This window comes from Archocentrus centrarchus, chromosome 14 (genome assembly GCF_007364275.1).
Source record: "Archocentrus centrarchus isolate MPI-CPG fArcCen1 chromosome 14, fArcCen1, whole genome shotgun sequence".
Classification (NCBI taxonomy): domain Eukaryota; kingdom Metazoa; phylum Chordata; class Actinopteri; order Cichliformes; family Cichlidae; genus Archocentrus; species Archocentrus centrarchus.
This window is the reverse complement of record NC_044359.1, coordinates 24,703,304-24,764,251: the sequence shown is the minus strand read 5'-3', so window position 1 is coordinate 24,764,251 and position 60,948 is coordinate 24,703,304. Positions and strand designations below refer to the sequence as shown.

Here is a 60,948-nt window from a genome sequence, read left to right as displayed (position 1 = left end):
CATATGTTGTCCAATCCTCTGTGCAGTTATCAAATATGTCCATTTGTCCAACACCGCCCGACATTTTCTGTGTCTTTATCAGTGTCCTTCACTTAAGAAGAGATGTTACTCACGCTGTCTATGCAGTTCGCTAGCAGGGGTATTAGCATCCACACGAAGGGTTAGCTTTTTCTCTTTTTTTTTTTCTTGTCTTGTCCGTCATTTCCACAAGGATTTCCCCCTCTCTGTCGTCTCATGCACATCGGGGATCCGTTTTAATCTCGTCGCCAATTTGTTATGTCCTACACTTATGGCATAACTATTTAGACACCATGGAACCTTCAGTGGAGCGTGACTTCCTTTTTATTAGCCATTTGCAGAAGAACACAGCAGATCAATGCGCACATACGCCGCACTTGGTGCTGTTCTACTTAAACACAAAATAGTGCCACTGAACCATGTATTTCTAATGCTAAATACATAACAAAGATCAATCAAATGAGTAATAAATGATTCTCTGGGGACATCCCCAACTCTTTTGTGGGAAACAGTAAAAGCAGAATTATGATGAAGAATAATCTCTATTTCAGTAAAAAAGACAGAAAAAAAAGAACAAAAATATCTTACAACTTGAAACCATGTAAATAACCCAGCAGTCGAAAATGAGAACGAATTAAGAAAACTTAAATATAAATGAAATTAAATTAAAATTGATTATTTCAATGAGTAAGGTTCTCAGTGAGTAACTGAAAAGTCAGCTGAGGCATAAGAGAAATGGCCACGAGTCTACCCAGTGAAACTGTTATACAAAGGAATAAAGGGGATTTCCACTTTTATCAACCAAAGGAAAAAACAAACTGCAAATTGAGGCCTGTGCCTAGTTATCTCTACTCTCTAGCCAAATAGAAATACAGAAGAAAATAGAAGCCCTTAACCTATTGTGTCATCAAGAAATAAAGCGGAGGGATGTATGCAATTGTTTCTTCAGTGTTTTAATGACAGGGTGATAAAGGCTGGGTGGGAATGGTATACCTCACAGCAAGAGGGCCCTGAGTTCAAATCTACTGGCTGGCTGAGTGGAGTTTGCATGTTATTCCCATCCCTGTTTGGGTTCTCTCTGGGCACTCCTCCCACTGTCCAAAGGCATGCATGTTAACTGGTCATTCTTTAAGTGTGAATATGAGAATGAAGTTTTAAAACTGTTGCAAATACTTACACAGTATGGCACAATATACATATAATAAAATAAAAAATATAAAGCAAATACTGGTCTAGTTCAAATTTCTGCAACAACATATCCAGATAAAAATTCTCAGGCCTTACCTTTCAGTTAAAAATCATTAGCTGAATTTCTACTGTAGATACAACACATTCTCACTTGGACATGCATCCCTCAATTGTCTTGCAGCTGTGTTTTAGCAGATGAACTACATTGTTTCTTACACATAATAACGGCGTTCCCAAGGTCAAGTCAACTTTCAGTAGTGTTCATTCAACTATTGCTGAGGTGCTGATGCTTAGATATGTTAATATGTGGTTCTCAAATGGCAACTTCTGGATTTGAAAAACAAGGCCAACACAAAGTGCCAAAAACTGCAGTTCCACTAGTACCCTTCCCCCCCTTTAATTTTGTTTTTATAATTCATATATTTGAGTTAGAACGTAGAGACTTTGTTTGAAAGGTGTCCCAACACAAGGAGCTGTAGCCAACTGATGTCTGCTAGGCCTCACCTTTGCTAATTGGAGTCGCTCAAGTGAACCTTTCCACCATGTTTTTGCTGTTGGTGCATTTTGGAGCATTTTCTAATGCAATCATTTGAAAATTAATGTGGGTTGCTGTGTGGTACAGCCTGTCCTATAAGTTTGTGTTTGGTTTCAGTGAGTGAAATTGTAGTATTTTTTTTTTTTACTGTCTTACTTAGCAGTATGTCTGTATATTGCACCCATAATCTTTATACTAAACAAGCTTTCTACTAGCCTCCAACCTCTCATCCAGATTTGGGAAGTTCTGGTAAAAAACAAAAAACAAAACCTGGTTTTGGGCAAAATGCTAATGTTGAAAGAGTTCAAAAAGTCCAAATCCAATAGGTAACACAACCAACACTACCAACAGGTAATAGGTAGTGTTGGTTGTGTTTATACAGTCTGTGGTGGTCTTCCAGATTATTTTGATAAAAGGGGTGCTTCGGCTATTCCAGACAACATGAGAAACATGTTAACCAATGGTCTGGGAACAGCCCACATGCATACATAAAACTGGCACTGTGTATATCTCTGTATTGTCACTGCTATCAGCAGCTGTGATAGACAGCACCTACCCTTCCTTCCTTCCTCTGTGTCCTCATAATACTCCCTCAATCTGTTTTCAACTTTAGTGCTTTTCCTGCCCAACTCCCTTGTGGTTTATTGGAAAAGTGTTCTTGTGAGCAATAGTTGTAATGGGTGAGCTCACAGTGCATGTTCTGCATTAGAAGCTATTCAAGGATGAGATGTGAGTTCAAAGAAAGCAGTTTTCTTTAAATGCTACACTTTTTTTTTTTTTTCTTTTAAGCCTGTCATGTCTGGTAGATCTTGCAAGCAGAACTGTGATCTGAATGCGTTGTTGTGCCAAACATATTTGCTATTTCAAGATGAGCTCTATAGGTTCTCAATAGGCTCTTCTTGTTGATGTTTTAACCCTTTATTTTATTTATCTGAGTTATTTTTCCACATACTATGTAACAGCCAGAGCTGACAGGCTGAAGAAGAGGAAAATAAAGAGAAGAAAAGGGGAGAGAGAAAGGGAGCAAAAAAAAAAAACAAAAAAAAAAAAAAAAAAAAAAAAGGGGAAAGAGCACAAGTCTATTAATCAGATAGTTCATCACTTTAACATATAAAAAAATACTATCAATACTTGCAAAAATAAATTTGTGTGTGAAAAACAAAACTGACAAAGCATGTTACGCACACCAACAATTTTGTTGAGTTGTGATTGAGTGGGCGTTTGTGTCTGTGTCATGTTTGTGTCTGTGTCATGGAACGTACTTACCAATGAGGGCAAAACGCTGCAGCTCCACCCATCAGAAGCCAGAGGCAGGTACGGAAAGCCCCCGGAAACCCAGGCCACCAGCAGCCCACCAAGAGCCAGGAAGACCCCCGGCCACTCAATCCAAAGACAACCGCACACCTACCCCAGCAGACGGGAGAGGGTGGTCTCAGACGGAGCCCCCCCAGTCGAGGAGCGAGGGCTCCAGGGAACCCAAGGCGATGAGAAGCCAGCCCCCCCCCCAGCGGCCAGCCCCCTGCACTGGCCGGCGGCAGGGCCCCCGGGCCCACGGCACCCAAGGACCGCCCGACCCTCCACAGAGCCCCCCCCCACGCCGAAGAAGCCAACGCAGCCCCGCACCGCACCCCCAAGGGGGGCAGGCCAGCACCCACGCCAGAACACCCAGCCCCACCCAGGAACCCCAAGGCACCCCCATCCCAGGGGGGTAGGGGGGAGGAGGCAACCAGCAAGGAGCGGCCAGGAGGCAAGGCACAAGGCCCAGACCCAGGTCCAGCCATACATACAAACACACCCAGACACCCGTGTACACATTTATACACAGATACTCATACATGCCCATACATACTTACCCACACACAGATATGCCATACATACACATTCACTCACCCACCCATACTCACGGAGACGGTGACAAATACACAAAGACACACATTCATCCATAGCTACCCACCCTCTGAAGGCGGGGCAAGTGGAAACCACCCCAGGGCCAACAGCGACCCCAGGACGCCACCAGCCCGCTCCCCAAGGAACCACCCGACCCCTACCCCGGGCGAGACGCAAGAAATCGGGGTGTAAGATGACCCATCCACCCCTCCTCCTCCCCAACTTGTAGGTCTATGTGTTAATGTTTGTGAGTGAATGAGGTGTATAGGGTGCAGTTAAAATTGAGGGGACAGTTATGCCACAAGCGCCAACTGTTGGTCGTCAGCGCTTGCCCACACTGCCCCCCCAAAACCCTCCATGTCTAAAGTGCAAATAAAATTTGGAGACAGACAGTGACGAGGATCCGAGTGGGGCCACCTCAGCGGCCCATCTCATCAACCTCTGAGTAACATGCCTGCCCCAAAGGTCCTATGTGTATCAGGTTGTAAGTGTGTATGTGTTGTGAGTTATAATGACTAAAGTGCAATTAAAACGGAGAGGCAAGTGGTGGTGCAGCTCTCCACGTGGCCTCTCCATCCTACATCTGTGAGTGATGTGTATTCTGTGTGTGTGTGTGTGTGTGTGTTTGTGTATGGGGAGGGGGAGGGGGGGGGGGGGCATATGACCAGGAAGAATCCTGGAAGAAGAGAGCCAGCTGTCCGCTGGCTCAATAGGCACCCCGACCTCCCACACCCCAGCACAGGGCAGGGGGAGGTGAGCCCGGGGCCGCGGTGACAGCATCCCGGAGCACTGCAGCACCCGAGGTTGGCGCCCTCGCCCCCACTGCAGAGGGCGGCCCGCTCCCCCTAGATGCCCATTCACTCAACAATAGACACAAACAGGCGACAGGACATACTGGCCTGGGCATGGAAATGCAGTGCCCAGTCCCCCCCAACCACCTCACCGCGGCCCCATCCCCCACCCCACCCCCCTGCAATGCAGGCACCCCAGGGCCCCAAAAGCGTAGACCGGACATCCCGACGTCAGGCCAACCCACCCCACCCGGCGGCGCGGCCGGGACAGCAGAGGCCCCCCCCGCGCCAGGGGGGGCCCACCGGGAGCCGGCGCGGCCCCAGTGCCGGGGCCCCAGACCCCCGGCCCCCAAGCCACACAGGGAAGACCAGCCAACCGACCGAGGGCCGGCACCACCCCCCCAAGCACCCCGCCCACACCCCAGGACCAAAGGCAGCACCATCCAAGCCCCCACCACCATCAACCAGGACAGGCACACAGACATCACCAGAAGGTCGCCCCAGGACTCCAGTCTCAGGAGGCTACCAGCTACCTAGGCCTCCGGAGTCCCCACCCACCCCCCCACAAAGCACATCAGGAGCAGAGCCCGCAGCCCACCACCCCCACTAAGTAATGGAGCTGAGCAGTGGGAACCAAAGAGAGTCAAATTCCTCCAATTTGTTTTTAGAAGAAGCAGACATTCTCTCTAAACTAACATGATCTACTAATAAATTTCTGTACTGAGTAATACATAGTTTATTTTTTGTCTTCCAGTTCATGAGGATCATCTTCTTAGCGATGCACAATTCAGTAAGAACTATGTGTGATATATTTAACTCCATAATTAATTCACTGACATCACCTAAGATGCATAGTCTGGGGGAAGTTGGGATACGACAGCTAAACCATGTGGATAGATCTTCACAAATCCTCTGCCAAAATCTCTGAACTGGTACACAAGACCACAGAGCGTGTAGATGATTATCCTCTGAATTGCTTGTACAGTGGGTGCATATGTTTGAGTGTGTAAGGCCCATTTGGAACATCCTTTGTCCAGTGTAGTATGTTCTATGGAGAATCTTATATTGTACAAGTTGTATTTGGGGTCTTTTAGTCATTTTGAAGATATTTAAACATATTTCTGTCCATAAATTTTGATCCAGGTTGACAGAAAGATCACGCTCCCATTTTGTAATTGGGAGGGAAACTGAATCATCAGTTTTTATTAATAATTTATATAATTTTGATAACAATTTTGGGGTACAGAGGTTAAGAAATTCTGTTACCCAAGTAGGCATTTCTAGATTCAATTGATTAAGGTTAAATCTTCCCTGTAGGACGGACTTAACTTGTTGATATTCCAGAAATCTACCGTTGCCAATTCTATATTTTGATATAAGTTCTTGGAACGTGATAAAATTTCCATCTTGGATAATATGTTCTAAGTTATTTATACCCTTATCACGCCATAACGGAAAATTCAGCATTTTCTTTTTCTGACAAATATCTGGATTGTTCCAAATGGGTGTTAGTTTACAGGGGATGAGTGAAGACTTAGTTATTTTTAAAAATTCCCACCAGGCTGTCAGAGAGGTATTTATACTAAGGACTTTATAGCAGTTATGATGTTTAATACTGGAACTAATGAAAGGTAAATCTGAGATTTTTATTTTTCCACAAAACGCCTGTTCTAGATCCAGCCATGGGTTGTCTAATGAATTGGATTTGATCCACTTTGAAATATACTGCAATCTACTGCTTAAGAAATAGTAATAAAAGTTTGGTAATTCTAGACCTCCACTGTGTTTTGGCTTTTGTAAAGTTTTTAAGCTTATTCTTGACGGTTTGTTTTTCCATAAAAATTTTGAGATGTTTGAATCTAGTGACTTAAACCAAGGAAGAGTAGGTTTATTAGGGATCAATGAAAATAGATAATTAATTTTTGGTAAAACCATCATTTTAATGGCAGCAACTCTCCCCATGAGTGATATAGGTAAACTGTTCCAACGTGTGAGATCATCCTCTATTGTTTTTAATAAGGGGATATGATTTAATCGTACCAAGTCTGAGAGCCTGGCGGAAAAATTTATGCCTAAATATCTAATATTTCCTGACTTTAGTGGGGTCCTAGAGGTTCTCTGGAAACTACAATTCAGAGGCAAAACTGTTGATTTACTCCAATTGATAGAGTAATCAGATATAGATGAGAACTTATCTATCAGTGTGATAGTCTTCAAAAGAGAGCCTTGTGAATTCCCAAGGAAAAGTAATACATCATCAGCATAAAGGCTAAGTTTATGGTCCATATTTTCAGTTTGAATCCCTTTAATATTTACATTTTGACGGATTGCTGCTGCTAGCGGCTCAATGAAAATTACAAAAAGAGAGGGAGAGAGTGGGCAGCCCTGCCTAGTGCCCCTCTGCAGACTGAAACTTTGTGAAATGAGATCATTTGTCCTAACACGCGCATTCGGAGAGCTGTGTAGTGTTCTGATCCAGTTTATAAAGGATGAACCGAATCCAAATTTTTGCAGAACTGCTAGTAAGAATTTCCAATTTACCCGATCAAATGCCTTCTCTGCATCTAAAGACACGATTGTCGTCTCTAATTTGTTAATAGAACAATAGTCTATTATATTTATCAGTCGACGTGTATTATTGGCTGAGTGCCGACCCTTGATAAAGCCTGTTTGATCTGGATGTACAATAAATGGAGTAATACTTTCTAATCTTTTGGCAAGGGCTTTGCAAATTATTTTAAGATCTACATTAATGAGAGAGATTGGCCTGTAGCTGGATGGGAATGTGGGGTCTTTGCCTGGTTTAAGAAGCAGGCTAATGTTAGCAGAGTTTAAGGTTGGAGATAAGATGTGGTCATTCTGAATCTGAGTTACCATTCTGAAAAAAATGGGAGCTAGCTCAGACCAAAATTCTTTATAAAACTCGGCTGGAAAACCATCTGGGCCTGCTACACTTTTACCGAAGGCACAATAAAGGTAAAATCAAATGAGAAAATTAAAATTAAAATTAAAAAATAAAAATTAAAAATGGCAAAAATGAAATTATATAAATCAGACTTTGTAAAAATAGAAACAAAGTATTACACCAAGCAAGACATCTTTTATTTCATTAATTAGCATCTCAGCTTTTTCTGTGTTTAAAAAGAAAAAAAAAAGCCTAATTTTTAACTTGGAATCTAAAGAGTAGTGAAATAGCTGATGGTAATCAAAATACTACATTATAATTTTGAAATACTGTAAAATCCAGTATTTTTGTCTCATGTCTCTGTGTGCACACTTTTTTTTTTTCAACATACATGCAAGTTTCATGCTTCCCTTTCTTGTCACTCAGCACACACATACCCATACGCTCACAAACTCAGCCTCTTTGGCTTGTGCTTTCAAAGGGTATCTCCAAGGCTTGACATCATTCTTTCCAAAGGCAACTGGCCACATTAATTTCACTGTCTACAGAGGGACTACCGGCCAGGAGCACAAATCATTCCAGTGATTCTGCACAGCAAATTCTGCTTCACTTAAGTTGGGAGCTTGCACATGTTGCTGTCTGTTGAGTCTTGGAAATCATACTCATCCTTCAGCTATGTGGAATTCTCCCAGACAGACCACAACATCCATTCTACAAAATCTGCTGGATCACATGGCTTAATACACAGCGGCACCTGCACTGTTCATGACTGGAAATGTTCTTCTCACTGTTGTTGCCTTTAAATGATCATAGTTGCAATTTATTTATTTATTTAAGTAAATCAAATTTAAATTCATATGTATTAAAACAAATACATTTTGATATTTTCGTTAAAAATGTTTTCTTTTGCAAGTTGTGTTCGACACCCCATTTATTAAAGATGCCACCTATGAATACTTTACTTTATTGATGCATATCAGTCTTTGTATGAAATATGTGATAGTACAAATAATCCACACATATTGTAAGATTAATAGCAGTGACATATTTGGAGTGGTTTGCAAATGCTAGATGTCACAGTACATTAATCCTAAAATGAATCCTGGATGCCACTTTGCTGTTGTCTCTTCAAACAGTCCCTGGCTTCCATAAATTTCAGATCTGCAGCTATGGTCAGCTGGCTTTAATTTAGAGTTGGAGCATCAGCAACAGAGCTGTCTGGCACTGAAGGGGATAAGTGTTCTAAGACTTTGGGTCAGATCTCAGGAGATACAGCACAGCTTCAGTTACATCAAAATCTGGCCAGAATGTGGTAAGAGTCATGAGTAAAAGTTCAGGGATCAACACAGGGACCAACACAAGGACAATGTCACTAGGAATAATGATGATATATCTTTATTAATCAAGCAAGATTCAAAAACTATATTTTGGGGCTGATTTATTTTATATATATATGATCAATAAACCTAAGTCCCAAATATAGGAGAAATACTACCCTATTAAATTACTATATCTGACAATCTTTATGCTAAAACAAACAAACAAACAAAAAAAAAACATTCAGCTACAAGGATAATTTTCAATTTCTATCAGTTTATTACTTTGCTGTAATTCAGGGCTGATTTTCATTTCTGTTCATTTATTATGCTCCTTTGTTATTGCACAGCTTGACTAAGAATTCTATATAACTTTATATATTAAAATACAGTGAAATAAAAATAATATAACCAGTAGTGTTAATAATATAGCTGTAGTGTTGTTCCTGTCAGTAACCATACATAAAAATTTTTGTCTTTGGAAAGTACATTTTTAATGAGACGTACTGGAGATATATCCAGGGTTGGCAAAAAGACTGAATGAATTGGATGGGCAACCAACTTCGATGGGTGGGGGGGGGGGGGGGGGGGGGGGGGGGGGGCTTTGGCTCAGGTCACTTTGGTATTTCATAAAAAACCAAAAAACCAAAAACAACAACAAAAACACCATTTGCAGTCACACAAGATACACACAATCACAACCATACACGCATACTATGCTCACAAAGAAATGTAGCCGCAGTTATAAAAGTGCAAGAATTAGTGTAATTAGACATTTGTAGACTGACAGTTAATTAAAAAAAGACCAAAGACATGAATGCTTGTTGTGTCATACTTACACTCATCACTGAGGACATTACAGTTGACTGCATATTGTATCCATCACTAATGCAATTAGAAATACAATATTTGTTGACCAAAAGGAAGCCAGTCAATATGCTTGTTAGCATTACGGGTGGTTCATGGGGGAAAAAAATCCCTTGGATTTTATGTTCTCCCAATTCATACACTTCTTCTGCTTGTATTACACTACAGCTGCCAGCTACTGATAGAAAAAAAAATCATGATGTATATACTTTTGCATTTTCATGGGAAAAAGGCTGTTTTGAGACCGCATTAAGCCAAATTTAATTCTATTATTTCAAATAATAAGCTGCTACATCATCATCACAATAATAAACTAATTTAATTAGGATCAAACAGTACTCTTTGTATTGCTGATTTTAGTGTCAGTTTGCTTGATGGCTTAAATGTGTTTCTGCTTTGAGAACTGTGCCTTTCAAACTGCTGAATTAGGTACAGACATTCTGTTACTGTCACAAGTAATTACCCTCATAATAACACATATTCTGCATTTTTCTAGGACTGACAAAAGCAAACATGTTGACTCCACCCATTAAGCTGTCATTTACTATCTGTTTTCATCACCTTGTTATCAGGACCTCGTAATATTAATCCAGCATTTCTTGTGTAATCTAGAACTTTTCAGTGGAAAGTTGCCACAAACCATTTAAATGATATTGCTAAAGAGTGGCACCACAGAAGGAAGATTCTTGCATATTAGTGATTCTCAGCAAGAAAACTAAAGCAGGAAGATATTAGTTTAGTTAGTGTACATCTGTGTAATAAAAAGTACATTTTCATATGCTAAATATCAAAATATTTTACTGTTCAGTTATCTAATCCCTCAAATCATCTTCTCATCAGACACAGCTCAGTTGAAATGCAAGAGCCAGATTGCTTTCAAATTAATTTGAATAATTAGCCAAATGAAGATCGTAAGGCAAACTCATGTAACGTCAACAGGTGGCTGCCCTGGGCTACTAACTGTACGTTTAGTAGACACAATCTGTGCTCATTAAACAGTGTGAACAGCTTGAAATAAACCAAAGGGTGGAGGGACCCAGGTATTTAAACCTGGGTCCCTCCACCCTTAATTTTGAAAAGTGACAAGAAATGTACTTAAAAAAATGGTACAAATATTTTTTGATAATCCACTGTACATCAGAATAACAAGAACTCTATCCACTTATGTACATTTTCACATGTGTGTTACAGTCTTCAAAAAAAAAAATGCAATGACACACTAAGTGATCAATAGCAATAATACCTTAGGCCAGGGATCCTCAAATCTTTTAGATGTGTCTCTGCTTCAACACACCTGAGTCAAATTTCGAAGTCATATGCAGGACTCTGGAGAACTTGACTGCATACTGAGGAGGTAATTCAACCGTTTTATTCAGGTGTGTTGGATCAGGGACGCATCTAAAAGCTGCAGGACGCCGGACCTCGAGGCCTGGATTTGAGGATCCCTGCCTTAGGCGATATGTCCATCCTCTTCCGTTAAGCAAATTCTGGATCTCGGATGGGTGGGGGTGCTGGAGCCTATCCCAGCTGTCATAGGGCGAGAGGCAGATACACCCTGTACAGGTCGCCAGCCTGTCGCAGGTATAACACAAAGAGACAGACAACTATTCACACTCACATTCACACCTATGGGCAATTTAACATGACCAATTAACCTAAGCCCAGTAAATGCACGACTTTGGACTGTGGGGGAAGCTGGAGCACCTTGAGAAAACCCAAGCAACACCCCGACCAGCTGGTGGATTATCGGCGACGACGTTCCGTAGAGACCTCGTGGCGCAACGGTAGCGCGTCTGACTCCAGATCAGAAGGTTGCGTGTTCAAATCACGTCGAGGTCATATACCTCAATTTTCAAACCGTTTCAAATTGCTATGAAAGGATGGATAATGACATGCTGGAGGGAGGTGAATAGTACAAAAAAAAAGTGTGGAGCATTATTAAGGTAAATGTTAAATAAACCAAGTGAAAATTATATTTAAAAACGATGTTAACTGTGAATATTGGGCACTTAAAAAAACAAAACAAGCAAATCTAGAATGTAGTCTTATATGGAATATTTTTTAAAAAAGTTTATAGATTCTTACGGAAATAAAATCATGTTTATAGAGGTTGTGATTTTAAAGCGTTTTTGCTCATCTGCTTTTGTGTTAATACCTTAGAAAACCTAGATTTGCAGTTATATGTAGTAGTTGGAAAAGTAGTCATGTGGAACGATTTTCCATTTTAGATCATAGAAAAGTAAATGAAAAGAAGTTCTTAACTGGTAATCTGCCTTGTAATTACACATTTATTAGTTACTTGTTTGTGAGGTACAAACATGATTCTGAAGTCTGGTTGTGTATAGAGATACACGAGTCAAGTTCCCAGTCAAAAGCATGAAATATCTGCGGCGCTAAAGCAGTCGTGAGAACTGAAAAAAAACATCATGGCATTTTAGAATGATCATGCCATAATTTACAGAGGTACAGTACAGCATCTACAGCTAGCAAAACACTGTTCGAAACTTTTTATTTGAAATCATCCACCAAATGCATCTGATGTACAGAATGCGAGCACCATAGGGAAAAAAAACAAAAACAAAACAAAAACACAATACAAAAGTCTTCCCAAGCAATTTGTTTACAAAGTGACATTTAAAAAAACAAGGCTTTACAAAAATATCTCAGTGGTAGAATATATCTAATTTTTCACCCTAATTTGCTCCACATTAAAGATTCATTAGCCCTTGCACACCAACATTACGAAGATGAAGGGTGCTCTAGTTTAATTGTATAGCTATTACACATACCTATGGTTCAGATGGAATATTAAACAGTCATTCTGCAACATGCAATCTCAGTCCACAGTTTTTCAATCCCCCAGTGCTCGACCAGGAGCGCTGGAGATGCATTCAGTCCTTGCGGTGAGCCCCAAGTGTTTATCTTTTTGCAATTCACTCCCTTGGCTTGTGGTGACGCCTGACCAGTCTCGTCCTCCTCCTCATTCCAACTGTAAAAGTCGAGGCAATGGGCACAGAGTTTATTAAGAGGATAAAGACTCTGTTGATGAATGCGTCATTATATACTGTTATACTGTTACCTGGAAGTTTCCTAGCAGCAGCAAATCTGCCTCCTCCTGTGAAATGAAGAGATGACATGCTTAGTTGGTATATCTGGGATATACAGACATGCAAGTATGTCACAAAATCCAAGTCCAAATACTTACCTTGAATGATTTTGGTAATTCTCTCAGATTCCTCATCAATCATACTCGGGTTTCCGTGGATGGTAGTGATCCTAGAAAAGTCTGGGCCTAAACGTACAAAACAAAATCCAAAATCATATACTGACTTACATTAGTTTAAAAAATGCCTCATATTTGCTTTCTCACCTTGAATTAACCACTTGGACTGAATACAGATTTGTAATCATGATTGTTTTAAGGCACAAAAAGAAAAAAACATTTGAAATAATCCTGTTAGGTATAAAGTGTTTATGCAAGGACACATTACCCTCAATGATCTGAGGCTCGTTCACCGTGGTGTGTCTGGCTCCACCTTCAGACCGGCAGCGGAGAAGGGTGTTGAAAGTCATTTAATGACTTAGCAACTGTACAAGTACTGACTGACAGATGGACAGACTGACAGGCACATACACCCCAGAAAACACCTCCTTTACCACCACCAACATAGAGTCAAGCAGGGTAATCTTTATGAACATACACACACTTGCACACAAACGCACAGTGTGCGAAGTACTGGTGTGCAGGGGGTGCTCAGCTCAGAAAGAAAGACAGAGCAAATTCTTTGTCTTAGCCAATGAAGTAAGCTGCAAGACACCAGAAAAGCAGCTGAAAGATCATCTGCCCCTGCACCCAAAAAACAATAGCCCAAGTGGTCTGAGTTGGCTTCCCCGAAATGGCACATTATAATTTGCACACTGCACAATGCTCACACACAGACACCACATCTAAATAAGATAGAGGATGTGTAATGATGCCTGAGAAACAACAACATTTATGGTAGGATGAAGTCAGATAAATAGTTGGTGAGATAAACAGACATCTGAATCATGGTGCACCACAGGCAGTTGGAGAACATGTGCAAAATAATGGGTTCATCTCCATATAGCTATTTGTGTCCAAGCACAAGATGGACTGGAAAAATCAACCTATTATCTCTGCATCATCCTGAACAAGCTTATACAAACTTCTCCTTGCAGTGTTTGGATTTGCTAAAGCTTGTCATCATATACTGTGCAATCCCATGAACTGTTTAACACTGTTAAACAGTGTTCTCTGTGCAGCACATATCTAGCTGTCCAGGAGGCAAGCACAAACACTAAGTGTAATCATGATCAACTGTTTTTCTTCAGGATGGCCTAAAATATTGATAATAACACTCTTAGGTAAATCTTTACACTTTACCTGCATATTTCAATAAATAGATTCAGTCAGAACTACAGTCTAGTGAAGCTCTGGAATGAATCTAGCTTCAGGCAACCCCATATCAATCTGAAGAGTACATATACCACAGTTCTGAGTGCTTTGTCAAGGAGTGCAGTATGAATACTAATTCCAGCCTGTTTTACGTCTATGTTTTATCTCTAGTTCTTTATTTGAGTACCAGTCTCAAATCATCATCCAGCCATCCAAACCTTCGTCATACAATGCCTCTCACCTGTCTGTTCACGCTGTCAGTTATGACCACCTCACCAGCCATACTGGATCACAAATGCTTTCACCACTACAAGAAACTTCTTGCAATCAACTTTTCAGCTCAGTTCCTGTGATATGTGTCTGCATTTGGGTCCACCAGTGCTTAGCCTACTGAACCGAACAGCTGCAGATGCTTTCATGAAGTCGAGAAACTGAGACGACAGGTTCAGGCAGCACCAGAAACTTTGGCTGGCACTTAGCCAGCCATAGAAGCACTGCATGTAAACCATCTGTTCTGTGGGTTTGTTTCTGAACCACCAGTCAAAATCAAAACTTCAAGCCTTACAAAAAAAAAAAAGAAAAGAAAAAAAAGAAATGGCTGAAGACTAACATTTGTGGCCAAAACAACCAAGTCACCGCTTATGCTTTACAATGGCTTCTTTCATCATCTAGTAGTCATCATTGCTAAGGTATACTATATACACCCTAGAGGAAATGTGAATAGTTACTGAAGTGAGCCTGGCATGACCCATTCAAAAAAGTATTCCTCTAACACAAAGAATGGTGCACATCAGGAAAATGATATCTGACTTAACTGATGATCACCACATAAAAGTAAGATGAAAGGTGAAATGAAATTCACATTAGATGATGATGCTCAGTCGCCAATAGCATCATGCATGCATTTGTTGAAAGATATGATAGAAGCTGCAAGCCTTAAGATCTACACTATTATGGTCTTCAAGTCAATAACTAAATGAAATGAAATGAAACTCACCTCTAATTACATTTCCATCTGCATCAACATCAGTACCTACGATTTAAGACAACATTATCAAATCTCTGCCAAAACTTTTGTGAGGTCCAACTTTTATCATCTAAAATAAAAATGAATTACATGGGCATTTTTGAAGAAAATTACCATCAATAACTCTTGTAACTTTAGTAATGGAAGGCTGTCCTTCAATGACCCTGGTCACTTTGGTGCGTGGAGGCTGCCCTTCAATGACTCTGGACACTTTGGTATGTGGAGGCTGTCCTTCAATGACTCTGGTCACTTTGGTGCGTGGAGGCTGGCCTTCAATGACTCTGGTCACTTTGGTACGTGGAGGCTGGCCTTCAATGACCTTGCTCACTTTGGGACGTGAAGGGTCCCCTTCGATGACCCTGGTTACTTTGGTAAGTGAAGGGTCCCCTTCGATGACCCTGGTTACTTTGGTAAGTGAAGGGTCCCCTTCAATGACTCTGGTCACTTTGGTAAGTGAAGGGTCCCCTTCGATGACCCTGGTTACTTTGGTAAGTGAAGGGTCCCCTTCGATGAACCTGGTCACTTTGGTAAGTGAAGGGTCCCCTTCGATGACTCTGGTCACTTTGGTAAGTGAAGGGTCCCCTTCGATGACCCTGGTCACTTTGGTAAGTGAAGGGTCCCCTTCGATGAACCTGGTCACTTTGGTAAGTGAAGGGTCCCCTTCGATGAACCTGGTCACTTTGGTAAGTGAAGGGTCCCCTTCGATGACTCTGGTCACTTTGGTAAGTGAAGGGTCCCCTTCGATGACTCTGGTCACTTTGGTAAGTGAAGGGTCCCCTTCGATGACCCTGGTCACTTTGGTAAGTGAAGGGTCCCCTTCGATGACCCTGGTTACTTTGGTAAGTGAAGGATCCCCTTCGATGACCCTGGTCACTTTGGTAAGTGAAGCGTCCCCTTCGATGACTCTGGTTACTTTGGTAAGTGAAGGGTCCCCTTCGATGACTTTGGTTACTCTGGTAAGTGAAGGTGCCCCTTCGATGACCCTGGTTACTTTGGTAAGTGAAGGGTCCCCTTCGATGACCCTGGTTACTTTGGTAAGTGAAGGGTCCCCTTCGATGACCCTGGTCACTTTGGTAAGTGAAGCGTCCCCTTCGATGACTCTGGTTACTTTGGTAAGTGAAGGGTCCCCTTCGATGACCCTGGTCACTTTGGTAAGTGAAGGATCCCCTTCGATGACCCTGATCACTTTGGTGATAGATGGTTCTGCTTCAATGACTCTGGTCACCTTTGATTCAGGGCCTTTAGAGAGAGAAAGGTAATTTCAGAATTGCTCAAGAATGTGGGAAAGTGAGGGCATAACTCCCTTATATTGTCTGTTATGAAGAAGGAGGCTGAAGGCAGTTTGTGTGGAGTTTTCCAAGCAGATAAGAACATGCACTCAAACAAAAAGAAGTTGGCATGTGTGTGATATGAGATTGGACCACTGAAAAAAAGGCGGCCTTAATAATTTACTTCATTAAATAATCTGGTCTACGTGGAAAGATTTCATTTTTTCCTTTGTTTCATTTTGAGGCAGTAAACAAACAAGCAAACATCCAAATGTGCTTAACAAATAATTGGGAAACATTCTATGGAAAACCTGATCTTGGTAGGAGATCATCCTACTGGATGCTCTATCCACAGCTCTCATTTCTAGAAATCTGGCCAAGTTTATTAAACCACTGACTATGCAAAATTGAGACCAGGAAACAGAGTTGCAGTCTTCCAGCCTCTCTGGAGCTTCTTTCCTCCCGTCATCCCCCCAAAGCCTCATCCCTATGGAGACTACTACGGAGGAGGCTAGGTTCCATATTAGAGATTAACAGGCATGAAATTAACACCTACTGACCAATCAGTTCCCTAGAAAATAGCTCAAGACCATGACCAAAAATCAGGTAATTTACAAGTTATTTAGCACCAGGTTTTCAACAAACATGAGTGCATGATTGGAGAGGGGTGACCATCGTTCTGTCATGAATGGCTCTCCTTCACTGGGCCCGTGGGCTCAGCCATCCGAGACCAACCAATGATCCACAGTGCTACAGTATCACAGCGTCTAGGCAGGATTCTGACTTAGAGGCATTCAGTCATAAGCCTGCAGGTCGTAACTTTGCACATTGACTCTTCAGCCAGCGGTTCTTCTCGTACTGAGCAGGATTATTATTTCAACAATACATCATCGGTAGGGTAAAACTAACTTGTCTCACGATGGCCTAAACCCAGGTCACATTCCCTATTAGTGGGTGAACAATCCAACGCTTGGGGAATTCTGCTTCACAGTGATAGGAAGAACTGACATCAAAGCAGCGGCGCCCTTGATGGAAACGGCCGCGCCCTTGATGGCAGTGGCTGCAGACACTTATCTCTTGAATGAGTGTTCTGGAACACAATCTCATTGTATGTCTTGACGTATAATGACAATAAATTCTTACTGATTCTTGAATTATCAATAAGCAACATTGCTACGGCTGCCACAAGCCAGTCATGTATATACCATCACAGACACAAAAAACAGACAAAAGACTAGACAAAGCAAAAGAAGTGGGTCGCCAACGATTGCATCTCTGATAATTTCTGATCATTTTTAATAACATTTAAATTTACAATAATAGATTACACAGCATTGGGGGATACATTTCATTACAGCAGATGTCTTTCTGAAAGCACTGTAACTAAGTTTAAGGACACAATTCCTCCTCTGTTTTCCTTCTTTGTGGAATTTGCATGTTTGTTGAGGTTTTCTCTGTATTATTGTAGGGTCTATACCTTAGAATATAAAGTGCCATGAGGAAGCTGTTGTTGTGATATGGTGCTACATAAATAAAACTGAAATGAATTGAAAAATTGAACTGTATTTTAAACTTTTTTTTTTTTTTTACAGTGCACATTTTATGGTCTAAAACTACTGGTTTAAATGATAGAAAATGAGATGTGACCATCAGGCAAGAAATTCCCACCTGACCTTAGATATCTCTGTAAAACATCACACATCCTATTTTGAATCTGCTTCAGCCAGAAACTTCAGCCAAAAATATTATTTTGCTTCCTTTTTGGTTTATGCTCCTGAGTGATGATTTTTTGTGTGTGTGACGGTATATACATGAGCCAAATCAAAGCTGACAGATTTGTATTTGTATCAGGGGGCTGACCTTTGGTTTAAAATCCCTTGATAAGTGACCTAATTCAATAATCAGAGCCAGGATCATGTCTGTCTTTCATATATGGCTATAAAGAGATTTTTATAATTTATGCGTAAAACTCCAGCTTTCCCATGTGAGATTCAAAAAAAAAATATTACAAGAACGTGCATGAATCTGAATGCTAAAATATTTTGCCAAATATATAAACAGTAAAAAACTCAAAATGATGTAACTAGTCTTTATAAGTAGCAGTGTGAGGAATTGTTAGTTTGCTTTATCCAGATGGGCCATCTATCACATTCAAAGAATCATTGTAATCATGTTACTGTGTATTACTTGGTATCAGAACAAATTATTGTATTTTTAGATTCTAGAGACCTAGTAAAGACCTCAGGAGGGATCACTTTGCTGTATAGGTTCAGAAACTAAGTATTAAGTGTTAACTAAGTATTTGTTTGTTTGATTAAAAAATAGAGAATTGTGCTGAATAATATATAACATTAACATTTCTGTTAACTTATAGCATAACACTGCAAACCCTAAAAATGAAAACACTTGGTGCCCCAGACCTTCAGCTCTACAGTCCCTGTTATGTGAGTAACCATGTCTTAAGACCTACAGTACCATTCCAATAAATGAGTGAGTGTATCCACACTTTTGACTGGCACAGTATTTTCTCCACCTGCTCTGATTTGTGGAAAAAATGAACTCAGCCCAGTTCAGTGATCAACCTCAAGGAGTCCCTCATAGTCTCTAACCCTGTTATGCTTTAACATACTAATTACTTCATCCCTTAAAGAACTGATTAAAAATGTCAGTAGGTCCAAGTGGACTTAGGCACTAGCGAAAGTTGATGAGAGGGAAAAAAAGAGGCTTCAGGAAAGAGGCTCTAATTGGATAATGTGTAGTTGTAAGGTAGAGTTCACTTTATGCAGATGCTTATTGTTGAAAAAAGAATATGAATTCATTTTAAAGACACTTCCACTATTATTATTAAAGACACAGGTCATATAGTTCTATGACCAGTGCTGATTAAAGTCTTTCATGCACTTAGTTGTATGCCTTACCTTCAACATAATGAGTGGTTGTGATGGTCCTTTCTGTGAAGCAACAAAATTAGTTTTAGTTTGTTGCTCAGGCAAGAATATCAACACATCATACAGCAATAATGGGGCTATGGGAACTTACTGATGAAGGTAAGTGGGATCTCAGTATAAGAAAATCCAGAAACAAACTAGAAAACAGAAAGCATAAAGGATAAAATCTAAGGCAAAAGTCAACCAGAGAGACTTTCTCTTTAATCTGTACATTTACACACACACACACACACACACACACACACACACACACACACACACACACACACACACACACACACACACACACACACACACACACAGGGTTCCCCCTTCACTACCTTTATCTGAATGTACTTAATCAGCTTCTGCAGGAGGACCAGGAGGTCCTGACGGCCCACAGGAAGGTCTGTAAGTAATATCCGTCACATCAAACAAACAGAATGTAACCAGGCACACTGTGCAAATTGCATGAGAGTATGGTAATGCATGCTATTCTCACCCCCAGGATAGAGAACATTCTTCACCACATGGATCACACCATTTGTTGCCATCAGGTCACTGTTCGGCACATCCACAGAGTTGACATGGATAGAGTTGTTTACCTGGGAAAACAAGGGAGAAAAACAAGACAGGAAATGCAGAAATCTTTTTTTCAGGGGCATCATGCTCTAAAACACAAAACACTGTACCAAGACAACCCCGAAAGGCAACTAAAGGTTACCTTTTTCCAAATCTTTTGGCATGAGAGTCCTTACATTGCTGTGAGACTTAACAAGAAAGGCAATAATTTGGGTCATTGTTGTGAGAACTGGGAATTCCATTTAGAATTATTATCCTGCAGTTGTCCAACATACCAAACTGATCCACATCACTTTCAGCCTCAGCTGAGTTTTTAAAAGCTACACACCTCCATGAATCAGTGTCATCCCTCTTTTTTCTGACTGGGGGCTGAATTTCTAATTCTGTTGTTGTTGAAAAAATCTCATACAAACTTTCCTGTTACCAAATCAGACCTTGGCTGATAACCCAGTTGCATAACAGAAGAAAGAGGGAGGGCAAAGGTCAGGTTCACTATTTCAGTAAAGATAAAGTTGCCATGAAGACTGATTATCAGACCAAAGCACACACAAACAAAATAACAGTGGAGGGCATTCAAATGGAGTAGCAGGAGTGCAAGCTGATTGCAGGAAGTCAGGTTTTATATCCTTTGGCTGTTTTCCAGAGACTGAATTAGAGTCTCTAGTTGTGAAAATCATGAATCTTCAGTGAAAATATGGGGATGACTGAGTCAAGTCTCAGTGTAGGCACAGTATGTGTAGTTGTTTATAATTTGATGTCATATGACCTTAAAGGAACTATCAATTGTTATTATGCCATTTACTTTTTCTTCAATTGCCAGTGTCCTGCATTTTGCTCTCTCTATTATTATATATATATATATATATATATATATATATATATATATATATATATATATATATATATATATATATATATATATATATATATATATATATATATATATATATATATATATATACACATATATATAAGAAGAGAGAATAATAAAAGAGAGAGAACACACACACACACTTGTGGCTGTATACGCTGATATGAATTTATGAATGAAAGTACAGTAATGTAATGTAATGATGGCATTACCCCTGTTTTATTGCTTCATGACTGCACTAGATGTTGCCAGATTCAGAAACTCAGTCCTGGCTTCTTTTTTTTAATTAAAAACAAACAAACAAACAAAAACAGTCAAATGATGACATACAGATTTAACTTGTAGGTTCTTGCCCTGGAAGGTTTTGAGTAGATTGGTAACTCCTCCCTCTAATCCTCCATTGATGAAGATACCATTACTGAAGTGGTAGAGCAGGATGTTTCTCAGGGCAGTTAGATCACCTGTCAGCGGCAAAGCAATCAGAATTCATGTTCATGTTAAGCAATGTTTTGCCTCTCCTCATTTCTGCATCACATAGTTTCCTATCAGAACAAGCACTGCGAGGCTTTCAAAAGGTAGGTACTCATTGCAGTGGAGTACTCACTTTTAAGAAGAGCAAAGTCTTCTTTACTGAGGCCTTCAAAGGCATCATCTGTTGGTGCAAAGATGGTGTAAGAGCCTTCCTGCTTCAGCAGATCATTCAGACCTGCTGTTTCCATCAATGACAGGAAAATCCTACATTTACAAATAAAAGAAAGAAAAGAAGAAAACCAGGACTGTGGACATGGAATAGGATTCAAGCTAATGCCTTACACAAGCAGTGCTGTAAAAGGTGCAGATCTTGTTTTTTTCCCTGATTTAGGCTACAACTTCTGTATCTGTGTTCACTTTTACCAGAGGCTCAGTGTTGTGTTTCAGAGAGCGAAAAAAAACTTCAATAAGGAAATTTATGTTCTTTATTTATACATTTCCACAAGGAAAATGGCTCTAACTCTAAGGACATAATGAATATTTTCACAGATTTCATGGCATGTATTGGTGAAAAAAATGGTCAGATGTTTCTTTTTTAAGTCAGGAGGTTTTACAGTTTTGGCTATAAAGTTCAGACAGAGGATTTGAATGAGATTTGTGCTCTTGGGTGGTCCCACTGAGTCACACATCTGTTTCCTCAATTATTCATCAGCCTTTACTGCTGCCTTTAAAGTCACAATGTGCAATTTCTGCTGCAAGGTGTCGCATCAACATCAGTAAAACATGTTGTTTCATCATGTTGTCAAGTAATGTGAGATCACTGAAACTGCTTCCTTCCTCTGTCTCTGACCCAGAGAGAAACCATGTTTTATCTTTTTTTTTATTTGCGTCATGTTTAGACAACAAATATGACTGCAGGTACACAATAGTATGCCTAGGCTGTGCCTGTGGCTGTGGCATTTAAACTGTACTCAGTTGGTACTAAGGAGCCCAAAGTATGCCAAGAAAATATCCCCCACACCATCACACTACCACCAGGAGCCTGAACCACTCATACAAGACAGGAGGGATCCATGCCTTCATACTGTTCACACCAAATCCTGCCATCTAAATATTGCAGCAGAAATTGAGACTCATCAGACCAGGCAATATTTTTCCACTCCTCTTTTGTCCAGTTTTGGTGAGGCTGTGTGAATTTTAGCCTCAGATTCCTGTTCTTAGTTGAAGGGAGTGGCCTGGGTGGTTTTCTGCTGCTGTAGCTCATCTGCTTTAATGTTTGACATGTTGCGGCTTAACAGATGCTCTTCTGCATACCTTGGTTGTAACTAGTGGTTATTTGAGTTACTGCTGTCTTCCTATCAGCCTGAAGCAGACTGTCTATTTTCCTCTGACCTCTGGCATGAAAAAGGCATTTTCACCTGCCACTCACTGGATAATTTCTCTTTTTTTGGGGGCCATTTTCTCTAAATCCTAGAGAAAGTAGTTGTGTGGGAAAATACGAGTAGATCAGCAGCTTCTGAAATACTCAGACAAATCTATCTGACACCACAAAAATGCCACATTTAAAGTCACTTAAATCACTTTTCTTCTCAATTCTGATGCTCAGATTGAATTTTAGCAGGTTGTCTTGACCGTGTCGACATGCCTAAATGCACTGGGTTGCTGCCATGTGATCGACAGTTGTATTAAGAAGCAGTCAAACAGTTGTACCCAATAAAGTGGTCATGAGTGTATATGTAATTTCATCATAATGAAATAGCAATGATGTCATCACATACTGTAGCGGACATTAATTGGCTAATTTACTCATGCGGCTACAACAGTCATACTAAAAAAACATGAAAGCATTAATTTTGTTGGACCATTGAAATATTACCAGGTGCATTAACTTGGTGTCTAACACAAATGTGCAAAATAACTGAACAATGACAGCATTTGATTTAATAATTTTTAATGTAAAAGGAAAAAGCAAAATTATTGTAGAATAAGATTTTGTTCTTACTTGAACCGTCCGTCAGCAATCAGGAGCTCATAGGTAGTTTTCTCAGGCAGTTTGATTAGTGACTTCACAGAGTGGAGCACTCCATTGCTTCCCTCCTTACTGCCACGCACCATACATGCATTTTCTATGCACACAGCCTGTCAACAGAGAGGCATTCAGAGCATCACTGTGCAAATCTGGTAACTATTTGCTTGTGGAGAGGAGGGTCTGTCCTCTTTGACTGCCATCAATTAAAATAAGACAAAGTTTCTGTCAAGAAATGAAACCCAGCTGACTGTAATATCTCATCAGCTGGATTAATTCCCTGTTTACTGCATTCGTTTACAGCTGAAAGACAGCAACATCATATTCCATGCTTAGTAAGGTGCTTGGTAATGGATATCAGATTGCCAGTCTGAAAGTTACTACTATTGTTTCTTTCCGCTTTCACTTGACTAATGTACCAATACATATACACACAAGCACAGAATTCTCACAGTGCGGTAAATGAAGACTCTTAGCAGCTTGCCAGCGAGTGTTTCCAGCTTCTGTTCATTGTAGAGCTCGCTCAGTTTCACTTTTAGCTTCAAGATGTGGTTTTCCAAAAGGAGTCTCAGCCGGCTCTGGTCTGTTGTCATCACTTCATCTGACACTGAGATGGATATTTTTAGATCCAGATCAAATTATGACATGAATATTTTTGATGTGTAAAGGACAAAATTTTACATTCATAAAATAAATCTGCACCACTTTTTTTGCACATGAGAATGTGTTTCAACTCACTAGTGAAGGCACCATTGACAGGAACTAGGAGGGTGTACTCTGTCTTTGGACCCAGGGATTCAGCTAAGCCTAGTTTAAACACCATGCTGCTGAAAGTGCTCTGCGACTGTCCCATTAACTCCATTACTTCCTTGGCTGATGTAAATAATACAGAAAAGACACGATTGTGACCACTTAAAAAAATACACCGAATGATTGAAACAACTTCAGCACATGTTTTTACCTGAGTCTGGGATCAGCACCTGGTCTATGAGGTGGATGACACCATTGGACGCAACAATGTCCTTCTTCAGCACCATCTTGATGCCATTTACAGTCAAACTGTCACCATCGCATCCAATCTCTATGGTGCTGCCTTCTGCTGTCTCATACACTGATCCTGACATGAATGCTTCCGCACACTGGACACTGTTTATCAGGTGGTAGTTCACCAGGGCTGAGAAGGTTGGTCAGAGTGTGAGAGAGACAAAGGAAATTAAATAGAAAGAAAAATAATCTGAAGACAGACATGCAACAGACAGGCACTTCTTTCAACATTTAGATAAAGCATTACACCTTCAACTGAGCCCAATTGTCAAGCTAAGCCAATAAATGTAATTGGCAAAACCAATGCAATCAAAACGCGAACAAAAATTCTACTGAAGTCACCGTCATCGTGCAGGTCAAATTACTCTGAGGCCCAAATATGACAAAAATATAACCTGACCTTTGGAAGCTGGTCTAACATCACTGGTCAGGGAAGGGTGTTTGCTGAGTGTCTGAGAATTTATCTGAAGTATATTTTGTTTAAAGAGGAAGCCGCTCACTAAGGAGACTGACTTCATGGCTGTAATCATGACTTGGCAGATAAGCAGATAAGCTATTTTTTGCGTACTTTGAGGACTTGCTTTTGTGTGTATACTTCTTTATATGTGAGATTTGAATAGGTACCTGTATTTTAACATCATTTTGCAGATTTTTTGCTGAATAGGCCTAGATCAAAGTTCACTTCATATCAATCTGTCTGCAGCCCTGCTAGTAAAGACACACTGGTCCTTTTTTTTTTTTTTTTTAGCAACAGCGTGTTAACCTGCCCATGGGAACCATGGTGCAGTTCATGGTGCAAGAAGGAAAGTCATGGTATTCCTAATTTCCTCAGTACAAATTGATTGGGAATATATCAGTTTATCTAGTCAGCACTGATGTATTTGTGGTTGCTCTGCTGATAGAATTATAGTAAAAGTCAAGGGATCACCTAAATCAGTAGGATCCACACTGAAGTTGTAGGTTTGTCCTCATATACAGTGTACCTGCAATAACTTTATTGTCTTCCATGATGCGCTCCATGTAGTCTGGGTTCAGTTTGTCAATGGCTTCATTAGTTGGAGCGAACAAAGTGTACTGGCCAGGCTCACCCAGCTTGTCCATCATATCGGACGCTACCATAGTCTGGGGGGGAAAGACATGACGGCAGCATGTTTAAACTCATAAACATTGCTGTTGGTTAATTATGAACATTATAGTTGTGAACTCTTTTGAGATCAGTTACATACACTGAAAGTTGAAAGCTCTTCATTGCTTTCCAAGTAATCCTTGATGGTGTTCCCCACCGCACTGATTACCCGATCAATGACATGCACCACACCATTTGTGGCCAGCTGGTTACCATGAATGATCCTGGCACAGTTCACTGTAACAATCTTGGAAAGGAAATGTTTCATGAAGATAAAACAATCTGTGGCTGAAATATTCATGCAGTGTTGTGCTTATCTGACTGTTCATAAACTGACCCCATTTGGGTAGTGGTTGAAGTGCAGTCCCAGTTCGTTGTACATGGACGGGACAGTCATGCCGTTCTTCATGTCTTTGGTCAGGACACGGCGGTTTATCATGTGGTAATGTAGAGCGTTGTAGAGTTCAATGTTCACATTGCTCTCTAGTGCAGCTCGTGCAGCCTTTAGAAATCCCAACATTAGTTTCACCAAAGTATAACTGTGTGTTAGAGTGCATTATTATAAATGCATTTTTCTAGTAAGGTTTTAAACATCAAGTTTACTCACACGGTCCAGCTCATCCCAGGCATCATTGCTGGGTGCAAACATGGTAAAGGAACCTTTTCCCTCAATTTCCTCTCTCAGTTTTGAGACATCGGCATACTTCTGTGTGGTTGCAGCCTTTATGAGGCCCAGTGTGCCATACACATGGTCAATAGGAGCCACTGGTGGTGAGGATGGGAGTGGTGGAAAAGCAGAGGCATTATTTATATTGAATGAATGATAATTTTTTGCTAATTTTGAATTAATGTAGAGCCAACCACCTACCAGCAGGGCATCCTCTCATACCCTCCAGCTTCATGTAACCTGGACAGCACTCATATACAACCATGCTGCCAAAAAAAACAAAATAAAACAAATAAGCAATCAAACAAACAAAAACCCATAAAAATGTTAGATGAGAGAGTTATTCATTAAAAACATAAATGCATTTAATACAGATATCCAGTGTAAAAAAATAATGATTTCTTTGGTCAGGGTTATGCGTCATTTTCATATAAACTTCAAGCAGAGCAAGATGCAACGTGACTCTAACACAGGATGCTGAACCAAAACAAAACTTCCCATATCAACAAAATGAAATAAATGAGTCATAGTAAAACAGCCTCGACAGCTGTGAGACAATGGGGAGCCGAGGGCGCTGAAAACAATGAACGAGGGAGCAATGCTTGACACCGGATTGTCTCATACACCGGATAACAAATTTATAAAAATTTATAAATGAATTAGTGATTTAAAAAAAATTCAAGAAAACAGCAAGTTAAGCAGACTAAAAAGGATGAGAAACACATTTAAAGTGAAAACAGTTCATGGTTCCAGAACAAAGGTGGCAGAGAGTTTGCAGGATTAATCAAGAGAAAAGCTTAATAACGTTTGCTTTAACACAATCAGACAGTATTGTTTCCAGTGGGTTATGTTACAGTAGAAAACTAAGCAGCAAAAATAGCTTGAAATACTTACCAAACTTACCAAATACACTAAAACAAACTGTTATCAATTACATTAAAATGTTCACTACTCAGCAGGCAACACTCAACACTAAGTTATTTGGTTTTCTCTCTTCTGTGTGCAATACTGCTATGGGATGTCTTATCTGTCAACACTGTAGTCTGGGAAACTTTATGGAAACATTCCTGAGGAAATTACATATTTACATTCTTTAGGATTACGTACTTTAATTATTTTCACATAAAAAAAAAAAACACAGAGGGGTGTCTACTGCCCTCTTGGTTTTCTCTTGGCCATTAATCTAGGAAGTCTCCAAGAAAAGCAAATTCCACACAGCCAATGTCTTGTGTGCACTTTATTTATATTTTAATTATTACAAATGGCAGAGTGAGGTGTGAGAAGGCTAATACCATAAACCGCAAGACAGTAATGTCGGTGTAATGAAAGAATAAATTCTGTTTTCCACAGAGTTTTACTCAAAATGAACCACCGATGATTAGATGACATTTGATTAGGATATGTCCCAAGTTAACAGACATCTTCCAAGACAAACTAGGAAGTGAGTCAACACTGAATCCAGAGAAATGGCTTTCTGTATAAGCCTCATTGGAGTTTAACTTAAAGCACTTCATGAGTTTCAACTGAGGAAGTTTGTTTAGTGAGTTTTCCTTTGAGCTCATGACACATTCAGTGCATTTTGCAGAACTTTGGGGTTTCCTGGCTTTTTATGATCACACTACTTTCTTATGATTCACATCCAATCAGTTTATAAGTCAATAAATCAGGTTTGCTTTCCTTTCAAGAATGAACAGTATTGGTACAGCATAATACACTTTTATTTCATAGCTTACTTCAAATACGTACACCAACCTCAACCATGACTACAACTTGTATAAAACTGACCTTAAAACATGTCCTGACCATAAAATTTTCATATTTCCAAACTTTTTGTCCCCATGAGCAAAGAAGCAAGAAACACATCAGTAATGATTTGGTAAGCAGATTTAATGTCCCACAGAAAAACCTCAATCTCACACACACACACACACACACACACACACACACACACACACACACACACACACACACACACACACACACACACACACACACACACACACACATGCACGCACGCATTGCCTAGATTGATTCACATGTCTTGGCAAAGCTTTAATCCACTTTAACCAGTACAGTACCAGTCAAAATTTGTGTGTTTATGGAAAAGTGTGTGTGTGTGTGTGTGTGTGTCTGATTCTGCTGAATGCATTGAATTACCCATTCTGAGCAAAGCACCATGTTGCTTACAGAGCAATCCCTCTCTGCTTTGACACTAATTTCAGTAATGTAAAATACATAAATATCCCTGTATGATTGGCTGTCATGAAGGTATGAAGTCATAGCTCCCCAGCTATGCTCTGACAGGAAAATAGATCCAAGAGAGAACAGAAACAGAACTTGCCAGTGTGCTGCAAACAGGCCCCTGGTAGTATCACAGCATGAAACAATTCAATGTGGCTTCCAGATGAGCAGATGTGTAAATATGGGGCTTTGGCGCACAGTCACCCACACACACAAATGCACAGTGACACTGTACTCACACAAAGACTTTAGGTGGGGTTGCCTGGCATCAGATAAAAACATTGTAATGAACAGTCTCTGTTCCATCCTCATTCGTCTGGTCTTAATATTGTGTACATGGGTGTGGACTTCCATTAAATTAATATTTCTTTAAGAATTTGACTTTACAATGGTTTATTATGCACTTCATTTTAATCACTTCTCCCGAGCTTCCTGCAAGTTGTTTTCTTTAACCTAAAAATGTTTTCAGTGATTGTTTTCACTTGAACATCAAACAGCCTAAAACTACTCATGTGTTTGACCGGCAGTGTAAGATCACAGTTTAGAGGTTTGGGAGACGTATTCAGGATGCTCAGTAGCAGCAAAGCCATTTGAACTTGATTAAACATGAAACTTTGCAAAGTGCACAAATGACCCACTGGCACCACAAAAGAACAAAACAACTAACCACAGGAAAACAGAGCATGCCTCCAGGTGACCCAATCTATCACCAATCATGCACCACAAAGTGTTACAGGCAAAAGAAGAAAATCCTGAACACCTTCAGCAGTGTTTTCTGTGGGGCAGACACACTGACTTTATGGTTTGTGACATTGCAAATCGTGAACGAGCGCTAACAGAATAAAGTAAAAAGCAAAAAATTGAACTCACAAGATGATTCATTTCAGCTAACAAAAATCCTTTCATACAGGACAACAGACAGGTTTATTTCAACTTTTTAATACGTTGTAATCAATTACACAAAGGGCCAACAGCGTAATTTTGTCATGTAAACAGCTCGATGGGACTTGTCATAATGTCTTGATGAGACCATATAAATGTGTTTCTTATTTTAGACCCCCCCCCCATTACCTTCTTGTAATTTACAGGTTTTTAGCAGTAAATCCTTGTTTATTTCATGTTATCTCATTACAGTTTATTAATGCACTGTTTTGAGAAAGCGACTCAGCCCTGAGTTCAGTCTCATACACCAGCACGTGTTTCAGCTGACTGCATGACTAAAAATACAGGTGGGTGCATGACTGCATGTGTGTTGCATGTGTGTTAATGACAGAGAGTGAGTGTGCATAATTCTTTTCTGCTGCTGCACTTCAGTGACCCACAAGAATAGAGGAACAGCTCCAGGCAAGCCTGACACTCCATTAGGTACATCTCATATAATACATTTTTATTTTATGAAATCATTCTGCACTTGTCACAGGGAAAAAAATTAGAAAATGTGCAATAGCTTGCTGTAAGACTCAAAACGTTCAATTTAAGCAAGCATTGCACTGTGATACAGCTCGCTCAAAGGATAACCAGGAAAAGTTAGATAAAAAAACTGTTCAAAATACATACAAAACTAGTCCAACACGCTTATAGACTACAACACAAATTAAGTATGATTACCCATGCTACAGATCAGAAATCTATTGTTCACCAAGCTCAATACAGACACTAAAAGCATATGCACTGATTTTTATGAACATCTGAAACATGTTGGAGGGGAAGTCCCATACTAGCATTTACTACATCAGCAGGCCTCCAACAGAGTAAACCACTAGCTAGCAGGCCACAGAGTTGACTTGCCCAGACTTGAGAATAAGGGCGGGGTGGATGAGGATAAAGAAAGCAGTACGTATACAGATTCCCTGAGTAGGAAACTGAGAATGTGGTGTCCAGTTGCAAAGTGGAAGACAAATGTTTTAGTGGTAAAAACTACCAATACCATTTTGAACCATGTGATTGCTCTACTGTTTGGTAGAGGGCTACATGTTAAAAACAATTTAAGTAAAATGTAAGTTTAAAAAATATATTGATTGTGGTTATTATAGATAGCCACTAGTATAGTTATTATACTACACTAATATAGTTATTATAGAGTAAGAAATGCAAAAGGCTGTTTTCTTGGTGGGGTGGCTAAAGGGCTAAAGTGAAAGTTAAGAGAAGAAAGTGAGACAACTATAGGTTAAGATGAATGGAGGTACAACAACCCTGACGGTGCAGAAAAGGTGGGGTCAAACACAGGACCTCTGCTTATAGACGTGTGAAAAAGCTGGGTGTGGTTTGCACTCTGGATAAGGCCATTCAGGTTCAGCGCAAATGATAATAAAAGCAGGTAGTAATTTGATCCTTTCAGTCTTTCAGTAAATACTTACGCTTTCTTGCCACAGATGGTGCCTTTGTACCAATTCCTGCATGTGCTGAAGTACTTCTTCTTGGTCCCTTGGACTTGCTGCAAAGCACACACATTGGGTCTGTAAGAATAGAAGAGGGAGGGAGAAGAGGGTGAGGTGGGAGTAACAAAAGAAAGTGAAGAAGAGAACATCAGCAGGAAGGCCAGGATGTGGGAGTGTATGTGAGCAGCAGGGGGAAGGAAGGTGATATGGATAGACAAGTTGAAAAAAAAAAAGACAGTGAGAAGATACGGGGGTGGTATATATGTATGAAATGGAAAAGAACATATGTAGGCAAAAAAAAAAAGTAATTTATACATGCCAAGGATGCTAATATTACATTATATGGACAAAGTACTGGGGCACCTACACATGACAAGTATAGCAGCTGCTCAGTCGTGGAAACCCATGCTGTGAAGATCCTTGAGCTGATGTTAATGCCAGAGGAGGTTTGGAGCTCTACAGTTATTCACTCAGCCGAGTGCTGGTGACTTTTACACACTATGAGCCTCAGCTCTCAGACTCTGCATCTTCATGGCTGAGTTGCTGTGGATCTATATGTTCTATATACAGTACTGTACCAGTCAAAAGTTTGACTGGTACTGGTATGGTTCCACTTTGCAATAATACCACTTAGAGCTGATTGTGGAATATCTGGAAGGGAAGAAATTTCATGAATGGACTTGTTCCAACAGTAGCATCCACGCTTGGATTCAGTGAGATCTTTAGAACGACCCATTCTTTCAAAATTGTCGGCAAAGGTAGATGGCACGGCTAGGCGCTTGATTTTATATTCCTGTGGCAATGGGACTGAAATCACCTGAATTCAAAGATTAAGAGTTGTGGCCCAGTACGTTTGTCCATATAATGTATTTGCTTGCAGCGGTATTAGGTAAGACTGACATCTGATGCATGTACAAGATTTTTTTTTTTGTGTATAGTTACCAGACATTTATTTCAGCAAGTAATGCTAGCACTTTAATAATCCAGCAGACAGGACTAATTTAAAACAGAAATGGATGGGCGGATGGATTTCTAGTGATTCAATATCAGTTGACATTGGTTTCTGTTTCTAATTTAAAAAATAAAATTCTAATGAGCAGTGTTAACTATTGTAATGTGTACTGTGAGAGCCTAGTCAAAAGTAGCACATGTTATATATATATATATATTAAAAAAACAGCTTTTACAATTGCAATCAGACATTTACGCACCACATTGGCTGCAGTAATTTAAATTGAAAAATGAATGATTGTAAGAAATAATATGAATGTCCCATATGGCTTTAATCAAAAAATGTCATCAGTATAACTGATCTGCTCATCAGTGTCTGCGCAGTATGATTTAAAACCATATTAAAATCACATATACACAAATTTGACATACTTAGCACTTGACATAACTCATATCTTTCAGCTTGTCACAAATGGTACGATTTATTACCAAATCAAAACATTTATGCTCTTACGCCTGCAAACAAGGTGATCAGTAATGATAATCAGTCCACTCACCCTTCTTTCCTGGCCCGTATGCGGCTATGTGTGACTATCTTGTCATATGCTGAAGCATTTGTGCTCCCAAGAGAGCAGAAGGCCACCAACACTAAGGTCAACACCAGAAGCTGATGCATCCTGTGAAGTTATCAGTCCTCTGTACTGCAAGGGCTCAAACACACACTCCTCTTGTCTCTTGATTACACACACACACACACACACACACACAGAGGTCCCCCCAGAACACACAGGATATATGGGAACACACGTGAGAGAGGGAGCTTTTATATCACAAGCCTCTCTCTCTCTAACACACCCACTCTCTTTTTACTCCCTCTCTGTCTGTTCCATACCATTACGTCTTTCTCCCACCCGCATACACCCTTCTATTTAGTCAAAATCCTTCCTCCAGCACTGACTCTCCTCCTCCCTCGTGTTCCCATGAATTTTGCATGAATTTGCTGACCACCATCACATCCCAGAGCACCAACGACACCCTGTAATTCCAACTTTACATTGGTCTACAGTCCACAGTGTCAGCTCGTCTCCTAACTGTGAATTGTGTTTAAAGTATGTAAACTTACTATTTAATACAGGTGTTTTGATCCTTGTATGTATGATAGACAATAAGGGAGTTTTGAAAGACCAACACACTCAGAATTTGCACCACAATCATAAAAACACACAAATAAATACACAAGAAATACAGATTTTAAAGTAACTAATCAAAGTGTTTAATATCCTTATCTCTCTTCCTGAGACTCCTGACAACAAAATGTAAATTCAAATGACTGAAACGTGCTATGAAATAAAGCCGCAAACCACACTTGAAGACCTGCTGTGGTGAATCTGCAGAGATCAGAATTTTATACTTGACACATTTGAGAGAAACTGACTGTATTTTTTATCACACATCTCCTGGGATCTTTTTCCCCTTTAACTTTTATGATATTGATTCATCATTTCCAGCTACCTCTTCTCCCATCATCCTCCCTGCTGTCATGTTCATTGCTTATCAGCTCAACTTTATCCACTCCCAGTTTTTCCCTTCAGCTGTCTCCATCTCCCACATTGAAGCCAGATCTGAAACAGCTTCAAAGGGAAAATTAATCATGAAAACAGATTCCCGGATATCCTCGTGTACAGTCTTGACTTCTGAGCAGGTGTGCTTCACACTGGAGACATGCAGGTCGAAACAATTCGGACAAGGTTGATTTATTGGACCAAAAACCAATTCCTCCATCAGTGTCATTCAAGTGAGAGCACACCAAGAGCACATGTTTTGGTTCTTATACAGTAAATATATTCCTTTAAAGTAAAGTGAGGATAAAGACAAGGTTTTCAAAAAACAGTAGTGTTTATCCAGAAAGGTTAAGACAGTTTTGTCCTGAAGCTGCAAAGATGTACTCACCCCTATGAACTCAGATGACCCCTGCATTTCCATAAATGACAGATGCATGCAAGAAGCTTAATAGCCTCCAAGAGCATGTCCTCACTTTGGAGAAATTTTCTTTTTTTTGAGTCCACTGAAGTATTTGGGGGGGGGCTGGGGGGGCTGTATGAAATAGCACAGTGATCGTAACTGTAATTTACAGTTAGAATTAAATTTGCATGACATTTACATGATTTACATTTGCAGACAAAACTGCAAATCGGTGCACACACAGGGCGTCATAAATGGAGCTTATATGCATCTGCAGTACTTGATTTCTTTATGATTCTGAATACAGTGAAGTGCCTGTCTTAGATTTGTCCCTCTCCCCCAGCTTTCCACCCTGAGGAATCAGAGCAGGAAATCCATGCTATGTATGACATCTCCCCCTAGTGGGAATAATTTGTCAGTGCAGTAATGTGCAAAGACAGTGACTTGGATAACGCATCAAAACCTTCAAAATATCAAATATTTATAAAGGTACGTTTTGACTAGGGCTAGTAAATATTAGCCTTTGGGTGTTGCAGATCAGGCCAGCTCTGACTTTAGTCTAATAAATCTAATGAATCTTGTCGGTGAACTTATGCAATTTAATGTATGAATTTTTGGCACAGTTTAGTCCTTTGGCTGCTGGATCCATGAACACATTTTTTTCCAACTATTCTATCCTTGCTATAGTGTGTGTGTGTGTGTGTGTGTGTGTGTGTGTGTGTGTGTGTGTGTGTGTGTGTGTGTGTGTGTGTGCTGTATGTAAAAAGGCAAGTCTAAACATTTCTGTCATATTTAAAAGTCACATCAGTGCTCTGAACTAATATATAGAGTAAGTCAACATTACTGAATAAGATTTCAGCAATTAAAACACGTAATTGTGAGCATGCATATATGCAAGTTTAGGAGATTTCTATTCATGTGTTTCTGCATCTGTGACAGCACGGTTCAGTGCAGTTGGAAGATCTATCGTAAGCCCAGGAGCATTTCAGTACAGCCTTTTGATCACACATGGAGCAGAATTTCATCAGCTGTTGAATATTTCATTTCCTTTTCACTTGCTCGGTCACTTGTTCACTGATAGAAATTAGAGTCCAATAGGAAAGCGATAGAAAGTAAGAAAATCAGTAAATCGGTTCAGAGAAAATAAAAAAAAATTTATTCCGTGGGGAAACACACGAGGCAGCTGATGAAATTTTAAACTGTGGAACGGTTTCATAGTTTGTTGTTGGAACCAGACATTTCTGCAGATTTTCAGTTGTGTTTTATTAACACACACAAACACATGCACGCACACCAAAGCACACACAGTAGATATGTAGATGTTAAAGTGTGCAGAGTGCAGGCTTTCCATTAATTACAGTTCTTAACCCCCCCCCCCACACACACACTTTTTTGTACAAGTGCATAATGACTGTAGTACACTTTCAAACTCATGATGTTCTTCAGAGCAAAAGAGCTTTCAGTGGCAAGAAAAGATACTCAAGGGGTGGAAAAACGCACCTTGCAGTGTGTGGGTTTGGTGAACTGATGGAAATGACATTTCACTGGACAGAAAAAAAAATGAAAGGATTCAGGAGTTCTGCACAGTAGTTTGGCACTCAAATGACACCTTTTCCTGAGAGTTTTAATGCTTTAACAGTAAGTGACTGTTTTTTGGCATTTCTGGTCATTTCTATATGCTTTATAAGACTCTGTGCACCCCAGTGAGGTTAAGAAGCATGTGGTCTTGAAGAATGTGGTCAAGAAGAAATGGCCTGATGTTGTGTAATATTAATGTGTATGCTTCAATGTTCTGAAAAGTAATGTTGTAACGAATCTGTTCTGATATACATGTTCCTTTCACCATATATAGGTTTTTCTTATATTTATAAAAATATATACACTTCTTGGATTTTTTTTTTTTTTTTTTTTTTTTACTATTTGAGGGCAAGGAACCAAATATGGTAACTTCACTGACCTTGATTTTCTCCATGAAAATGAAGTATTTTGAAAAATGTCACAAAAGTAATTAAGTGATAGTGCCCTATAATGTAACTATTAGCAGATGACAATACAACAATACTGTTTGGTCTGTTCATGCTGCTGAAAAGCTGATATATTTAATCACATTAAGAATAACTACTACTCTACTATTTTCTGGATATGTTGTTTTTTCTTTAATAATGTCACTACAAAAGATTCCAAAGCCTTAATATTGTTCAACGATAAATTGTAAAAGCATCCATCCACCCTCTTCAGCTTATCCAATTGAACCTAAAACTAAACTTCTTCATATTGACATGATTGAAAGCATAACTGTCTCAGTCCAACATGACAGCATCATTCATATCTGTCTGCAATTTGTAATAAATAAGAGAAGACAGCAAATTAAGAGTGTATCTGTAGATTTATTTTTCATTTATGTTTCTATAATGCCATTCATTCAAACTAACATGACATCTTAAACTACCAGTTAAAAACAGCAAATCTGTTCAAAATAACAAGTTTATTCTTGAGCGATAAAACTCGAATAATATGTTGCTTTAAATAGTTGATAGACTGTGTTCATACTGTGTATCTCACATAGTTCGGCCACGCCCTACTTTACAGAGAATACCTGTGATGAACTGTCAGTGTCGAATTTGCAGTCGGCCTCATCAGTGTGATGAGAATCATAATCCACAGTTCTTGCATAGAAAGCTTTGACAGAATTGCTGTTGCAATGATCAGAGCTTGAGCGATCTTTGAGAAACTTTATGTCACCGTCACAAAGTGTGTAAAGTGCAGAAACAGACAGAGTAAGGCAGAAAGTCACATCTAAAACAGAACACATCTATTGCTCTAATAAGAGAAGAGTTAAACTGTTCAACAGTAAAGGAAAAGAAAAGAGGTAGAGAGAAACTGCTTATATGGTAAACAACAGGAGAATTTGAACCAAAATGCATGTCAAATGGGGAAAAAGCGTTTCTTTTTTTTTCAGGAAACCATTACTGTCCAATCATTTTTAGGAAAAAAAAAAGAAAAAAAGCAAAGAAAGGATACTAATCCTTAATCCTTCCTCGCAATCCTTACATGGAGCTTCAAACAGTGTTGCTGCATTCCAACTGCTAATATAACAGCATGTAAAACAGTTAAACCAAAAGCCTCCCTGAGTCTCCAAAGATGAAAGCTGATCATTAGTTTAGTAAGAACTGGAAAAGTCAGACTCATCTTCACAATTCTCACTTGAGGCTCACACTGATTGTCAGTCTTTCTGTCTCCAATCCAGCATTATTTGGCCTGGAGTTCTGTTCTCACTGCATCTTAGGCATCGTCTTTGTATGAACCAGACATACATTCATCAGCTACTGATTCACTACAGGTTAAATTTCTGTCTCTTTCCTCGGTTTCTTTTTCTCCACATTGGTCCGAGCAGTTGTTGGTGTTGGACTCTTCCCCACTCCCTTCAGCTTCTTCCTTCTTTTTTATTTCCTGGAGTTCCTCCTCAGTCTTTCCTCCAGTGGTATGCTCTTTGTTCTGCTCCTCTAAGTCTGAGTCCCCAGACTCCCCTGCTTCTTCTGACAAAGAGTACATCTCTCTGGAGACATCTCCTGCACTTGATGAGGCTTCTTTGCTGCCCTGGTGTTGTTTCTGCAACAATCCAAACTCAGTCACATCTTTGGGGTTGCTTCTCTTCTGGCTTGACATCTCGCCAGAGCTCTCATCAGAGGCCAGGGACATGAGTCCGTTAGGTAGACCATTGGAGGCTTCAGGAGGCCTGGGTGCAGCTGTAGAACTGCCCTGCTTGAGGATGGATGTAGTGATTTTGAATCGATTCAGTTTGCTTTTCACTTGGCTGCTCTGAGGGCAGGAAGAAACCTTGAGTGAGGAATTAGGGTATGCGAAGCTGGAATCCACTGAGCTGCCACTGGCCTTTGCCACATTTAAAGTTGACTTTCCCGTCTTCATCATTCCCATCACCTCATAACGGAAACTGGAGATGTCCTGTTTCAGCTCCTGAAATAGATAAATAAAAGCAGCTTCATCGTTAAATTACTAACATAATCATTTCATATTAGGAGTCATTCAAGGAGTAAGACTACCTTAAAGTTGTCTTCAGTCAAGCCTTCCTCTGTCTTGGCATCTCGAATCATGGCAGCCACATAACGTTTCACCAGGTTCCTCAGTACCTCCTACATCATTGAAAAGTAAATAAACAAACAACAGTCTGGTAAAGATGTCATTATTTTGATCTTGCTTTAAAAGAGACCACAGTTACCTGATACTGATGGTTTATCCTCAGGTTCTCTGCTGCTCGCCTCTAAACAGACATCAGAGGTTGGTTAGAGAAAGAGTGGGAGACAAGTTAAAAACACAACAAAACAACAACAAAAAAACATATTTGGTGTTTCTATCTGTGTTTCCTGAGTGCTGCGTCATGAAACAGCAAAAACATTTGCTCTGAAATTAGGCTGCAATACTGTGGGGAAAAAAATAGACTCTAACTAAAGGAAAGTGCAACTAACACTTATTTCATTGAGGTATTTAGTTCAGTGTCACATGTGATGAAGCAGAACAGCAAATCTTACATAAGCAATAATGCCTGATTCATTATTTAATTAATTTTGGCTCAACTTAAGGAAATTCTGGTTCATGTAATTCAGCTCGGTGTGAATGTCATGGTAATTTGGGGCTTTTATTGATGTATTTGACGGTGTAATGATTGTACAGCATACATCTTTAATGACTTTAATGGCAAGAATTGGGTGCACAAAATGTAATTTATTTTGGACTTTCTCTAATCCACAAAAGTATACATGCAGGCTAAAATATACACATACATTCCTTTAAATCCTTTAGTAAGTCGTGCTGACAGTTCTACAGTGTCTTAACTTGGCTATTAAATTGTCATCAATGATCATGATTGACAAATGGTAGTTTCTCTTTGCCAGCATAAAAAGGATTTGTTTGAAAGCACTCATTACTCACTAATACTCAGAACAACAGAAAAGTCCAAGGAGCTCAGTGAAGATCTAAGAAGGGAAACTGCAGATTTACACAAATTGGGAAGCTCTCTTTGAGCCATTTCTAAAAAACTGCAGATTTAAAGATCATCAGTTCCAACAATTAGAAATAAGTTATTCAGATATATCACCACTTTGTCAAGGTCTGGAAGAAGACCCAAACTGTCACCCTCAGATGAGAGGAAATTGTTTTGGATGTTCAGGAATAACCAGAAACCACCGAGGCTCAAGCCTACCATGAACCGGAAACTGCTCCACAGTGAAGTGAGTTTTAAATCGCCATGGACTGTAAGGGTGCTGACCGAGAAAAACTGACACCTTCAACTTGACTGAAATTTGCAGCTGCTGACATGGACGAGCCAAATGTCTTTTGGAGAAAGGTTTTATGGTCAGACCAGTCAAAGATCGAGCTATTTGGCTACAATAAGAAGAGGTATGTTTGGAGGAGGAAAGGTGAGGCTTTCAAGCCTACAGTAAGAACGTTGTACCAGCTGTCGAGCATGGTGGTGGTAGCGTCATGCTCTGGGGCTATTTTGCTGCCAGTGGTACTGGTACATTGCAAAAGGTTCCAGTAACACCAAGCCTGTATGCATACTTTTGACCTTGGGTGGATTAGAGAAAATATAAAATGAATTCAAACTTGTGCACACAATTCTTGATTTTTAAAATAATTAAAGATGTATCCTGTACAATCATTCCACCACAGAAAAAGAAGCACTCCAAGTACGCAAATCTCCAACAAGGTAGCTCACTTCCTGAGCAGTATTTACTTTTAAGGGAATACTATAGTATTTTGTATATATTCATTTTGTTTTCTTAGTTCTTTTTAAACATAACTCACAAAGTTTGTAGCACAGTAAAAACAAGTGCAAAGTGCAGGCTTCTGTTATTTGCCCTGTTGAAACCTATTTTAATGTATTTGACATCATTTTGACTGATTATTTTTTATAATTTTTTTTAATGTGGACTCATTCTTTCTCCTGACAACACTGCCTTTAAAGACAGAACACATTTTGAGGTCAACTTGAAAGAAAGGCAGCTGTGAAATGTAAAACTGAGGTCAGAGGTCAAATGTGACATGATATTTGGTTGCAAACTATAATGTGAATTTTAGACTCCCCATAAACCAGTATCATTTCCTAAATGCTGTCAGTACAAACAAAGGCAGCAGAATTTTAAGAGATTTAAGGATAAAAGACATTTTCTGAAAGCTTGGCCGTATTTGACCTCGAAGAAGAGGTCAGAGGTCCAAAGTAACCTGATATTTAGAATCCCCATAAATCATTCCCTATATGCCTATATGTTAATGCAAGCGATGGCAGCAAGAAACATAGTTTTAAAGAGCTCTGCATTATTATCACTTTGACCTTCAGATCAATCTATAGGCCAGAGTATTTTATACAGTACTTTATATATGTTGACACCACACTTTTAAGAATCATAGTTTCTAAGTTATAAAGCTTTTTGTTTATTTTGGACCATTAAATCATTACATTGACCTTGAAGACCTCGGTGGATATAAGCCAAATTGGTTTAAATCCACCTTGGCCGGGACCTTTCTGTGTGGAGTTTGTATGTTCTGCCTGTGTCTGTGTGGGTTCTCTCCTGTTTTCCTCCCACAGTCCAAAGACATGCACTTGGTGGGGTTAGGTTAATTGGTGAATCTAGTTTGCCCAAAAATATGAATGTGAGTGTAAATGGTTGTCTGTCTCTCTGTGTTAGTCCTGTGACAGACTGTAGACCTGTCCAGGGTGCACCCTGCCTCTTGCCCTATCACAGCTGGGATAGGCTCCTGCTCTGCAGACCTGATTCAAAACCTTTTTGAAAGCCCCAAATTACTATGACATCCATGCCCATTAAACTTCTGACCACAACTGTAAATATAAGAAAATCATGTTAATTTCAAGAAATATAAGAATTAGTGTCAATTTTTCAATTAGTGCTTAAAAAGAAAACAACAGTAAAGTCTTCCCAGCCTACTCGTCCTGAGTTTCACTCTTCAAACAAGCCAACCCACCTCCCTCTCTCTCTCTCTCTATGTGAAAATTACATAAACATATTTGACACCAGACTTACCCCAAGAGTACCAATGGTGTCCGGACGTTTGAAGCTTGTCCTCCACACCTGCCTCTTGATCCAACACATGAGGTACCAGAATGATTTGGGGCTGGGGATGATGTTGAAAGGGGCCGGCAGAGTGGCTCCCTCTTCAAAATAACTCATCCATAGTTTTGTCCTGGCAAACTTCCACTCAATGTCTGCATGATCCTGAAATCAGATTAGGGGACATGTCTTGCTTGAACTCTTACACTCACATGACTGTTTGCTTGCAGTGTGTTTGACGTGTGCTCACAGCAATGTGCTGGTAGGAGTTGTTCATCATGGCTATGAGCATGTTGAGGAGCACCACCAACGAAATGATGTTGTAGGTCCCAAACATGGTGGCACCGACAAATTCTGTGAACTGATGGTCAGCGTCCACGTTGGTCACATACAGGCTGATCAAACCAAAGATAGACCAGAAAAGAGACTGCAGGGTCTCAAATAATCTGCAAGAGAGAGCACGTGATGTAAGCTAAATGCCTAAAAAGTGCAGATACGTGTTACTGCTTGGTGGAAATGTATTCAGTTGAAGGCTTTAAAAAATAAAAAAAAAAGCTGAAGGAACATCTTCACTTGGTTTTAATGAGACATCAGCTTTTCTTAGCAACTGAAAACTTGACCATGTTCCCACGTTTTGTAACAAGTAACAGTGATATACACGAACACACACGCTCTCCCTTTCTTTGACACTCTCTTTCACGCTATCACACATTTACGCTACACAAGCAAGCGAGACAGCATTCATGCAAACTCACGTGGAGAAAGCGTTATTCTGCTCCACACATCGGATGCCCTTGCACTTTCCTTTCTCATCTGACGCCTTGGTCTCATAGTAAAAGTACAGCTGGTTCAGACCGTTAGCAAAGGCGAGCAGGACCTGAAGAAACGCAGTGCGTGGATGAAATTATGTAACCTCATTCACTTCTGTCATATATAATTTACTGTCCCACTTCTTGTCTTTGTTCTGCTTGTGTGCAAACATTTACCAGGCAGTAGATGAAGAGGAACTTCAGAATGTCAAGCAGCATTCTCCCCAGAGAAATTTGCAGCGGCCCCAGATGAGAGTTGGCCGTGAACAGTGAAATGAGGCGCAGAGAACTGAAAATGTTTGCAATGGCAAACACTGCTTCAGCAACTAGTGTCGGGTGCCACATTTCCCATTGGTTTCTGGGTTTACTTCCACTATACTGGATGAGCAAAAAAAAAAAAATAGATGACAAATAAACTGAGTACACAGAAAGGTCACAGCATGTCTGTTTACTCTGTTGCCAAGACAAATGGTTACCTTAGTGTAGGCTACAATCTTGAGGGAGATAGTGGCCAAGTACAGAGAGTTCATGACAAAGTCCATCAGGTTCCACCAGTCGTGAACATAGTCTTGAAAGCCACCATCCCACATCTGCTTGATCTCTGCCCAGATGAATCCTAGAAATGCAATTATAGAAAGATAGCATTTGTCCAGTATGGGCAATATTTGATTTGACTGTAGGTTTATTTAAACGCATGATGAAAGAGAGCTAAGATTACAGTGAATGTTATTTAATTTTGTGGGCATTTGATTTCAAATCAAAGCACTGAATAAATTAGACAAATAACATTTTAACAATTCAACTTGAGGGACACCCGCAGCTCCGTGAAATGACAGCGACCGTAACCGTTGTTATCATTTCGTCCTCTATTTATCCAGATAAAAGTCCCGCTGAGATTAAAAATCTCTCTTTCAAGGGAGACCTGGGTATTTAACTCAAAACTAAAAAAAACAAAACAAAAAGTAAACCCCACTGCCATGTTAGAAAAGAAGCTAGAGGATAAAAAATAATCAGGATAAATTATGAACTACAAACTGAAATACTGTTCAGGTGATCAAAAAGCTTTTTTTTTTTTTAAGCCAAATGTCCTTCCTGATGCAAACCCTAAAGGATTTGTTGGTTGTTTTTGAAGAATTTTATTTTGGACTAAAGGTGATGAAAGGACTGAGTGACAGACTCCTATTTACAATGGTGAAGTTTTCCAGATCCTTGGATTTGTCCTCTCCATAGGAACATCAGCTGAGATGTATGATTATCACAGAAACAGTCATTTAAACCCAATCTTTAAAGATTTAGTGGCATTAACTGACCACAAACAAACTTCAGAAAATAAATCTCTCCATTTTATCTATCATACACTCCCTTCCAATCATCCCAGTGCAGAGTACAAACCCCCTGTACTCACCCAGCACCCAGGGCAGGATCATCCACTCCACAGTGGTCGGTGGAGGACCCTGCCTGTCCTGCCTGTCCTGTTCTGTGGCGACAATGTGCTGGGAGGCGAGGAGCAGCAGGAATAGGAAGGTCAGGTAGGACGCTGTGTGGCAGATGAACTTGATGAAGGGCTTGCGGATGAAGAGGCCATAGCGACTCTTAGGAGCAATGAGGTAGCAGAGAGCAAACGCAGGGTAGAGGAGACCGATGAAGACACAAGTGACGAACTTTCCTGCCCAGTGGCGCCGCCTCCAGCCGGGGAACTCATCATACCAACGTGATGCCAAAAGCTGCTGACAGTTGGGCTGAGCTACAAACTTAAAGGGGGACATAAGAAGGGATGGGAAAGCTTGAACAGTTTGATCTACAGATATTCAAAAAGATGGCTCAAAAATAACTTTTATTACACTTAGTAGTTTATGGTTAAGGCATTTAAACCTGTTTGGAGACAGCATCCTCACCCTAGGATTATTACACAGACCATCGTACACTTGTGTCAATATGCCAGAATTAGCAGTTAAGGGCATACAAGAGTGAGTGGGATGTGTTCGTGGTATAAAAAAATTGAAGGTTTATCATCTACACACACGGATATTTTAGAATGAAAAAATATATTGGCTGTCTTACAGAAAAAATAAGGTCAGCACAAAGACTTGTACATGTTTTCCAAAAGAAGGCAGATTGTGCTTTTGATGACTGCACAGGATTTTGCAATGATTTTCTTAAGATAAGAAGGCAGTGCTTCTTGTCTGAATATGATGGAGCTTCATATAAAGACAAACACCTAACACGACTGAGAATGCAAGCAGAAAAATAAAGGCAAAGTAAAGTTAATGCTCCTTGTTGTAACCGAGTATAAATAAACTGATCGCTGATGCTAAAATAGTGATGCAACAGAACTGCGGCTGAGCCTCGGGACCTCTCGAGTCAGCGCACGGAGACGCGCTCGGTTAAAGGGAAAACAAACTAAAATGCAAACTCTTGTATAAATGAAGATTCCATCATCAGAACGCATCCATGTGCAAGCACGATTATGCAGGAGCACACAATGTTGTGAAAAATCATGATGAGCCTCCATATCAGTATATCAAGTGTTGACCAGCACCGGCGGGTGCCAATTCGCTAACTCGGCAGCCTCGTTTCCATGGGAACCGCAGATCCTTATCTGCGTTGGGTTCTGAAGCAGGATGGATCATATTTCCATACTTCAACTACAGCGTTACCTGGAATGTGAGAGGAAGTGCAAAGTGGGAGCATTGGAAAGGATGAATTTTATGGATGAGAGGAGGAGAAGCGGTATACTCTGTTTTGTTTTTCATCCAAAAGGAAAGAGTGAGTCAGTGTGTGAGTGTGAGAGAGAGGAAGAGACAATGACACTGTATTTGAAGAATAAAGAGTTGATAAGGTCCCCAGGGATATTTTCTTCTTTTCAGATGACTGAGAGCCATTGTTTCAATCCTGCAAGAGCTATAAATATACTTTTACCTCTATTTAAAGACAGCTTTGGTCACTTTTTCATCAAACCTGCTTTGTCTCAGGTATTTAAAGTTTTGAGGACACAAGTGAGAGTTCCATTTATAAACAGAGGAGTTTATTTTTAGCGTCTTTAATTAAACATCAGGGCCTTAATGTCGATTAAGAAATGTAAACAGTGCGTTCTTGAGCTGCTTGATGTCTTGCCATAATCAGCATGATACAATTAAAACACTCACAGTGGTGGTAAGGTAGGAAATGAAGCAAATTAACATAATATATATGAATGTAGCAATGTGAGCATTTACTTAACACATGGGCTGAAATTAGAAAGAAATAACTGTAATTAGATTGTCTACTTTAAACTGGAGAGCTGCGGTCTAAGTGAGATGTTGCTGATCACACTATTTTATTGAATAGATGGAAGAACAGGTTTTTATTCCCAACGGAGAATCCTTTAGGCTGTACCCTCAATTACTTAAAAAAAAAAAAAAAAAAAAAAAAAGGTTATGTTCTCTTTGTATTAAAAAAACTCATCTTTCTGTTAATTTCTCCTGAGAGTGAAAGGCCAAAAACACCAGCCATCAAATATTGTAGAGCCATTCCTCATGTGTCACCGTCACTTACAAAACTCAGCAGCAGCAAAGTGACATATTCACCTTAAGTGGCTTTTTTCGCACAGCTCAAATCGTCTCAAGTCCAGCTGGAAAAGCGTGACCCAGCAAACTGCCTGTCACCTAACCCAAAATGCCAGGAAAGCGCCTGTGACTGTGTGAGTGCTGCTGATCCTTTCTAGCTCGGCGAAGACATATTCCCCTGCAGCTCCACCAACATAAAAGCACCGCTTTCACAGACACACGGTGACAAGCAAACAACATTCAGATGGCTGTAGAGCTTTTTGCTCTGCTAAAAACAGAAATACGGGTGGATGTGAAATCCATTTTTTTTTTTTTGCATGTAGCTGTGTCTTAGAGTTGCAAGTGTCAATGCATTTAAAATGTAAATGTGTAATTTGTGTCATTAAACTGCACGTATGAGGGAAGATTTAAGTTTCTAGAAGCTGTCATATGTCCACCAACTATACAGCACTGTGCAGAAGTCTTAGGGATTTCAAAGGTCAAAGTTTTTCTAATAGTCTGTCACAGATTTTCTTTGGATGTTGGCTCTTTTTTTTAGTAGTATTTTTTTTAATTGCATATTTGCACCAACAAAGTGATTCCCAAAGAGCTATAATGTGTAGCGTGTCCTTAAAAAACTGAGAAAGCTGTACAAAAGAAGGAAGCGGCAGGCCTAAAAACATTATCTGCAGCAGATTAACAGTCTCTGAAAGTAATGTCCTTAAGCAACAATAAAAATTTCAAATAAAGACCTGACACAGGACCTGAGGGAAGTATCTGGCGCCTTCAGCTGATTCATCTACTGTTCATTGAAACTCATCAGATATGAGGCCAAATTACACAAGAACTGGACTGAATTTCAGCCAGTGGTGTTGGAGATCGCGTCAAAATTGATGGAATACAGAAATTCATGCAGAAAAATACCATCAGATTTTGATCCACCATATAGTAAAGTATCTGATTGGCAACAGCTTCATTTTTCAGCATGACAATGCTCCTAAACACACTTCCAATGCAGACACACAAACAATGGTACACTATCAGTCATGGATTGGCCTCCCCAGAGCCCCAAGATTATTTAAACAGTGTGGGGTCATCTTGACAGAAAGCATAACACAAAAGTAGCCAACATCCAATGAAGAACCTTCAATGTCCTTCAAGAAGCCTGGAGAACTATTCCTGAAGACTACTTAAAGAAATTAGAAGAAAGCTGCCTGAGAGAGTTCAGGCTGTGTTGAAGAATAAAGGTGGAACTGTACAAACTCTGTTTTTGCCTCATATCCTGTATTGCCATGTGCATATGTTTGCACATTTCAATAAATCACTGCAGCTATTTCCTATTTTTGAAGGGCAACTTAAGACTTTTGCAGAATGCTTTATTTTATGAACTGAGTACACTATTAATCTGATTACTGAGAGACCAGCATCCTAACAAATATGCAAGAGAGCTACATGAAGAGGTCACAGTAACAGATGGAAATTAGATACTTCCTTGTTAAAACTACATGGATGGAGTACAATTATTGCTTTCCTTTGTTTCTGAATTTTATAAATGCTGCATAATTTTGGTCATAGTCAGATATTTGCTGCTGAGCACTAATGGTTTTCTCACTACACAACACTTACCCCTGTTGGTGTAATTTAATTTCCACTTAATGGGGACATTAAGATGGCTTGAAATACTGAATTGCAGTTTTTATGAGATATCACAAGGGGGCAACATCAAACTACTGCATGTAAAATTGATAGGTTCCCCTTAGCGTCTTTGCCGGTTTCAAATATTAAAGAGACAGTCTGTTTACGCTTGCGCCGTGATCCTTCACTTTATTCACCTCACCTACATTTAGAATATCAGAAAAAAAAACTGAGTAATCAACATCTGAAAGCCTGAGGGAGAGTAGATAATCTGCTCTTTAATGTTTATGTGTTACTGATCATATTTATCTGATTTGGCCTCCTGCTGCATCAAAGCGCAGACTGCTCTGTGAGTTCAGCTCTTTAGACAGAAAGCCTATGGAGATTTCTTTTCAAACTGTTACAAATTGCCTTTTTAAACTGTGGGAGCGCATCGGCAGCAGAGCCAGAAAACACACACAGATGCGAGGATAAATACACAAATGTAAACAGAGCCTGTCGCACTCCACACACACACGAGAACCGTCCTTCATTTTGTTCAGACGAAGGTCAATGACAGTCTCACAGTCATAAAGAGAACGCACTATTTAAAAAATAATCACCCATGCAGGCTGAGTGTCATGCTTGTTTGTAAGAGTTTGAAACGCTCACTCATTTGTGATCTGAAAACCTTTTGAAACCATCACACCACAGACAATATGTCCTGAACACACTAACAGCTCTCTGCAAGAGCAAACAAGCTTTTCCAGCCCCAGTGAGTGTCCATTTAACCCTTGATGCCTCAGTGGGGCAAAAGCTTATGGCTCGTCTCTCTCAAGCACAAACTAGTGCCCATAAATGCCTCTGCTTATGTGTGTGGGCACATAAAATTGCACTGTGCGGATGTGATTTTCTGTTCTCAGGAGAAAGCACCAGAAAATGTTTTTTTAATAGCCAATTCATGTCATGTTTCTATTCTCCAAATGAATGAGAAGTTTACTGAAGAAAAATCTCCCCAGATGACATTAGGACAATCACTGCTCATTAAATATTTTTGTGCCTTAAATAAAAATAAAAATAAAATCCTGTTTCACTTCTTTTTTTTTGCAAGAGTACCATTCCTCTTCATATGCTACAAAGCAAAAAAACCACTACCTATGTAACTGCTGTATATACACCTCAAACAATAAATCAAGTATAAAACAAGAGTCCAAAACAATTAGGAAAAAAAGGACTTACAATACTCGCTTTTGAAGAGAAGAAAAAGGTATTCGTGAAAGCTGTAAAATGCTTTTACTGAAATGGAAACTTTTCAATTAGTTTCACAAGAATAAGGGTGTAGAGAGTGAAATGAAAGCAAAGTTTTTAATCAAATTACAGCATGCTATAATAATTTCTCACAGAGTGAGCCATTCCAACAGAATATCTTCGTCTTGAAAGGATTCTTAACAACACCGGGTAGCGAGGACATTTATCATTGGAAAAGGGCGACTGGATGGATTCTTACTCACATCGCTGACGTGCTGCTCTCCATCAAAATGCTGGAGCAACTGAAAGCTGCTATAGATAGCCGATGCAAGAGAAGGGCATATTGGGACTTGATAATTAAAACACTGCTAGGGAGAGGAGATGCTAGGGGGCCCGGTTGTGGCAGAGGCAGCAGGAGGTTTGTTTGTTTACAGCGTGTGCAGAGAAAGATTTACTGCCTGCAGGGGGCTGGGTAAGATGACAGGGGACTGTCCATCATCATGTCCACCTGTGCACTTGCATTGTCCCAAACTGTCCTCCTGTGCCTCAAGATGCTCATCTGCCAGCCTGTTTGCTGGTGCGCAACAGCTGGATGGCTGAAGGAGGAAACGGCAGTGTCATAAAATGAGACTCCCCCAAAAGTGCATCATCTCTGACAACCATGCAGGGCTCCCAGCAAAAGACAGCTGAATGAATTATTAGTCACTCCTGGGAGCAACGTGTCTGCCTCCTCATCATTTTTACTTCACCTTTATATTCAGCGGAACAATTCTGTTGCATCAAATCGATTTAACCCCTTCCTCTTGCTTTCAGCCACCCCGTAACTTAGCGAGCCAACTAATACTGGCTTTTTCCACATTCACCACCAGACACTGAAAAACATGCGCTCAGTTCACGCATTACAAGGGACATTCACATCGACATTAATACCATTTTTACCACCTAATTAGAGACACTAATGCTGAAGATTAAGCGGATGCAAAAATCCACTGATATAATTTACAAGAATTATATGAACTTATTTGCATATTTACTGTTTATGACTCTACCTAGTGGGGGGAAGGTTTTACATCTCGATGGAAATAAAAGCATGAAATCATTGGCCCATAAAAGCAAATATTGTTTTGAAGTTGCCATGTTTGGACCAACAAAGCTGCTGAATAAAACATCCCAATTTACTCACTCGGAAATTCAAATATGGACTGTGAACGTAATCAGTGTTTATATGACATGTTTACCACGGCTTCAAAAGCAGCTGCTCTGCATTAAACTTTCCAGATCATTGCAGAGCATGTGTGTCTAACTGGATACATGTAATTACCTTTATGCAACAGCTTTTCTTTACTTGAAAACTACCTTAACTTGATCTGAAAGATAGAACATGAATGTTGCTCTAAATTAATGACATGTGGTAAAGTAGTAAGCATGCTCAGTCTACTGCTACAAAATAAATATAGATTTCAATATTTGCCTTGCAGCTGTAATACGTTGGTTATTGAATTCAAGAATCTTCTTTTCTATCTGTCGTCTGCGTGAGCTGCCAAGGGGAAACAGTTAAAAATCTTATAAGACCAGCACCTCATGTCATTAAACCTGATGCTAATCTAGAATCATTACAGCGCCTCTCATCAGCTCACAGGGACAACGATGAGACCACGCTGTTTGGCAGTTTTTTCTGAGGCAGAACTGGGTACAAAGGGCTTCTAGTGTTAAAATCTACAGTAAAGAAACAAACAATATTAGGCAAAAGGAAAAAAATATGAGTGGAAACCCCAGGAAAGGTGAAAAAAAAAACAAAACAAAAAAACGCCCACAATTTCTTATTTTACATATTTTAGAAGGCTATGATTGCAGTCTTATCTGACTCGCACTGGTCTTAAGGTGAAGGAGTGGGCACTTGACTGAGTGAGATGCAGTGTGTGTGTGTGTGTGTGTGTGTGTGTGTGTGTGTGTGTGTGTGTGTGTGTGTGTGTGAGAAAGAGATCATTTTGTTGATAGCTAACAGGATGACATTCTCTGCTTCCTTCCCAGTCCTGCATTAAAACCAAATAAGCAACCATGATTTCACTGGCCGTCTGGATTTTTACAGACTGCTGCATGTGTCTGTATTAATGGCTATACTGTATAAAGACCTTTTGATGTATTACCTACATATTTCAAACTTTTAAACTCAGTCATATACACATTTCTGTATTAGTATTTATTCAGAGGCTGAATACTATATTTTTTGCCTGCTCCCTTATTTCCTTGGGGTTGCTGCAGCGTGTGGATTTTTAATACCTGATGCAACCCTCCGATTTATCCGGGCTTGGAGTGGTACTAAGATTTCACTGGCTTGTGTCTTCTCCCAGGTCTCAAAGTGGGGATTTTTCATGTATAAAGTGAATGTGTTACTCACTGCATCACGGTGCAACCATTCAGAGGCTGAATACAGTGTAAATATACCTAATATCTCGAAAAATGTCAATGCAACTGCAGGAAAATATTTTACATTACACATACCTCTTTTTGGTGGTACTTGATAGCTAGCTTGAGTCTTGCCAGGTCATTATTGCCCTCCTCTTCCAGTAAGCTGATATCATCTCTGTAGTTGAGGATCATCTCCAGCTCTCTGGAGCTCCTTGTTTGGTCCAGGAGGTCTTTTGCAAACTGCTTACACTGCTGAGACAGCTCTTCATACTCAGATTTAAACTCGTTCTCCACCTGAAAGAAACAGATGGAGTACATTTAAAACAAACACTGTATTACTAAAAGCAGGAGCACCTGAAATGTGAGGAAATAACCTCAGTGTAGAATAGATAGGTTCTAAATCAGTCCTTGCCATGGGGTATTCTGTATCAGTAGGTTGCTTAAATCGTGTTTACAGGCATTTTATGCACCAACTCTTTGAGCCATGTCCTTTTCATCTTATATTCTGGGAGGTAAAGATTTGACCTGTCTAACTATGTGTGCTAATTGTACTGTATGCACTATGTAGAACATCAAGAGCTATTCAGAAAACATCTTAGTAACAGAAAAGCCCTGATAAATAAAGAACTTAAAACAAAGAGCTTAGCGTTTGATTACATTTTAGCTGTGGAAATCACTGACACTTGTTTTTCAAATCATGGTCAAGTGTCAAATTTAACAAAAGCAATTTATATTAATTCTTATCTAATAAATACAAAGGTCTTTTTTTTTTTTGGTTACACAATCATATTATGGAAGGTCAAAAGGTTAATTAACATACATACTGTTGGTATTTCAGCTCCTCAAAACCAAATCTTACCAACTGATGTTCCAGCTCCACTATTAGCTGCCTCTCTTGTCCTCACCTTGCTGAGCTCCTGCAGCTCCCAGCTGAGCCTGAATGCAGTTAAGAAGGGGTCTTCGCTGGAGAGCGCAATTAGTGAGGGACTCGACAGCGCTTTGTAGATGTTGAGGCGTGAGCGTGAGTGCCGCAGGCTGTCCACATCTGAACTAGACACACATTCCACACAGTTGCAGCGCACCTGCAACATCAAACAAAACACGGACACACGGACACATTTTAATGAGGCTTTTCTGTGTTTAGCAGTGGATCATGTTTCAGTCTAGCAAAGCAGCCACTGTGATGTCAAAGTACGATACTCAGACCGCAAAGGGACAAAAATTTATGTACACATTTACATTTTATAAAAATACATTTTAAATCACACAATCACGATGGGATTAAAATACAGATTTTCAGCTTTAATTCAAGAGGTTTGACAAAAGTGTTGCATTAACTGTTTAGGAATTAAATTTTTTTTTTTTTATACACAGTCCCCCGTTCAGATTCTGAAAGCAAACGGACAAGCTAACAACACTTGGATGAAAATCCTTTATAGTCGATGGCTGCCTGAAGTCTAGAACGCATCACCTAATGCTGAGTTGCCTCCCGTGAGTTGCTCTGCCAGGCCTTTACTGCAGTTGCTTTCATTCTTGTCTTCAGTAACTGAAAAGCTTTATTGTTGGGAACAGGAGACTGACTTGGCCTTTGGAAAATATCCCATTTGTTTGCCTCGAGAAACTCTTGGGTTTCTTTTGCTGTATTCTTTGAGCCATCATCCATTTGCGCTGCGAAGCGTTGTCCCATCAGTTTTGAATAATTTGGCTGAATCTGAGTGGAGAGTATCCTTCGCTTGCATCGACATCTATTGTATACGGACCTCATACTGACAATTCCAGTGAAAAGCTACTAAATACAAGTTCCACTTGGAATATCAACTCCAGATATTTTATCTGCTTAAATTTTGATGGAATAACCAGGGAACAGACTTCACCTGGCCATAAAACCATTCATCAGCCAATTGTCCAATTACTTTTGAGCCTCTAAAAATGGGGGAATATATATATATATAAAAATGTCTGTAATTCCCAGTTAATATAATACTTTTGCTAAACCCCTTAAGAGCTGAAAGTCTGCACTTCAATCACATATTAACTGTTTGATTTAGAATCCACTGTGGTGGTGTACAGAGGCAAAATTAAATAAATTGCATCTTTGCCCAAAGATTTATGGGCCTAACTGTTGCTAAGATATATATTATATCATAAATAGAGATCTTAGAGACACCCACCTCATGTGGCTGTGGCATAGACACACCTTTCTGCACCAGAAGCTTGATAATTTCATAGTTGTTGGTGTGTGCAGCAAGAATGATGGGAGTGATGTCAGGGGTGAAGTCAGAGAACTGCTTGTCCAGTAAGATAGGTGGAACCTTTGCAGGGAGATGAGAGAATGAAAGCAACATATGAATAAAGCTGTCAAAGAAACACAATAGGCCTTGACCTGTACTTAGGGCTTTTAGCTCCTGAAGGTAAAAATGGTTGAAATACAAGCAAAAAAATTGTCCTCTTGGAAAAAAAGACAAAATGCCTTCCATATCAAGAGTTTTGTAAAGGGCACCAGTAACAGCACAGTGAAATGCATCAGTGTTTAACACATTTCAGAGGGAATTATGCTCAGAGAGAAACTCATTCCACCTATCCTTCTTATCACCCACTCCAGCTAAGTCCTTTTTTCAATTCCCATGTCATTCAGGGAGAATACAGCTACAGGCAGCAGAGGAGTAAGCTGCCCCTTTTTAAATCTTTTAATTGAAGGCTGATTATCTGATTATGTGGTGAGAGAAGATGGGAGAGGAGAGAGAAGATACCCCAAGAATGGCTGGAGGATAAACATGCAATAGGTAAGGACCTGCTTAGCAACTCAGTGCAGAGTGATGACATATGGGAATATGATGTTCTGGTTTTAGTGAAAGTGCTTTGCTAAAAGATGAAGCAAAAAGCCTCAGTCTCTCTAAACGTTAACAATACAACCAGGAAAGATAAAATAGGATAGTAGCTATGTAGTTGATGTTTTACATCCCTTGAGTCTACAGACAAAGTTTTGTTTAAGCTGTCTTGGCCACAAACAAAAAAATCTCTCTTTATTATGCATAGTTCCATAAATGCAGTTCATCCACAGCAAATCACACCAGTCAGAAATTTGCAATACTGCCAAGTTAAGCTAATTAGCTTAAGCAGATTTAGCACATTATTACTAAAGTTACTAAGTGTGAAAAAAAAAAACCCCAATCTAATTCTCTGTTTTTTTTTCTGTGGTTTATGCGTGGAAATTGTTTGTGGTATTTGAAAATTCAAAGCGCTTTCTACTTCAAGTGTCATTCACCCAATCACACACATTCATACAGTGCTTTTATCTATGCCTAAGCACTTCTACCTAACATTCACATGCCGATGCATGCATCCGGGGCACCTTCGGGTTCAGTGTCTTGCCTGAGGAGGAGCCAGGGATAAATTCACTGAGCTTCCAACTGGTAGATGATCCACTCTCCTACCTGAGCCACGGCCACCCACTGAGCAAAAAAGTAGAACCCCAAAACAGATTTTATTTTGTTTTTTTTAGAATTATAAAACCTACTTTCATACTGGTGATGTAGTAGGCTACATCAACTGTAGGTTGTTTTATATAATTTTTTGTTTTATATTTGAGAAAGTGCATTGATGCATTTTGTATCACATTCTCATTTTATATTATAAACATCTAACAATTAGATTGTGGTTGAGGGTTTTTCCTGGTTCAAAATGGGCCTGATGCCTTATCATTTTCCTGTTACTATATTTCCTTCTAATTGCTTTCCTCTGATAAAAAAAAAAAAAAAACATGCACCAAATGACTCCACGCTACACTAATTTTAGTGATTAAATAATTTTCATTTTATATATGTATGTATATATATATATATATATATATATATATATATATATGTGTGTGTGTGTGTGTGTGTGTGTGTGTGTGTGAAGGAAGAATCCTATGGTAATAATATTAACATTAATATGGTATCAACCAGCAGTTACTGTATCTCGGCTTTGTAGGGCAGTTGCAACAATAACTACCTTAATCTAATTTATGTAAATGAAAATTACCTTTGAATTATCTACTCACTGTTTCTGCTGACCAAATCCCTTTGTAGCAAAACTAAGTTAAATACTGATTTAACTATAAATAAATATAGTGATTTTCCATGAAAAGACTAAATGTGAACAGCAACAGACCAGGAGTCTCAGGGAAACACAAAACAAGAACACACACTACCTGAGAGAGAGGACACAGCAGTGAACACAAGCAAACAAGGGTTTAAATACACACTGGAGTAACTGGGAAAATGGAAAACACCAGTGAACACAGCTGAAACTAATCAGGAGAAAACAAGACAGAGGAAGCAAACTGAACACAATGCACAAAAGACAAGGAACTGGCAAAATACAACAGACAGTAACTAACACCAAACAGAGGCGGAGACTTGACAAGACATGGGAAACATAAGGAAGGCAAACTCAAGGACTAGAGCACAAAAACTACAAACATCAACCTAAACCCACAATATAGTTATAAAGCATAGAAAAATCATAATGAAGATCTCTTTAACTAAGGACTAAGCATAACAAACTCAAAACACTGTCAAAGACCCAGGACCATGACAGAATGATAGGATATCCTAAAAAAAAAAAAAAAAACTTAGTTAATGCATGCCCCATAGATCTGCAAAATACTTTCAAAAATACCCCCCCCCCCCCCCCCCCCCCAAAAAAAGAAAGAAAAATGTGAGAAAGAAGTAGACTTTGATATCTGCAAAGCTAAATAAAGCTAATAAATCCTAAAAGACCAACTATAGGCATGAAAATACGTGTCACAGTTAAGACACAATCTGAGATGTTTTATAAATATTTCACTTGAAAGTCGTCTATTACGAGTAGAAGCAGAAATAGTATCAGTGCAAGTCTTTGCCACCACTGCTCACTGAGGAACAAAGCATGAAGAATTGTTCTCCAGGGGTTTGGTTCTTTTTCTCAAAAGTGTTTCATCATCTATATATCATTCAAAAGTCATTATATCATAGAGACACTAATTACTTGGGTAGTTTACTCTTAGAGCAGTCACGGTGCAACAGCAACTCTAAAGAGTGGCATGGAGCCATGTCTAAGAGTCGTCACATTTCGCAGAGGTGGGTGATCTAATAAGCTACAGTATACATTCTGTTCTCCATGTGGGAGAAGGAGGGACATCAAATAATCCACATCAAACAGCGTTGGCCTGTGCCCAAGCATGGACTAGGAGGTGTGCAAACTAATACATGTGAAACTATGATAACTGCAGAGAAAGGAAAATAAAAAGCCCACTCTTCTGAGTAACACATATTTGTTACTCATAGGGCATCCACCATAAGCATATTGATTAAAAATGCAACAATGGCATCTGCAAATGCACTGTGTGTCTTTGCTTTTGTTTTCACTGTGCTCCATTTTGAGCCTCCCTGCTGGTTTTCCACCGTCACCCAACATCATCACAAGTGTTTAGATAGGGCCGGTGTAAAATGGGACGCTGAGCGGTTTTTGAATTACACTGCGAAAAATGAGCTCAAGTCTTGGATTTGAGCAAGCATGAATACATTTCCTCTACATCGTGCTCTGTGTTATGTAGGAAGGAGATGGATTTCCTTACATAAGCAACCTTATATGGAAAGATTGACAAAAAACCAAATAAAAAACAAAGGCAAAGACCAAAAAAACGTAAAAACACCCAAAGGTCCTGCAACTGAGAAAGAGTGTGAGATCCAGTGTTTGTGCCACTGAGAGATGCATATCTGCTCTCAGAGGATAATACATGGAGCTGTTTAAAAAGCTGATATCCATGTGGTCCTCAGAGGAAAACAAATAAGCCAAAACACTTGCGAGATTATTACAAACATGTCATTCAGACAGCCTAAAATAGAGAGACAAATATACACAATTCCAGCCAAGCATAAAATGAATCTCCATATTAATAAATCTCAGAGAAAACACTGGCAACAGATAGGATGCGCTTTTTCCAGAGAGCCTTTTAATATAATCAATGAGCTTCTGCTGGAGTGATATGGTCGCACTAGAGTGATCTGTTTTCACAGGCTACTCACTGGATGGGAAGAAGCACCATCTTACAAAGGCATTAAGATAAAGTGTGCCACCTGACTGATGTCACGGCTGAGCAGTTCAGACCGGAAATTTCATCCGTTTAACAAAGTATCCCAATCTGTCTCTTTGTGCTCACACAGCCTTTCCCTCATTATTATTTTCCCCCTTTCCTTTCCTTTCCTTTTTCATTTTTCAACTTTGAACTTTTTTTTTTACATCATTAAAAAACATCCTGTTGCAACAGGGTGCAACAGGAACAGGAGTAACATCTCTCCATCATTACTGCTGACTGCGGGAAGAGAAGAAAAGATATGAATGTATATGTGCATATGAATGTGATCAATGTATACAGAGCAGTAAGCAAGCAGCAAATGAAGCTGTACACATTTTGTTCTCTTTCACAACTATAAGGGGAGCGTTAATAAACAGCAGTCTGCAAACTAATCTGAAACCTTCCCAGAGCAAATAAGAGCAAACCTAAATTAAACAACATATTTTCTCTCAGTGAACATGCTCATTAAACCCCCCTCTCTCTCTGTAAGACTTGTTCTTTTTCCAAAAGACAGAAGGCTTATGAAGACAGCTTTCTGAAGTGTCAGCTTTTGTTGTTGCCAACAATACTGGGTCAGTTAATCTGGATGGTGTAAAAAGCTCTAGGCAACTGCATTCAGCTTAGAAGCTATAGTGACTAGCTCTGGCAATGATCATTCAGTCAGGAAAGGCCCTGAGCCGCTGTTTGTCTTTTTTAGATTTTAAACTGAGGTATCCAGAGTTCTTTTAGTGCCGATGGCCAGAAATTCAATAATAATCTTTAAGCACGGTGTAATTGAAGTGGTTGGAGAGGAAACTAGTTCTGCAACAGTTCTTTGCTCCACCTCTAGTATTTATAAAGTCTTCAGGCTGGCAGGAGACTTTAGCCAATCACAGGTTTTTCAGAGAATGCTTTCCTGTTGGCTATACTATGTATGTAAATCCACACACACTTCTCTTCAGACTGTGGAAGAAAATCCTGCAGGAAAAGTCAGTATCCCAACATTTGAAATCACTGCAAGCAACCCAGAACAAGGATGATGGACTTCTCAGAAAAGTCTCAATATGTGTCAGCATCAAGACTGCATAATAATCATCCATCTACCCTACTGAAAACAAGCCCACTGGCCACTTTATTAGATATACCTTCCTATTACCAGGTTTGACCAATTTTTTCCTTCAGAACTGCCTTAATTCTTTGCGGCACAGATTCAACAAGCTGATGGAAACCTTCCTCAGAGATTTTGGTCCATATTAGCATGACACATCCATGCTGTGAATATTCCATTCCTCCACATCCCAAAGGTGCTGTTGGATTGAGATCTGGTGACTGTGGAATATAGAGAGTGCTCTGAATACAGAGTAACCATCATGAGATGAGTTCAGTTTTGTGACCAGGTGCGTTAGTTGTGGTAATTTGAGGTATTTAAACAATACTCAGGTGGTGCCCCAGAAAATACCCCACCCCCAGCATTACACCACCACTGAATATCAAGACTGCATAATGGCCATCCATCTACCCTCCAGAAAACAAGACTGTTAACAGTTTGTACATGGTGTCAGTGAGACCATGTACAAACACAAACCCCATTTAGGGCCACTATTTGCTCATTATGTGTCACTGATGCCCAGGTCAAGTTTTGATTTTGTACCTATTTTTGAACATCTTGATTAGACACTGGAAGAAAACTTTTTTCCAAACTCTCAATGTTTGCTGGATTTTCCCCTGTTTTATCTAAATATTTTCATAGTGATTGGATAGGTTTTGCTTACGAAGGCTAAATGTTTGAATTGAACGTTGCAAATATTTAAGCCTTCTGCTAACCACAGCCAAACAATCAGGCACAGCTGTGTCTAATTCAATTTAATGTTGATGCAGCTAGCTCACGGCTTGCGTTGAATACATGTATCAAATGTGCTTGTTTAGTGGGAGGGTCTGAGGGGGAGAGAGCAGAGGGGAGGTGAGAGCTGCATGAGGACTGCATTTTCATATTCGGCCTTGTTTTGGGCTTTTGCAGCTTTAAGGTGGGAATACTTTGGAAGCATTTGCTAAATTTTAATGGTTCAAAATATAAAGAATGAAAGATTTTAGTCATTAATTCAGTCATTATAGCTTATGATAAACAATAAATGTGGTGCATTAGTTAAATGTCATACTGTAGTAGACAAAAGAATGTTTTCATGCCGGCCACAAACAAAACCGGCACAGGTCCGAGCACACAAATGGATTAAACACTGCAATTATGAACTGCAAAAAAGTGCATTAAAATGCTAAAAGCACCAAAACGGTATAAAACAATCTGGTGGAAAGGCTAAAAAAAAAAAAAAAAAATGAGAGAAAATAAATGCCAACTACTGTTTCCCTGCTCGTTTGACTCCAGCCTTGACAGCCGAGCACAGTCTGAACAGAGAGGCACTTCTGGCTCGTGTAAAAGTGCTTTTTTAATACGCAACTCTTTCCGCTTACCTCAGTCCCTTCCTCACCTGCATGCCACCACTTGGCTTCTTGTGATTTAGCAGCAACTCCACAGCTCCCACCACTTCCTTGCGAATCGCGTGCAGCAGGGCATCGCCGACGTACACGTTGAAGCTCAGCAAGAGTTCAATGATTTCCAGGTTCTCGTTCTCAATGGCAATCAGCAGAGCTGTGCGCCCGAGAGGGTCGATGCAATTGATGTTGATCTTGAAGTAGATTTCTGCCTCCTGCCAAAATAAGGTTGTGATTGAAAACCAGAGTTTGTTTCAAGACCTACTCTGGGGTTCATTGATTATTGAGGAAGACACACAGGGAATGGATATTTCTGAAAGGAACTGTAAACTCTTCGCACCTTTTGTAACTGAACAAGCAGCTAAAAGTCTGTAGTTTTTCCTCTGAATTTGGAGGAGTGGAGTGGGAGTGAGTTTACCAGATCTCTGTAGCTTACTTTTTTATCTCCATTTGAAGCTAGCAACATAAGACTATGCTTGCTGCTACTGCTGGCATAACACAACTCAATATCCTACTGAACTTTGGGCAGTCAAGTTGAAATGTGGGGAATATAGGAACCAAAGAATTGAGATTTTCTTTTTTAGAAAATACTTAAAACAGATGCATTGTTCTCCGATTGTATACATAATAACTTGTCTAATTGTTAATGCAAGAATATAAAAAGGGACATTTTATAATGCAGATGTCCATTCTCTATTTCTATATGGACAAGTCAAGTGAGCAATCTATCACAAATTGCAAATTGCAGCTCACTTTTTTCTTTTTATTCCTTGTTGTTGTACATTGTGTTGTCATTTGTCATTATATTGCTATATGACATGTCCTGATATATTACAATTTTCTGTGTCTCTGTTGCTATGGGACTTCAAAACAGCTGCTCTCTGCCAACACTTTCTGCCTGCTAGTGGTTTTATAAAGAGCCGGCATATTATTTGAAATGCATATGGCTTTGCGTGCTGCCTGTGAATCTTCCAATCTCTTTAACATCAATCAAATTAGACTGACACTTTAATATCGAACCATTCACCCATCCATAAGTTTGAGCTTCTACATTAATTCATCCCTTTATTAGTCAGTTTCTCCATTCCTACACACACATGAACAGACACACACACACACACACACACACACACACACACACACACACACACACACACACACACACACACACACACACACACACACACACACACCTCCAGAGCTTGTTTGACACTGGCATAGTCCCCTTTCTCCACAGCTCCAAGGTAGGCTTTCTCTAAAGGTGACAGCTCCGACTCGGCCCGCACAATTCTCAGCGGGATTCGGTCCCGGTATGAGGAGCTGTCAGTCCGCCGGTAGTACAACTGTGACATCTCTTTAAGCTTCAGCTGACCAGCACCCTGTTAACACTGCTACAGCTGCTGCCGGGCTGGCGGGGTTCACACTAGAAGGGACAGAGACAAAGGTGTATAATAAGCTTGTTGTTGGTACAGGCATTCAAAAGGAAAGATAAAAAAGAGAGGGAAGTGAGATGCATACAGAGTAGAAAGGGCTGTAATGATGAGCTGAAGCTGCTACTCAATCCCTCATTTACTACATGATTTATTTAAGAACGGCCTCATTATATGGATGGATGGATGGAAATCTAAAGCATAAGTTGACAAACATTTTGGTCAAGTTGCCCAGTCTGCAGCTGGCACAACATTATATAATTCTCAATTTCTAACTGATTGACACCACACACCTTCTCAAATAAAATGCAGCGTTATTTCCTCGGGTAAGAGTCCCTGGGTTTTCTGCGATCTAAAATGGCTCTTTCTCCAAATACATTGTAACATTAAAATACTGAATATAAATAGAAGATGAGAAAATAGTGTTTACATTATGTAAAAAACAGCATTAGTACAATTCTTCTGTGACAAGCTCATCCTAAAATCCTTTATTTGAAACTGGAGCAGCCATAATAATGAGTAAAACCAGCATCCGTGCGAACGGGTCGACTGTCACCCCTGAATAGATTCTCAAAGTATTCTGATGGTCTTTAGAGAATTTAAAACCACAAGGAGCACAGAAGACAAAAACACAGAGATGAAGGGGGAAATATAAACTAGGTGAGCCAAAAACAACATTAAGTGGAAAACAGTACACGGTACTAAATATAAAAAAAGAAGTTCAAATAGTTAGTGCCTATGGCTCCCCTCTCTTTTTTCCCAGTGTCTCAGGACAACTCATTACTGCGTCTATCTGAG

The 60,948-nt window shown here is 39.7% G+C and overlaps 2 protein-coding genes and 1 non-coding gene across 6 annotated transcripts; 1 reads left to right on the top strand and 2 right to left on the bottom strand.

Moving 5' to 3' along the window:
- Positions 1 to 11,274: 11,274 nt before the first annotated feature.
- Positions 11,275 to 11,346, top strand: trnaw-cca (transfer RNA tryptophan (anticodon CCA)). The gene has a single exon. It is a non-coding gene; the product is annotated as a tRNA-Trp (tRNA).
- A 429-nt stretch (positions 11,347 to 11,775) lies between these two features.
- On the bottom strand, positions 11,776 to 32,324 carry postna (periostin, osteoblast specific factor a). Of its 4 annotated transcripts, none has more exons than XM_030746907.1 (24): positions 32,061 to 32,179; positions 30,532 to 30,630; positions 26,135 to 26,199; positions 25,874 to 26,031; positions 25,604 to 25,768; positions 25,367 to 25,513; positions 25,124 to 25,262; positions 24,058 to 24,270; positions 23,835 to 23,969; positions 23,549 to 23,703; positions 23,073 to 23,209; positions 21,204 to 21,334; positions 20,930 to 21,060; positions 19,649 to 19,751; positions 19,488 to 19,555; positions 19,259 to 19,304; positions 19,138 to 19,170; positions 15,319 to 16,190; positions 15,066 to 15,123; positions 14,922 to 14,957; positions 12,999 to 13,043; positions 12,713 to 12,799; positions 12,587 to 12,622; positions 11,776 to 12,496 (listed from the first exon to the last, which is right to left on the bottom strand). In XM_030746907.1, the coding sequence occupies exons 1-24, from the start codon at positions 32,177 to 32,179 to the stop codon at positions 12,441 to 12,443; spliced, it is 3,234 nt and encodes a 1,077-aa protein (XP_030602767.1). In that variant the 3' UTR covers positions 11,776 to 12,440. The 4 variants fall into 4 exon arrangements, with proteins under 4 accessions (XP_030602767.1, XP_030602768.1, XP_030602765.1 ...); XM_030746908.1 differs by having other exon boundaries at positions 15,943 to 16,190; XM_030746905.1 differs by having other exon boundaries at positions 15,066 to 16,190; positions 32,061 to 32,324.
- A 3,522-nt stretch (positions 32,325 to 35,846) lies between these two features.
- trpc4a (transient receptor potential cation channel, subfamily C, member 4a) lies at positions 35,847 to 60,125 on the bottom strand. The gene is made up of 14 exons (XM_030746112.1): positions 59,914 to 60,125; positions 58,717 to 58,935; positions 52,326 to 52,466; positions 51,060 to 51,236; positions 50,248 to 50,448; positions 42,765 to 43,110; positions 41,836 to 41,975; positions 41,537 to 41,737; positions 41,306 to 41,427; positions 40,801 to 40,996; positions 40,524 to 40,715; positions 37,703 to 37,744; positions 37,527 to 37,616; positions 35,847 to 37,440 (listed from the first exon to the last, which is right to left on the bottom strand). Exons 1-14 carry the CDS (start codon positions 60,070 to 60,072, stop codon positions 36,748 to 36,750), a joined length of 2,919 nt encoding a protein of 972 aa, XP_030601972.1. The 5' UTR covers positions 60,073 to 60,125; the 3' UTR covers positions 35,847 to 36,747.
- Between the last annotated feature and the right edge of the window lie 823 nt (positions 60,126 to 60,948).

Bases quoted from the DNA above. Each gene is read 5' to 3' on its own strand.
- trpc4a (XM_030746112.1), bottom strand. From the start codon at position 60,072: ATGTCACAGTTGTACTACCGGCGGACTGACAGCTCCTCATACCGGGAC. The intron at 43,111-50,247 runs GTATGTGTAATG...TCCCCCTTTAAG, and splicing joins TCAAGTACCACCAAAAAGAG to TTTGTAGCTCAGCCCAACTG. The intron at 41,976-42,764 runs GTGAGTACAGGG...TTGCATTTCTAG, and splicing joins GATCCTGCCCTGGGTGCTGG to GATTCATCTGGGCAGAGATC.
- postna (XM_030746905.1), bottom strand. From the start codon at position 32,179: ATGCATCAGCTTCTGGTGTTGACCTTAGTGTTGGTGGCCTTCTGCTCT. The intron at 23,970-24,057 runs GTAAAAACATGT...TATTTACATCAG, and splicing joins GGTGCTGATCCCAGACTCAG to CCAAGGAAGTAATGGAGTTA. The intron at 21,335-23,072 runs GTAAGAACAAAA...TTGTAAATGTAG, and splicing joins ATTGCTGACGGACGGTTCAA to GATTTTCCTGTCATTGATGG.